The sequence below is a fragment of the Thalassophryne amazonica genome, chromosome 17 (assembly GCF_902500255.1).
Source record: "Thalassophryne amazonica chromosome 17, fThaAma1.1, whole genome shotgun sequence".
Classification (NCBI taxonomy): Eukaryota; Metazoa; Chordata; class Actinopteri; order Batrachoidiformes; family Batrachoididae; genus Thalassophryne; species Thalassophryne amazonica.
Genome location: NC_047119.1, coordinates 5,383,077 through 5,455,165, shown reverse-complemented (window position 1 = coordinate 5,455,165; position 72,089 = coordinate 5,383,077). Strand labels below are relative to the sequence as shown.

At 41.6% G+C, this 72,089-nt stretch overlaps 2 protein-coding genes and 1 long non-coding RNA gene across 4 annotated transcripts; all 3 read left to right on the top strand.

Moving 5' to 3' along the window:
• Positions 1–29,072: 29,072 nt before the first annotated feature.
• Positions 29,073–55,574, top strand: tbca (tubulin cofactor a). Its single transcript, XM_034192273.1, has 4 exons — positions 29,073–29,220; positions 44,334–44,439; positions 48,106–48,192; positions 55,228–55,574. Exons 1-4 carry the CDS (start codon positions 29,090–29,092, stop codon positions 55,306–55,308), a joined length of 405 nt encoding a protein of 134 aa, XP_034048164.1. The 5' UTR covers positions 29,073–29,089; the 3' UTR covers positions 55,309–55,574.
• Positions 55,575–58,258: 2,684 nt separating this feature from the next.
• On the top strand, positions 58,259–59,563 carry LOC117529472. The gene is made up of 2 exons (XR_004566021.1): positions 58,259–59,390; positions 59,422–59,563. It is a non-coding gene; the product is annotated as an uncharacterized LOC117529472 (long non-coding RNA).
• Positions 59,564–59,569: 6 nt separating this feature from the next.
• Positions 59,570–64,046, top strand: otpa (orthopedia homeobox a). Of its 2 annotated transcripts, none has more exons than XM_034192272.1 (3): positions 59,570–59,849; positions 60,288–60,682; positions 63,521–64,046. In XM_034192272.1, the coding sequence occupies exons 1-3, from the start codon at positions 59,813–59,815 to the stop codon at positions 64,040–64,042; spliced, it is 954 nt and encodes a 317-aa protein (XP_034048163.1). In that variant the 5' UTR covers positions 59,570–59,812; the 3' UTR covers positions 64,043–64,046. The 2 variants fall into 2 exon arrangements, with proteins under 2 accessions (XP_034048163.1, XP_034048162.1); XM_034192271.1 differs by having other exon boundaries at positions 59,570–59,888.
• The last annotated feature ends 8,043 nt before the right edge of the window (positions 64,047–72,089 follow it).

Genomic DNA, 72,089 nt, shown 5'->3' with positions numbered 1-72,089 from the left:
ATAGTTGAACGATGCACAGAGACACTATCTGCAGCAAGATCATGTTATAGGTCTTTGGAGCAGATCTGTGGGTTGACTATGACTGTTCTCATCATCCTTCGCTTCAGCTTATCCAAGATTTCTCTTGGCCTGCCACTTCAGGCCTTAACTAGTAGTGTGCCTGTGGGTTTCCATTTCCTCACTATGTTCCTCACAGTTGTTACGGGCCGGCTCAAAAGCCGAAACAAAAAGTGAGGCACACACGGGAGCAGACAGGCTTTTAAAACCTATAACAAATATTTATTATTAAAAATATAAAAAGAAAAAGAAAAGGAAGGCGTAGCGAGATGAACCAGCCAGAAGACCAAACCAGGACCAAACGCCCATGGCCGCTCTCCAAGCTCCGATCCGGAGGAGGAAGAAGCAGAGCCCGCAGAGAAGACGAAAGCCCCTGCTTTTATACCCAAGGCAGAAGACAACACCAGCGCCTCCTGGTGGCCAGGACCTCAGAACACACAACACACACATTTAGACAATGACACAACAAACACATTAGGACGGCCGCAGGGGGCCATCACAGAGTGGAAACTGACAGCTAAACTCTCTGAGATAGCTTTTTGTATCCTTCCCCTAAACCAGGTCATTTGAGAGTTGTTTAGAGGCTCCCATGTTGCCACTCATTAGAAGAGATGCAAAGAGGGGAAACATTTGCAAATGGCCACCTTAAATACCCTTTCTCATGATTGGATTCACCTGTGTATGGAGGTCAAGGGTCAATGAGCTTACCAAACCAATTTTGTGTTCCAATAATTAGTGCTAAATGTATTCAAATCATTAAAATGACAAGGGTGCCCAAATTTATGCACTTGCCTAATTTTGTTTAAATAATTATTGCACACTTTCTGTAAATCCTAGAAACTTCATTTCACTTCTCAAATATCAGTGTGTTCATCTGCTATATGATATATTTAACTGAAATTTCTGATCCAGACAACCAATGATTTATAAAGGAAAATCATGAAAACTATGAGGGGTATATATATATATATATGTATATATATATATATATATATATATATATATATATATATATATATATATATGGATATTTCTTCTTCTGCCTTTCTTTTCTAAATGTCCTGTGTTTGGTTGTAAACCGGCGCCACTGCGTTCTTCCCCTTGAGGGAGTCACCCAGCAGGACCAGACCCTTTCAAATTCATAAAATTCATTGGATTTTTCACAAATGAATGAACACAATTTTCCACCAATTTCCTCATTATGCAAATATGCAAAATATCATATTTAGCCCAATTAGGCTTTCCGCACAGTTCCAGATTTAACTGCTTAAGCTGTAATTGCAGAAACTATCAAATAATTACTGCCTCTAATTGGGAATATTTGTGACAGATACAACAAATTCTCACACAAATTACATTTTCGTTGAATACCGCCACAACTTTTCTCGCCCCCCCACCTCCCCCTCGCCCTCACGGCCCCAATCCCTGCAAAGTCTAATTTAACTTACATAATAATGGGAACTGAGTGCTTGTTATCAAATTTGAACAATTCATAAGGCTGTAATGTGGAATGATGAAGTGAATTGGTCCAAAATTTGCGCAGTGTTTTACTAATCGTCTTCACGTGGCCTTGGCGGTCGTAGGGGTGGTGGTGGGGGTGTCTCCTGTTATTACTGTAGGTGTCACAGAGTCTCTCACAGGGTGGTAGAAGATGATAAAAGGTGACAGAGTCTCACTCCTCACTGGAACTGAGCCTCATTCTGTAAATGTGACCCGCTTTTTTCTTTTGTTAAAATGGTCAATTTAATAAAAATACCCCTCCCCCCCTTCTCTTTTAGCAGCAGAGGCTGGCTGCACTCAAGAAAGGTCATTTCTGGACATGGACATCTATTCCAGGCCTAATACCAGACACAGGCATTTATAACTGTCTCGCTGGTGACCCGTTACCGGATTATGAATGTCCCCCTCGGGCAGTGATTTGTTTAATCCGTGGAAATGGTCCTGGTGCTATGTAAACAAGCCAAGTGCGGAATGAAGGTGACCACCCGAGCGTGGCAGGGAGGCCCTATTTGTCAGCGACCCTTCATAAAACACGGGGATGGCGCCGGAGGTGTGATGTCTTCATTTTGCACAGAGGGCAAAACGGCTCAAAGACTCATCCAGCAAGTTTAAGCACAAGAGGAATTTTGATGAAGTGAACTGTAGAAAAAATCTATTTGCTCCCATTACAGTTTGACATTAACGCACTTGAATATTTCAAATATGTCCTTCACAATAAGAACAGCATTTTGTGCATTAGATATTATTACTGTACCACCACCAAGGATGTGGTGTTTTCATCATGTGTTTTATTGCACAAAAATATGATTAATCAATTTTGATGAAACTTGGTGGAGGGGCGGGGCATACACCAAGGAAGAATCCAACAAATTCTGGTGTGAATCTAAATCAAGGAGCAGAAGCAGGAGTTATTTATTTATTCATTTATTTATGTATGTGTTTTCTCCATTAACACTGAGTGATAAGGCAATTTTAAATATTCTGATTATTTATCTATTTGCCATTTAAAATTTATCCTAAAAATAGCAGCAGAGCATAGACTAGCAGTTTGTGATTTATTACATTTTTTGTCATTTTTAAAACTCCATTATTCTGTCATTTTTTTTCCCACCACATTTTTGGAATTGTATTCATATATTGAAGAGATTTTTTTTTTTTGCGTCCACTTTAAGTGGAGCCTGTTTACAGTTATCATTGAACTAACACACACACACACACACATATATATATTTGAAAAATAACTTTTTGTAAGTGGAGCTTGTTTTCTGAACTAAAATATTAATAAAACTCTTTTGTGATAAATATATTTATTTAGTAATTTATCTGCCCTTCCTTTTTGTCAACCTTTAATGTTGGTGTTAAGCTGTTAAAAATATGAATTTAGTTTTAATGTGGGTTGTGTGCCATTTATTTGTTCTTTTTAAATTGTATTTTCAAGCACAGCTTACAGTAAACAAACACAGTCAGGATAGAAGCTCCTCTCTGTTAGAAGGTGCTGTTCTCCTTTTTGCTTTCTTGATGTTTTCTTGTTGTCGTCCCATTTCTTGTGTTTCTAGCTTCCTGGGTGATGTTGTTTGTTGTTTTTTTTTTCATGCTCCTGTCACAAAATGATTCAAATTTTCATGACGGGGTTTTTTTTTAAACTCACTATTACTAACCCTACTTCTACCCACAACCCTAACCTTAACCACCCCTGACTCCCCCCCCTTCACTTTTAATTTTGTACAGCCATCACAGAATGTATTAGAATGAATTTGTTCTCTCGTTACAAAATGTGTCACTTTTCGTGACAATATCACGAATCAATAGATTCACGTATATTTTGTGTTGCTGAGTCACGACATGCCGTGAGATATGGTCGTGTTTGACGGGAAATGATGCATCTTATCAGCATGCTAAACAAACTGAAAAATGAAAAATAATCTTGTTTTATGTCAGATCCATAAACTTAGTCATTCCCAGTGCAGCATAAAAACAGTGTCTCAGGAATACTTTGGAAACTGGAGGAACTACAGGGGCGGATCAGGCAGAGTAGGATGGTGGTGAAAAATGAGACTGAAAACAAAGGATTGTGCACAGAAAATACTAACTCACTCACTCAAATCCCTGGGGGGGAACAGCCCCATCATTCTTCAGACTGGAGCCATCTATGTCATTATCAGTCTCTCTGAATATTAGTAGTTTTTCTTTAATCCCCTGCCTAAATGAAATGTTACTGAATATAAGAACTCTCTCAGATGTGAGATAAATGAGCATAATTGAATTAAAGTTCAGTATTTATTACACCTGCACGAATCAGCTTCAATCAAATCTGGTTGACTTACATCACCCCTAACCTCACCTGCACACAGCCTGCAATGGTTCTGTGCTCCCCAAGGAAGGCTGCACCCCACTTTGAGAACCACTGCTTCATGCCCACTTCCGAACGTGAAAGTATTATCAGTCTGACTGTACGTTGGTTATAGGTTTGAGTTCCTGTGTGTTCTGCAAATTAGTCAACAAATTGACCTGAAGTTGGAAACATTTTCTGTTGATTATCCTGATCAAATTTATGTACTCATGTTTACTAACTTAAAGTTCGAGGGCCACCTACATTTCACTAAACTGACAAAATTTAGTTTCTCCTATGTTAGATATAAATCATAATTTGTCCCGTTATCGCGCGGGTTATGGGCGGGGGCTGGACCTCCCTTGAATGCCCACGAGGACCAATAAGGGAATTCACTGTAAAAAAAAAAAAGTGAGAATACTTCAAACAGTCTGCAGTCTGAAATATATGTTATAGTATCTAGTTCATCAACAATTTTTTTACAGTGTAAGGATTTTGCTTATAAAAACTGTTTTAGTACTTTGTTTGAGGTTCTGAATGGATAGATCTCTTGCAAAAGAGAAGTTTTTCAGAATCCAGGCCTGTTTTTCCACTGTGACTTTTAATAAATTTAAATTGAGAAATAGTTTGACTTTGTATTAAGGGACAGTATTACAATAAGAACCGGGTGAAGTAAACACCTGAAATCCAAGTGTTATAATGTTGGTTATTTAAAAAAAATCTTGTAAAATTACAACTCATTTTAATCAAGAGAGCATATTTATTTGGGGTGAGGGGGATCCATAACGACTATTTTCTTTTTTTTCACACCGTCTGCAGGAACATGTACGTGTGCACATGCATGAGCTTTTAAAAAGACCCTAAGTTACCTTGATGTGATGTGTGACACTGATGCCCGTGAAATGTCATGTAAATCACTCCAGAGGTGTTATCAGCTTACAAAAAGCAACGTTTTTCAATTGAGAAGTGTGTTTTACTTGTTAGCTTTTACATCATATATGAGAAACATTTTAGATTTACACAGAAAAGCTGTGGTTTCTGAGTGTGTTCTGTAATTTTGTTGGAGGAGGAGCCAGAGTGAGACAAGCCAGCGGACGTCACTATACCTCTCTACTCTGATTAGCTGCCACCGTGAGTCTATGATGGCACCATCAAACTGCATTGGTCTCCACACTGAAAAAAGAGCCAACTTAAAAAGTTAATAAGTTAGATCAATTCTAACTTACAATCTTAAGTTTAAACAACTTAATTCATTTAGATGTTACCAATTGAAATAACTAATTTAAGTTGGTTCAACTATTGTCTTTTTTTCAGTGTACCATTGCTGCTGTAAGTAGTTCATGACCGTGTTTTCTTTTGAACTTTTCCCCTTCAGGGGAACTTTTTTTTTTTTTTCTAGAGACAATATGAATTTTGATCGTTTTGGTAATGTCATATTACGAATCCCCTTTTTAAAGGCTAAAAAATAAGATGATCGTGGTGCCAGTGAAAATTCTTTGTTTGCCTTGAATCGTAAAAAGATTAGTGGCCCTATAGCTTTATTTTTTTTCACGTTTTGTGTATGCAAATATATCTGAATACAAATACAATTTTTTTGTTGTCATGCTTAATTAATAGAATTTTCCCTACAACAACAAAATGATAGCACATACAAATAAAACATTTTAATTAAAGTGCTTTAAAGCTACAATGTGTAGGAGTTAGGTGTGTTTATCAGAAAGGGAATATAGGATAACCAGTTGTTCATTAGTGTATAATTGTGTTTTCATAAGCTTATTAATGAGCCCTTCACATCTAAATGGTGGTGGTGGTGGGGTGGGGTGGGGGGGCTCATGGAGGCCACCATGGTGTAACAACATGTTGATCCAGTAGCCCAAAATGGACTCACTTAGTTTTTCACATTTTGCAGCACAACCAGAAGACTGAAAAAAAAGAAGAATGAGTAGTTGCGCCCCAGTACACTGTCTACTCTTTGCTAGTGCAAGTTAACAAGTTTAAGAACTCTCATTTTTGTCAAATGGACATATTACTTACAAGACAAGGCTAGGAGGCATGAATCCCCATTGCCAAAGAAGTGAAAACATGAAGGGAAACACTGCGGTGGCTAGCGATGGCATAATGCAATCTGTAACCACACCACCAGATGATGCTATATCTTCCACAATGTAGCTTTAAATAGAGCTTGTGATGTCATTCTGCTAAAAACATTTAGATCAGATTTACATTTGACATTCAATAAGTATATGCAAACTGATGATCACACGACCCGTGTTTTTGCAAGAAGTGATTTTTTTTTTCCTTTTTTATCGCTCTGTTCCTGTCACCCAGCCTGACTGCTGCACCTTTTGGGAGTGAATAGAGATGAAGGAGGAGGTATTAAGTCACTCCATATAACATCAATGCTACAGTGATTGATAGGGGACAAAGTGGGAACAGCAGGACAGGGAGATCCTCGGAGACAGCAGGAGGTGTAAATATGGAAGAGGAGAAAAGGTGAATGAGGGAAAACGCATTTCGGGAGGAACCAGGTGGAGTTTGGAGTCTATTTGTATGAGTAATCAGCTGTCTATCTATACACTCCCCTCCCTCCCTCCCTCGCTCTCTTTCTCTCTGTCAGCCGTGTTTACTCACTGATTTTCTCAACAAGACAGCCACTGACACTGGATGGATGGGGCTAATCCGACACAGAGGAACAGCCCTGCCGGGGTTACAGGTCTGAGAAGGAGCACCCTCGACACACTCCCCTCACCTAATCTTCTGGCAAATATTTATCACTATCAATTTGGCTTGACTCTGACATTAAAATACCATGTATAGATAACCTCTCTGTGGAGAATCGATCGGGATCCTGTCAACCTCCGTCTGCCTGTGTCACGGATCCGAGGATCGGATAGAGAAGGTCACTTTAGTGGCACATCACACCTGCTGCCAAACAGGACAGCCATGCTGTGGTGCACAAAGGAGGCCAATGAACTTTGTCAGTGTTTTAGGATAAGGCGACGGGGAAAAGGTGGATGCCAAGGATCAGTGAAACAGGAAATGATGGAGTTAACTGGTGTTTAATTAGAAATTTTCAAGTTTTCTGTGCAAATCACAATTTTGTCTCAATTTGCAAAAACTGGGCTTGGTGTTCCTCAAAGAACAGTTCAAGTTCCCATTATTTTCTCTTTAAAAGGTTGTTCTTGGTGTATTATCCCTTACCATTAGGTCATTTCTTTACACTTTTATACTCAAAACACAAAATTATGCCTTGCAGTAAACTGTATCCTAATTTGTTTGTTTACCACAACCCTTTCATACTATAATTTAAGGAATGTTTGTTTGTGTGTGTTTGCTTGCACCAGTACTCCTCTAAGGTTCTTGGGTTAATTTCCACAAAACATATTGTAGAATAAAAAAGTTCCTTGACTATGTAAAGAGCTGTTGCAAAGACAACTTACAGGTCTGGCCATTCCTAATTTTAGATTTTATTATTGGCTGTCAGTCTCAGAGTGAGCCAAGTTTGGATTCATCTGGAGGGATCACCTGCTTTTCCTTCAGGGCTAAACATGGAGGCTTTTCCATGCTAAGCCTGTTTCACTGACAGCCATCACTCTCCTATCCCTACTGTAAAAATATATACAGTTAAGAAGTTGGAAGCCACTATATGTCATAGTTATGGTCTCGAAACATTTTTGTTTATAGCTACAATTTCAGCTAATCCTGTTTTTCATCCTTCGTTGACTGATAGTGCATTCACTGTGTGGTCTAATTCTGGCATTTAGAGATTTAGGAATTGAATATTGACAATACATTCATATCTTTTGAGCAACGTTCTGAGAAATTTGGATTACCAAATGGGAGGAGGATTTAGAGATGGAGATTTTCAGAGGAGCTGTGGGATGTGTTTTCTAAGATGGGTTCACTATTCAGGTGGTGTGGTGGCTTACTGGTTAACACTGTTGCCTCACAGCAAAACGGTCAGGATTTTTTCCCAAATTGTCCTTCTGTGTGGCATTTACATATTCTCACGGTCTTTGTGTGGGTTTCCTCCAGCTGCTCCGACTTCCTCCCACATCCAAAAACTTAGGATGAAACTTTAAATTGACCATATATGTGCACGTGAATGAGTCTGTCTGTGTGCGAGGTCTGTGATATAAAAAGCGGTCCTTTTTATTTTTTTCAAAAAATAAATGGATTTGATTCATATGTTTTTACATCAGACAAGCTTGAACCCTCGTGCGCATGCGTGAGTTTTGTCATGCCTGTCGGTGACGTCATTCGCCTGTGGGCAGGCTTTGAGTGAGGTGTGGACTCCCCCTCCCGTCGGAATCTCTTTGTCTTAGACGCTGCAGGGAGACAGCGCGCGTTGCTTTATCAAATTTTTTCAGGACCGGTGAGGGATATCTGTGTGGACACTATTCGAGAAATTCAGCTGATTTTCGGTGTAAAGTTTAACGGCTTATGAGAGATTGTGGAGTTTCTTTCGCTTTAAGCACAGCCCACAAAGCGGATCGGCGCGGCGCGGTCGGAGGTGGCGTCCGTCTGGCTGTTTCAAGCTGAAAACATCCTAATTTAAAGCTCTGTTTACCCAGGACATCGTCAGAGGACAGAGAAGTTTCAGAAGAAGCCGGCATCAGGAGTTTACCCGGACATTCCACTGTTAAAGGAGATTTTGTAATGAAAGATCCGTGACGACGTGGCAAATCCGTCCGCGCCGGGACATGAAAAACACCTTTGTGTTGAAAACCATTTGTAAAATTCAGGTGGCTTTTGATGGCTTTCAACAAGTGAGTATCTGAGAAATTGTTTAACAGCTTGGGCATGTTCCAACTTGTCCGCTAAGGTTTCCAACGGAGGTGTTTTTCCTGTCGCGACCCCCCGCGGTCGGGTCCGGCCTGACATGCAAATCTGCCCGCACATTCTTTCATTACAAAATCTCCTGTAACAGTGGAATGTCCGCATAAACTCCTGATCCCGAATTCTTCTGAAAGTTCTCTGTTATCTCACGACGTCTTGGGTCCACAGAGCCTGAAATTAGGAAGTTTTCAGCTTGAAACAGCGAGATGACGCCGCCTCGGAGCACAGATCGCCGTCAGGCGCCGTGGGCCGTCCTTACGGCGACAGTAAAACTCTAAAAAAACCAAAAACCAGCTGAATTTATCGAATAGTGTCCACTCAGTTGTGCCTTACAGGTTTTGAAAAAATTTTTATCAAACAAAGCAGCAGTCTCTGAGCCATTCATAAACAATGAAAAAAACGACAAGAGGGTGGGCGACTCCTCACTCAAAGACTGCCCACAGGCGAATGACGTATCCGACAGGCGTGAAAAAACTCTTGCATGCCCACGAGGGTTCAAGCATGTCTGATGTAATCACACGTGATTCAAATCCATATAGTTTTTGAAAAAAAATATAAGGTCCGTTACTTTTCTCACAGACCTCGTATATGTGGCCCTGGAACAGACTCCTGTGGAGGGTGGACCCTGCCTCACGCCCTATGACTGCTGGGATAGGCTCCAGCTCCTCTCTGACCCTGATTGGAGTATGTGGGCACAGAAAATGAATGAATAAATGTTCTAACTCAGTGCCAAATCCTTTATCGTACATGTTTCACTAATCAGGCTGTATAAGCTCTATAATGACATTAACTACATGCACTCAAAATGGCTCATTGGATGAATTCAATTTAATTATGTGCAGGATTTCCATCTAATAAATATATGTAGCTCCAACTCAAATAAAACACATCCATGCAAGATAATGTAATATATTTATTAGATGGAATTCAATCCAGTGAGTTAGATTTTTGAGTGTATCACATAAACAAATGACTCATTGGATGAACTCAATTCAATTATGTTCAGGATTTCCATCTAATAAATATATGTAGCTCCAACTCAAATAAAACACATCCATGCAAGATAATGTAATATATTTATTAGATGGAATACAATCCATTGAGTCAGATTTTTGAGTGTATCACACAAACAAATGACTCACTGGATGAACTCAATTCAGTTATGTGCAGGATTTCCATCTAATAAATATATATAGTCCCAACTCAAATAAAACACATCCATGCAAGATAATGTAATATATTTATTAGATGGAATCCAATCCAGTGAATCAGTGTTTTGAGTGTATCACACAAACAAATGATTCATTGGATGAACTCAATTCACTTATGTACATGATTTCCATCTAATAAATACGAGGTCTATTAGATAAGAAACCGACACTTTTATTTTTTTTTTAACTATATGGATTTGAATGACGTGCGATTACACCATTCATGCTTGAACCCTCGTGCGCATGCGTGAGTTTTTTCACGCGTGTCAGTGACGTCATTTCCCTGTGGGCAGGCCTTGAGTGAGATGTGGTCCCGCCCTCTCGGCTGAATTCCTTTGTTTCACACGCTGCTCGAGACGGCGCGCATTGTTTTGTCAAAAATTTTTCTGGACCTGTGAGGAATATCCAAGTGGACACTATTCGAGAAATTAAGCTGGTTTTCGGTGAAAAGTTTAACGGCTGATGAGAGAGTATGGGGTGTTTCTGTTGGTGTAAGGACTTCCCACGGAGCGGGACATCGTGCAGCGCTTCCAGGCGCCGTCGTCGGCCTGTTTCGACCTGAAAACATCCTAATTTAAGGCTTAATTCACCCAGGACGTCGTGAGAGAACATAGAAGATTCAGAAGAGGCCGGCATGAGGACTTTATGCAGACATTCCACTGTTTAAGGACATTTTGTAATGAAAGACGTGCGCGCAAATTCGCCGAGTTGTCACGGAAACGACTCGGCGAATCTGTGTGCGCCGTGACAGGAAAAACACCTCCGTGTTGAAAACCATTTGTAAAATCCAGGCGGCTTTTGATGGCTTTCAACAAGTGAGTAACTGAGAAATTGTTTAACAGCTTGGGCATGTTCCAACTTGTCCGTTAAGGTTTCCAACGGAGGTGTTTTTCCTGTCGCGACCCCCCGCGGTCGGGTCCGGCCCGACACGCGACTCTGCCCGCACGTTCTTTCATTACAAAATGGAATGTCCGAATAAACTCCTCATGCCGACTTCTTCTGAAAGTTTTCTGTTCTCTGACGACTTACTGGGTCAACAGAGCCTGAAATGTGGAAGTTTTCAACTTGAAACGGCGAGACGCTGCCGCCTTGAAGCGCAGATCGCCGTCAGGCGCCATGGGCCGTCCTTAAAGCGACACTTACAGACCAAAATCTCTCATCAGCCGTTAAAATTTTTACCGAAAACCAGCTGAATTTATTGAATGGTGTCCACTCAGTTGTGCCTTACAGTTTTGAAAAAATTTTGATCAAACAAAGCAGCAGTCTCTGAGCCATTCCTAAACAATGAAAAAAAGACGAGAGGGTGGGCGACTCCTCACTCAAAGACTGCCCACAGGCAAATGACGTAACCAACAGGCGTGAAAAAACTCTCGCATGCCCACGAGGGTTCAAGCATGTCTGATGTAATCACACGTGATTCAAATCCATATGGTTTTTGAAAAAAATAATAAGGTCGGATACTTTTCTAATAGACCTCGTATATGTAGTCCCAACTAAATTAAATTAAATTATCTTGCATGGATATGTTTTATTTGAGTTGGGGTTACATATATTTATTAGATGGAAATCCTGCACATAATTGAATTGAGTTCATCCAATGCATTTGTTTTTTGAGTGGTAGATGCCACATTCATGTGTTTTTGTGCAGCCCTTCTTTACAAACATGCTGGTTGCAGTTATTTAACTCAGTTTCAGTTTACGTCAAGAATAAATTATTGCCAACTGCAGTCATTAGGCTATTAGTTATTTTTGGCCTTGCTTCCTACTCTGGTTCTTCCCATCAACTTTCAAAATACCACACAGATTTTGTGGTATTTCTTCCCCTACTGACTAGACGCTTGTTGATTTTTTGGCCCTGAAATTTCCCTTAATAATTTTGGTCACGGTTAAGGTCAAAGAATTTAACACATTTGAATGACTGGTTCCAAAAGTGAGTCGCTCTCCGTAGACATCCATGTTAAAACCTTCTACTTTTCTGCACAAATAATCACGATTGCAGTTTTCTGCAGGTGTGACAACTTAAAATGATGTGACTGTAGTTTTACAGAAGCTGAAAGATTTGACTGTGAGTTGTTGTTAAACGACCTGCTGCACTCTGGCAGAGGCCTGCTCTCTACTGAGTGCTCCCTTTAGGTAACAGTGATGGTGCAGACAATCTGATTGCAGAGTTACAAGCCGTCAGTTAATGGAATTGAAAACAAACAAAAGCAGTGAGTGCGTTTTCTTATTTCCTCAGTTTTGTTATTGTGATTGGGGTAAAATGAAGTATTAACAGAAGGCTGGTTGGTGTGTGGTGCTCAGGAGCACATCACCAGCTGATTCTCTCCTCCTCCTCCTCCTCCTCTTCCTCTCGCTAATTGGCCGGCTGCGTTCACACGCACATTTCCCACTAATTTCACATTTACTATTCCAGCAGAGGCCTGACTGCCGCGGACCCCCTCCACACTTAGAAATGAGCTGTTTTTGTTTGATAATAATCAAAACCTCCGTCATTCAGCCTCCCCCTCACGCGCGCAGGGCCCCCGCGCCCGGATCACGCACGCGCCTGCACGCACGCACGTGGCGCGGAGACGGTCCGCGCGCCGTGTAATGGAAAGAATTGTGAAATTGAATTAATATCTGATTTTTAGCAATACAACTTATAAATCAGCGGCTAATCGGCGCGCACGCACCGGCGCGCACACGCCCGCTGACGGGCGTGTGTTAGAAAACTCCAAAGTCATGCAGTTTTCTCTAATCAGTACAATTAGTCGTGAATTACGGCCGGACTCTGACAGACGTTCCTTGTAACTCTCTTTTATTTCCAGCCCGCGCTAATCAGCGCTTCTCATTACAAACGCTGATTAAACTGCAAATTACCCAGCAGCGGCCCCGCGCGCGCCCACCGGAGCCTCGTTCAATATCAATTAGGCGGAGCAGCCCGTCTGGAGCACGCACGCGCTTCCAAACGCTTGATAGTGCCACTTATTAGTTTGGAAAACTCGGAAAATACCAATAATCAACCACCCAACCACCGTGGAACAGGAGACACAGACACTCCACTCCACGGTGTGTGCGCGCATCCGTGTGTGTGTGCGCGCGCATCCGTGTGTGTGTGTGTGTGTGTGTGTGTATATATATATATATATATATATATATATATATATATATATATATATATATATATATATATATATATATATTCCTTTTCAGTTCTTTTCAGAATGTCGCAATTCTGGAAATGTCGGCCTTTATAATAGCGGATAAATAGTGAAATTTAAGAATAAAATCACAGAGGAAACATTCAGTTCTTGAGGTTTTTCTTGCCTGTTTCCTTCCAGTCTTGCCACCTATTTATTTGGAAATGGTTAAAAAAAAAACATCGTTAAGGATATTAGAGTTCAAACTATGAAACAGAATCACGCAACATTTAGTGACTCTGACTGGACACAGTAACATGTAACCACAACAAATTCCACAGAAAAATTGCATAAATTAAATTAATTCTCCAAAAGCCACAACAATAATAATAATAATAATAATAATTCATATTCTTTCAGTCCTTAACAAATATCATAACAAACACCGCTAACAATCAGGGTCAGTAAGAGGTCTTAGTATTTGTATGTTTTTTTTTTATCCATTTATTTATTTATTTTTATTCTTTTTATTTTTTATTCACTGTTATTAACTGTTCATGTCTTGTTCTGTATCTCTGTATGGGTCATGATTTCTGAGAAGTCCAAGACAAATTTCCCCACGGGAACATTAAAAGTATCTATCTATCTGTCTATCTGTCTATCTAATAATGAGTAAGTAGCCTAATATGTCCAATCCCCTAATAAAATAAATAAACTAAAAAAGTGGTAACACTATATTATTGTGTTTTATTATGATCAATGGAACTCGTAGCAGTACTGTCACTTCTGCTGCTACAACAAACAAACATACAGAACTATGAAGATGAACAAGAACACTCACAAACATTAACAAATGAGAATCTTAATCTGAAAATTTGCTACTTGTTTTAATTAAAGAAAAACGATAATTACAATAATACCTTACTTTTATGAGTATCATTGATCTTATATAATTGTTATATTCCTAAAATAGAAATAAATGAATGACTAAATAAATAAATCTGCTGAATTTCAAAATATTGATAATGACATTATTTTGATAATAGTTTGTTTTAATTTACATTGATAGTCAATGGCATTAGTAACATTTCATACTATGAATAGAATAGAATAGAACCTTTATTCTCATTATATATACATACAATGAAATTTGTCCTCTATATTTAACCCATCCTAATTACAGTTAGATGCTGAGTAAAGAGGGCAGTAACTGTTTAACATCACAGCAGAAGATAAAGCAGTTTTTAAAAATGTTGCACGATAATATCATTGGATGTAACTGATCTCCTCCCACCATCTGGATGCACTTTGGCCCTTTCCTACACACTGACATCTGCTTGTCTATAGACTGTAGGTTTTGTTTTTCTGAATTATGTTGGGAATATGTATGTAGTGATACGGACCCACAACAGGGGGCGCAAATTAACGGACAATGACAGAGTCGAATATGAACACTTTACTGTTGTGAAAGAGCACAACCAAAACACAGAGGATTACAGAATTTATGCAAACAGTCAATCCACAAAGGTGACGTGTGGGCAGGCTCAAGGATAGAAGACGTCTGTCCTGAGAAGAACCGGAACCACACGATTTCCTCCGCCACCGAACCTGGAGAATACTGGAGCCGCCAAGTCCCGAGTCCCCAGGTGGCCACTGTCTCCGAATGTCGGATCTGGTACTGCTGGCGAGGAGAACAACAGTAAGATGTGGGTGCGTGCACACCCAGTAACAGCAATGGTGGGAATACCACCTCCACCTCTAATCCAGAAAACTGGCACGTGCAGTAGTAATGAGTACTTATCAACAGTTTGGTGTGGGGAGCGAAGATGTCAGCTCTCCATGTATCACAAACTCAGTCTCCAGCTGCGAGCACTCACAGAACTGACTGCAAACAATACAGAAGCAAACACTGTCTGAAAAGACAAAAACAACGGCTGAGAAAGTTACCTTCACAGGTAGATGATATCTCAGCAACGAGGTGGAGATGACGTCCGGTTTTTATGGAGTGGAATGATGAAGTGAAGATGGGTGACAGCTGTCATGAGATAATGAGTGACAGCTGTCACCCCCGGCTGTGTCCGGCGGCAGCGCCCTCTCGTGCCTGAAGCCCACACTTCAGGCAGAGCGCCCTCTGGTGGCGGGCCAGCAGTACCTCCTCTTCTGGCGGCCCACACAACAGGACCCCCCCCTCAACGGGCGCCTCCTGGCGCCCGACCAGGCTTATCCGGGTGACGGCGGTAGAAATCGGCCAGGAGGACCGGGTCCAGGATGAAGCTCCTCTTTACCCAGGAGCGTTCTTCGGGTCCATACCCCTCCCAGTCCACCAAATACTGGAACCCCGGGCCCATTCGACGGACGTCCAGGAGCCGGTGTACAGTCCAAGCGGGCTCCCCGTCGATGATCCGGGCAGGAGGTGGTGCCGGAACGGGAGCACAGAGGGGTGAGGTGAGGTTTAATCCGGGAGACATGAAAAACAGGGTGGATTGTTACGCAGATGATACCCAGCTTTATCTATCCATGAAGCCAGAGGATACACACCAATTAGCTAAACTGCAGGATTGTCTTACAGACATAAAGACATGGATGACCTCTAATTTCCTGCTTTTAAACTCAGATAAAACTGAAGTTATTGTACTTGGCCCCACAAATCTTAGAAGCATGGTGTCTAACCAGATCGTTACTCTGGATGGCATTTCCCTGATCTCTAGTAATACTGTGAGAAATCTTGGAGTCATTTTTGATCAGGATATGTCATTCAAAGCGCATATTAAACAATTATGTAGGACTGCCTTTTTGCATTTACGCAATATCTCTAAAATCAGAAAGGTCTTGTCTCAGAGTGATGCTGAAAAACTAATTCATGCATTTATTTCCTCTAGGCTGGACTATTGTAATTCATTATTATCAGGTTGTCCTAAAAGTTCCCTAAAAAGCCTTCAGTTGGTTCAGAATGCTGCAGCTAGAGTACTGACGGGGACTAGCAGGAGAGAGCATATCTCACCCGTGTTGGCCTCTCTTCATTGGCTTCCTGTTAATTCTAGAATAGAATTTAAAATTCTTCTTCTTACTTATAAGGTTTTGAATAATCAGGTCCCATCTTATCTTAGGGACCTTGTAGTACCATATTACCCCATTAGAGCGCTTCGCTCTCAGACTGCGGGCTTACTTGTAGTTCCTAGGGTTTGTAAGAGTAGAATGGGAGGCAGAGCCTTCAGCTTTCAGGCTCCTCTCCTGTGGAACCAGCTCCCAATTCAGATCAGGGAGACAGATACCCTCTCTACTTTTAAGATTAGGCTTAAAACTTTCCTTTTCGCTAAGGCTTATAGTTAGGGCTGGATCGGGTGACCCTGGACCATCCCTTGGTTATGCTGCTTTAGACGTAGATTGTGGGGGGGTTCCCATGATGCACTGTTTCTTTCTCTTTTTGCTCCGTATGCATCACTCTGCATTTAATCATTAGTGATCGATCTCTGCCCCCCTTCACGGCATGTCTTTTTCCTGGTTTTTTCCCTCAGCCCCAACCAGTCTCAGCAGAAGACTGCCCCTCCCTGAGCCTGGTTCTGCTGGAGGTTTCTTCCTGTTAAAAGGGAGTTTTTCCTTCCCACTGTTGCCAAGTGCTTGCTCATAGGGGGTCGTTTTGACCGTTGGGGTTTTTCATAATTATTGTATGGCCTTGCCTTACAATATGGAGCGCCTTGGGGCAACTGTTTGTTGTGATTTGGCGCTATATAAGAAAAAAGTTGATTGAGTTGATTGATCCGCAGTGAAGCCGGGAGCTGGAGCTTCACTGCATCAGGACTGAGGATTTTGACGATCTTGAATGGTCCAATGAACCTGTCCATCAGTTTGGGGGAATCCACCTGCAGGGGAATGTCCTTGGTTGATAACCACACCTCCTGCCCGGGCTGGTATGCAGGGGCCGGGGACCGCCGGCGGTCTGCATGGGTCTTAGCCCTCGTCCGGGCCTTCAACAAGGCAGAATGGGTGGTGCACCACACCCGACGGCACCTCCGCAGGTGGGCCTGGACTGAGGGCACACCGACCTCTCCCTCCACCACGGGAAACAACGGGGGCTGGTACCCCAGACAGAAGACACCTGACTGTTATGTGCATACTCGATCCAGGCCAGATGGTTACTCCAGGCCGTCAGGTGCGCGGATGTCACACAGCGGAGAGTCTGTTCCAACTCCTGGTTGGCCCGTTCTGCCTGTCCGTTCGTCTGTGGGTGGTACCCGGACGAGAGGCTCACGGTGGCCCCCAGTTCTCTGCAGAAACTCCTCCAGACTTGAGAGGAAAACTGGGGACCACGATCCGAGACTACGTCAGTTGGTATCCCATGCAGACGGACGACGTGTTGGACTAGGAGGTCAGCAGTCTCCTGGGCCGTTGGGAGCTTCGGGAGGGCCACGAAGTGGGCTGCCTTGGAGAATCGGTCCACTATCGTGAGGATGGTCGTCATACCCTGGGACGGCGGGAGGCCCGTGACGAAATCCAGGCCGATATGGGACCAGGGGCGATGAGGCACTGGAAGCGGCTGAAGAAGTCCTTGGGTCCTCTTGTGGTCTGCCTTGCCCCTGGCATAGGTGGTGCAGGCCTGGATATACTCCCGGATGTCGGCCTCCATAGACGCCCACCAGAAGCCCTGTTGGACAACTGCCACGGTCCTTCGCACCCCTGGATGACAGGAGAGCTTGGAACCGTGACAGAAATCCAAGACTGCAGCTCTGGCTTCTGGTGGGATGTACATACGATTCTTCGGTCCAGTTCCGGGGTCCGGGCTCCATGCCAGGGCCTCCCGGACGGTCTTCTCCACGTCCCAGGTGAGGGTAGCCACGATAGTGGACTCCGGAATGATGGGCTCCAGTGGATCCGACAGCTCTGTTTTGACTTTGTCTTCGTGTACCCGGGACAAGGCATCTGATCTTTGGTTCTTGGTCCCGGGGCGATAGGTGATCCGGAAGTCAAAATGCCCGAAGAACAGTGACCAGCGGGCTTGCCTGGGGTTCAGCCGCTTGGCGGTCCTGATATACTCCAGGTTCCGATGGTCAGTGAAAACCGTGAACGGCACAGATGCTCCCTCCAACAGGTGTCTCCACTCCTCAAGAGCCTCTTTCACTGCAAGGAGTTCTCGGTTGCCGACGTCATAGTTCCGTTCAGCCGGGGTCAACCTGCGAGAAAAGTAGGCACACGGGTGAAGAACCTTATCGGTTTCTCCGCTCTGGGATAGCACGGCTCCTATCCCTGAGTCAGAGGCGTCCACTTCAACCACAAACTGGCGGCCAGGGTCGGGCTGCACCAGAACTGGTGCAGTTGAGAACCGACGTTTCAACTCCCTGAATGCGGCTTCGCACCGATCCGACCAGGTGAAGGGGACTTTTGGAGAGGTCAGGGCTGTCAGGGGGCTAACTACCTGACTGTAGCCCTTAATAAACCTCCTGTAGAAATTTGCAAAGCCGAGGAACTGTTGCAGCTTCCTACGGCTTGTTGGTTGGGGCCAATCTCTCACCGCCGCAACCTTGGCCGGGTCAGGGGCGACGGAGTTGGAGGAGATGATAAACCCCAGGAAGGACAAAGAGGTGCGGTGAAACTCACACTTCTTGCCCTTCACAAACAGCCGGTTCTCCAACAACCGCTGCAGGACCTGACGTACATGCTGGACATGGGTCTCAGGGTCCGGAGAAAAAATGAGTATATCGTCCAGATATACGAAGACGAATCGGTGCAGGAAGTCCCACAAGATGTCATTAACCAAAGCTTGGAACGTCGCGGGGGCATTAGTGAGGCCGAACGGCATGACCAGGTATTCAAAATTACCTAATGGGGTGTTAAATGCCGTCTTCCACTCGTCTCCCTTCCGGACCCGAAGCAGGTGGTACGCATTCCTAAGATCCAACTTTTTGAAGATTTTGGCTCCATGCAGGGGCGTGAACACTGAATCCAACAGGGGCAACGGGTATCGATTGCGAACCGTAATCTCATTCAGCCCCCTGTAATCAATGCATGGACGGAGTCCGCCATCTTTCTTGCTCATAAAAAAGAAACCTGCACCCATCGGGGAGGTGGAATTCCGGATCAGCCCGGCAGCTAATGAGTCCCGGATGTAGGTCTCCATTGTTTCGCGCTCAGGTTGTGAGAGGTTGTACAGCCTGCTGGATGGGAACTCAGCACCTGGGATCAAATCAATGGCACAATCATACGGACGGTGCGGGGGAAGGGTGAGTGCCAGATCCTTGCTGAAGACGTCAGCAAGATCGTGGTACTCAACCGGCACTGCCGTCAGATTGGAAGGGACTTTGACCTCCTCCTTAGCATGTAAACCGGGAGGAACCGAGGATCCTAAACACACCAGATGGCAGGTTTCGCTCCACTGAACCACCCCCCCAGACGGCCAATCAATCCGAGGATTGTGTTTCAACATCCAAGGGAAGCCCAAAATCACGCGGGAGGTAGACGGAGTCACAAAAAACTCAATCTCCTCCTTATGATTTCCAGACACCACCAGAGTTACAGGTTGTGTCTTGTGCGTGATTAAAGGGAGAAGGGTGCCATCTAGTGCCCGCACCTGCAATGGCGAAGGGAGCACCACCAGAGGGAGCCCTACCTCCCTAGCCCATCTGTTGTCTAGCAGATTCCCTTCTGACCCCGTGTCCACCAGTGCTGGGGCTTGAAGGGTTAAATCCCCGCTCAGGATTGTAACTGGGAGTCGTGTGGATATGTGTATGTCCCACGTGAATGTCTTGGCCCACCCTAAGCCCAGTTTCTAGGGGCGGGCGTTGGTGTTTAACCGATTGGGGCAGTCTCTTAGCTGATGCTCACTCGAGCCGCAGACAAAGCACTCCCCGCGGGCCAGCATCCTCTGTCTGTTAGGTGGTCTAAATGTGGCCCTGCTCATGTCCATAGCTTCGTCAGCAGGGGGAGCTGTAGCCACACGGAGCGTTGAGGCTGTGGAGCGTGGGGAGGGCGGAACCTTTTCGGACCCGGAAGGGAGAGGGACGGCGCGTGCCTGGCCACGTCCTTCGTCTCGCTCCCGACGGCGTTCCTCTAACCGATTGTCTAACCGTATAACGAGATCAATAAGCCCATCTAAATCCCACGGTTCTTCCTTGGCTACCAGGTGCTCCTTCAGGACCGACGACAGTCCGTTTATGAAGGCGGCGCGGAGCGCAACGTTATTCCAGCCGGACCTCGCAGCCGCGATGCGGAAGTCGACTGCATATTCGGCTGCGCTCCGGCGCCCCTGTCTCATTGACAGCAGCACAGTTGACGCGGTCGCTCCTCTGTTAGGGTGATCAAAAACCGTTTTGAACTCCCTCACAAACCCAGTATAAGCAGTAAGGAGCCGTGAATTTTGCTCCCAAAGCGCCGTAGCCCAAGCGCGTGCCTCACCACGAAGCAAGTTAATTACATAAGCCACCTTACTGGCGTCAGACGCATACATTACGGGACGTTGTGCAAAGATGAGCGAACACTGCATGAGAAAGTCCGAGCACGTCTCCACACAACCCCTGTACGGCTCTGGGGGACTTATGTATGCTTCAGGGGATGGTGGTGGGGGGGGGGGGGGGGGGGGGGTCGTTGAACGACCAGAGGAACGTCTATGTTCTGCACCGGGTCGGCAGGAGGAGGAGCTACAGCAGCACCCTGAGCGCGCGCTTCCACCTGCGCGGTGAGAGCCTCCATCCTGCGATTAAGGATGACGTTTTGCTCAGTCATAAGATCCAACCGAGCGGTAAAGGCGGTGAGGATTTGCTGCAACTCACCAATCACGCCTCCTGCAGACGCCTGTGCACCCTGCTCTTCCATTGGTTGTCCAACAGATGGTTGACGCCCCTCGGGATCCATGACGTGGCCAAGATATCCTGTTGGGAAAGTGTAGTGACACGGACCCACAACAGGGGGCACAAATGAACGGACAATGAAAGAGTCGAATATGAACACTTTACTGTTGTGAAAGAGCACAACCAAAACACAGAGGATTACAGAATTTATGCAAACAGTCAATCCACAAAGGTGACGTGTGGGCAGGCTCGAGGATAGAAGACGTCTGTCCTGAGAAGAACCGGAACCACACGATTTCCTCTGCCACCGAACCTGGAGAATACTGGAGCCGCCAAGTCCCGAGTCCCCAGGTGGCCACTGTCTCCGAATGTCGGATCTGGTACTGCTGGCGAGGAGCAAAAACAGTAAGATGTGGGTGCGTGCACACCCAGTAACAGCAATGGTGGGAATACCACCTCCACCTCTAATCCAGAAAACTGGCATGTGCAGTAGTAATGAGTACTTATCAACAGTTTGGCGTGGGGAGCGAAGACGTCAGCTCTCCACGTAACACAAACTCAGCCTCCAGCTGCGAGCACTCACAGAACTGACTGCAAACAATACAGAAGCAAACACTGTCTGAAAAGACAAAAACAACGGCTGAGAAAGTTACCTTCACAGGTAGATGATATCTCGGCAACGAGGTGGAGATGACGTCCGGTTTTTATGGAGTGGAATGATGAAGTGAAGATGGGTGACAGCTGTCATGAGATAATGAGTGACAGCTGTCACCCCCGGCTGTGTAAGTGGCGGCAGCGCCCTCTCGTGCCTGAAGCCCGCACTTCAGGCAGGGCGCCCTCTGGTGGTGGGCCAGCAGTATCTCCTCTTCTGGCGGCCCACACAACATTGTAAAACAATTATCATTTTATATCTAAGTGAAGTTATACTGTATATAGCTTCTATTATATTGAATAATACAGAAAAGGATTGTAGTTATTGTGATTTATTGATAAAATGTGCAGAGGTGTAGCTGAGCAGCCAGACGGTATTGGCAGGTGAAGCTCAACTGATTATATAATATTTACAGATTTACAGACAAGCACCCTTGAAGAATACTATGAAATTGCATTTTTAAAAGAGCTTACCCAAATCAATATCAGATGTGTATATTAGATTTAATGTACTGCTTTTGTAACACTTTTAGAAGCCATGTCAATTGTTTTGCTTAGACTGTGGAAATGAAGAAACTGGGTCAAAGCTTTAACTCTCACACACACACACACACACACACACACACACACACACACACACACACACACACACACACACACACACACACACACACACACACACACACACACATACGAGGGCTGTCAATAAAGTTACAGTCCTTTTAATTTTTTTCAAAAACTATATGGATTTCATTCATATGTTTTTACGTCAGACATGCTTGAACCCTCGTGCGCATGCGTGAGTTTTTCCACGCCTGTCGGTGACGTCATTCGCCTGTGAGCACTCCTTGTGGGAGGAGTCGTCCAGCCCCTCGTCGGAATTCCTTTGTCTGAGAAGTTGCTGAGAGACTGGCGCGTTGTTTGATCAGAATTTTTTCTAAACCTGTGAGACACATCGAAGTGGACACGGTTCGAAAAATTAAGCTGGTTTTCAGTGAAAATTTTAACAGCTGATGAGAGATTTTGAGGTGATTCTGTCGCTTTAAGGACTTTTCACGGTGCGAGACGTCGCGCAGCGCTCTCAGGCGGCGTCATCAGCCTGTTCAAGCTGAAAACCTCCACATTTCAGGCTCTATTGATCCAGGACGTCGTGAGAGAACAGAGAAGTTTCAGAAGAAGTCGGTTTCAGCATTTTATCCGGATATTCCACTGTTAAAGGAGATTTTTTTAATGAAAGACGTGCGGGCGGGTCCGCGCGTCGGGACGCAGCCGACGCGGTGCGGCGGCACAGGAAAAACACCTCCGTGTTGATAACCATTTGTAAAATCCAGGCGGCTTTTGATGGCTTTCAGTGGAGTGAGTATATGAGAAATTGTTTAACAGGCAGGACATGTTCCAACTTGTCCTTAAGGCTTTCAACAGAGGTGTTTTTCCTGTGGCGGAGCGTCGCGGCGGCTGCGTCCCGACGCGCGGACCCGTCCGCACGTCTTTCATTAAAAAAATCTCCTTTAACAGTGGAATATCCGGATAAAATGCTGAAACCGACTTCTTCTGAAACTTCTCTGTTCTCTCACGACGTCCTGGATCAATAGAGCCTGAAATGTGGATGTTTTCAGCTTGAACAGGATGACGACGCCGCCTGAGAGCGCAGCGCGACGTCTCGCACCGTGAAAAGTCCTTAAAGCGACAGAATCACCTCAAAATCTCTCATCAGCCGTTAAAATTTTCACTGAAAACCAGCTTAATTTTTCGAACCGTGTCCACTTCGATGTGTCTCACAGGTTTAGAAAAAATTTTGATCAAACAACGCGCCAGTCTCTCAGCAACTTCTCAGACAAAGGAATTCCGACGAGGGGCTGGACGACTCCTCCCACAAGGAGTGCTCACAGGCGAATGACGTCACCGACAGGCGTGGAAAAACTCACGCACGCGCACGAGGGTTCAAGCATGTCTGACGTAAAAACATATGAATGAAATCCATATAGTTTTTGAAAAAAATAAAAAGGACCGTAACTTTATTGACAGCCCTCGTATATATTTATTTATTTATTTAAATGAGCTTGTTGCTCACTGAAGGTAAATGTTTGATCAAATACGAAATCAGACACATTAACCTGCACAAGTAGTAATGCAGATTTCACTGTCTGAGATTTCAGTTTAAAGTCAATTAAATCAGGCTTCCTGCAAGTTGATAATCCACTGATTACATGATAATTTTGACTCTACACTTCAGTTGATGATTTATGACACATTTTAACAGAATTTATTTAACTGTGGAAATCAAGGCTGTAAACAGAGCGGATTGATTTGGTTTTGTCTGGTGATGCGCAAAACAACAAAATTAAAAAACAAAATTCAATCCATGTATTAAGAATCACTACAAAATGCACTGATTAAATATATGCTGTGGGTTGAGAAATTAATTACGTACATACCCACTGAGCAACACAAACAAGTGAAATCAATGAAACATGGTCAGTCACTGGATGGAATATTCCACATGTATGGAAGTAAATCTGCACCATCAGAGTTTGAATTTGAATTTTTAAGGATGAATGTTTTAGCATCAAAGTCAGAGTTTGAAGTTGAATTTCTTAGCATCAAAATATTCACCCTCAAATACTTCAACCTCAAAAAAATTCAACCTAAAAAATTTAACCTCGATCCCTGTCTTAATCATCCAACATTTATGGAAAAAAATCTGTGACATTGGATGACTGAGACAGGGATCAATTGTTTCTCTCTGCTTTTCTATTTTGTGAGGTTGAATTTTTTTTTAGGTTGATTTTCCTTTTAGGTTGAAGTGTATCTTTATATATATATATATATATATATATATATATATATATATATATATATATATATATATATATATATATATATATATATATTTTTTTTTTTTTTTCTCAAACTGTTATCAGTAATCAGTAAATAATTTGAGACATTTTTGTGGATAAAAGAGAGGCCGTATGGTTCTCTAAAATGTGAAATAATCCACCATTCCAATTAGTTTTTATGGGCGGTCAGTTAAACAAGTTCAAACTGTGTGTTTTTTGGGTGTCTGGATGCATTGTAAACTGACCTTTGGAGAATGGAGATATCCAGAGAGTTGTCACTAGATGTAAAAAGGCAGCAAATACAATGAGGTGTTTAGCAAGAAGTAGCTGTGGGGCTAGCATGAAGTCTCTGAAACAAATCTATACTGAAAGAATACGATCTGCCTTAGACTGTGCATGTGTTGTATACAGATCAGCCACAAAGTCTCATCTACAAAAACTCAATGTGATACAAGCTCAGGCCCTCTGTGTATGTTGTGAAGCTTTCAAGATGTCATCAATCCCAACTCTTCAGGTAGAGGTTGGAGAATTACCTTTAACCTTGAGGTGTCTCCAATTATGTGTGGGATATTGGACAAATTTAGAGTCACAAATAGACACATCCTATTAAATCTGTTTTAAACCCATACTGGGAACATGGTAAAATTTAGTCTAATGGTTTTGGTTGGGTAGGAAATAGTCATGCTAGGAATGTACACTTATCTAAGTTAACACATAGTGGTGCAGTACCATCTGTTATTTCCCCTTGGTTTTTGTCCTATGCCCCAAGACTTCGAGATGGAGAAACTGTCAAAGGACAGTAATAAGTACAATGGGACTGACAGTCTAGTTCAGTGATTTTTTTGAGTATTTAAGACTAAAATTAAATAACAGTTTGAAATTTATCCTTTCCTGGTGCGCAGTTACTGAAGAGATAAATATTCGGATTTTGAACTGCGCGCCATTAAAAACCAGGAACTTCTGGACGAGTCCTGATATTGGAGAAGAAGGAAGTAACATCAGCATGAGAACCATTATCTTAATAGCCCCATTAATTTATGGATTAATTTATGGATTACAGGCTACTGACATCCCCATTTCCACCGAGTTGATTGGGTCGGACCTGCACCGTTTTTTTCGGGTCAGAACGGTTAATTCTCACCGGCAAAATCCTTTTAATTGGCAGGTGGAACACTTATATTGAGGAGTGCTCATGCATGGTGTCTGCGGCTTCTCCAGTCGACATGGAGGAAAAACTGAGTATTTTCACATTATTTAATTTTATTGTTTTGTGGATCATGGGATAATTTTGTTGCATGCAGACTGAGACATTATGAGCAGTTGAGGTGCTGGGAGTCTTTCAGTTTGCTGCAAAAAGTGGCTCGGTAACAGCAGAGACTCAAACCATCATGGACTTTTCTTCAGCCAAGACAGCACATTAAATTATTTTCAGACATTTTCATCAGACTGAAGATGATCTCACTGAAATGGACAGGTAAGACTACATTATCTACTCCTTGTGTGAATGATTTTAATATTTAATAAGAGCATGTGTATTACGCTATTAACGTACGGTACACTTACTGTATTCAAGAAGGAAACAATATTTATTTTAAAAATAGCTGATATTTTCCGTCCTTTGTGTCATTTTTCAGATTTGATATGTATGTACAGTAGAGTTCAGAATAATAGTAGTGCTATGTAACTAAAAAGATTAATCTAGGGTTTGAGTATATTTCTTATTGTTACATGGGAAACAAGGTACCAGTAGATTCAGTAGATTCTCACAAATCCAACAAGACCAAGCATTCATGATATGCACACTCTTAAGGCTATGAAACTGGGCTATTAGTAAAAAAAAAAGTAGAAAAGGGGTGTTCACAATAATAGAGGCATCTGCTGTTGATGTTACAAACTACAAACTTTTCATGATTCCTTCACATCTGTGAGGCATGGAGCCAACCAACTTGTGGCACCTTTCAGCTGTTATTCCACTCCAAGATTCTTTGACAATATTCCACAATTCATTCACATTTCTTGGTTTTGCTTCAGAAACAGCTTTTTTTATGTCACCCACAAGTTTTCAATTGGATTTAGGTCCGGGGATTGGGCAGGCCACAACAAAACATTAATTTTGTTGGTTTGGAAGCAAGATTTTGCTGGTTTACTAGTGTGCTTGGGGTCATTGTCTTGTTGAAACACCCATTTCAAGGGCATGTCCTCTTCAGCATAAGGCAACATGACCTCTTCAAGTATTTTGACATATCCAAACTGATCCATGATACCTGGTATGCGATATATAGGCCCAACACCATAGTAGGAGAAACATGCCCATATCATGATGCTTGCACCACCATGCTTCACTGTCTTCACTGTGAACTGTAGCTTGAATTCAAAGTTTGGGGGTCGTCTCACAAACTGTCTGCAGCCCTTGGACCCAAAAATAACAATTTTACTCTCATCAGTCCACAAAATATTCCTCCATTTCTCTTTAGGCCAGTTGATGTGTTCTTTGGCAAATTGTAACCTCTTCTGCGCGTCTTTTATTTAACAGAGGGACTTTGCAGGGGATTCTTGCAAATAAATTAGCTTCACACAGGCGTCTTCTAACTGTCACAGCACTTACAGGTAACTCCAGACTGTCTTTGATCATCCTGGAGCTGATCAATGGGTGAGCCTTTGCCATTCTGGTTATTCTTCTATCCATTTTGATGGTTTTCCATTTTCTTCCATGTGTCTCTGGTTTTTTTGTCCATTTTAAAGCATTGGAGATCATTGTAGATGAACAGCCTATCATTTTTTGCACCTGCGTATAAGTTTTCCCCTCTCCAATCAACTTTTTAATCAAACTACGCTGTTCTTCTGAACAATGTCTTGAACGTCCCATTTTCCTCAGGCTTTCAAAGAGAAAAGCATGTTCAACAGGTGCTGGCTTCATCCTTAAATAGAGGACACCTGATTCACACCTGTTTGTTCCACAAAACTGATTAACTCACTGACTGAATACCACACTACTATTATTGTGAACACCCCCTTTTCTACTTTTTTTTTTACTAATAGCCCAATTTCATAGCCTTAAGAGTGTGCATATCATGAATGCTTGGTCTTGTTGGATTTGTGAGAATCTACTGAATCTACTGGTACCTTGTTTCCCATGTAACAATAAGAAATATACTCAAAACCTGGATTAATCTTTTTAGTCACATAGCACTAATATTATTCTGAACACTACTGTACCTGTTTCTAAGAAAAATAAATAAATAAATAAATCCACACTTCCTCATCACTTTTTTTCTGATGTCAAGGATAGTAAAACAAACTTAAAAAAAATGTTATCAGTTGAGTTTGACCACAGCGCTGGGAGAAAATCATAGTTTATCATCTCCACCCGCATGCCGAAATCGCCTGCATTATTTATTTTTTTTATAATCACCATTCTGTGTTCTGAACTCTGCCGATATCGTCACTGTTGTCAGACTGAAGGTTTTCCTCCAAGGTTTATTCTCCCTCACTGTGGTCTATAATAAGGCTCAAAACCATCAGTCTGTGTCCTCCACAGCTGCTTCAGAATCACCTTCAGTCTGGACTTAAAAAAAAAAGCTCCACACTAGAAAAAAGAAAATGTCAGAAAACAGCTTGAGCAACGCTGTGTTTGCAATTGATTTGGGCTTGAATCAGCGGGTCCCGTTCTGGTGATGACGTAGCAACAATATGGTCTCGGCTGAGGGCTGAAATCGAGCGCAGGCTTCAGACAGCTGTAGTTTATTCTTCACCTGTGCACTTGTCATCGACTTTTATTGTTCAGGATTTTTTTTTTTTTTTAAATATCAATTCATCATTTTTAGTGATTATTTGTGCACATTTTTTCTGTCACCTACACTTTAATATGAAATATACAGATATGATTGAAATATTTATAGATGGATCTAAAGATCCAGTTCCAGGAAAGACAGGAGCAGCAGTTTATATTCCCCAATTTCAGAAGTTGATTATAAAAAGACTGTCAGATCAGTTAGCTGTGTTTTCTGTGGAAGTTTGCTTAGAGGAGGTGAAGTTCAGTCACCAGGTCATCTGTTCAGATCCCATGGCAGCATCACTCAGCATTTCAAACGGCAAGTCTGCACGCCAGACCTGATCAGTGAGATTCTTCAAAGCTTATTTAAACTACAACAACAGAATATTACAGTATTTCTCATGTGGGTTGCATCTCATTCTGAATTTGAGGGTAATGAAGCAGCAGAGCAGCTGGTAAAGGCAACTCTGAAATTAGAAACACTGATCAACAGCTTAGTAAATCTGAAGTCAAAACAATCATCAAGACGGAAGTGAACGGATGGCAAAAGCAGCGGGATGGGGAATCTAAGGGTCGTTTTTATATGAAATTCAGGGACAGGTTGTACCAAGGAGACAGGAAAGATGGAGTCACAGGGAAGAAGAAGTAATCACATGACTACCTGTAAGTCACACAGGTTTAATCATACTCTCAACATCACTGGAAAACATGAAACCAGTCAGTGTATGAGGTGCAGCAAAGTGTTACTGGAGAGACAAACATACAACAGACAGCGAAGAATCCTTTAGACAATCAAAACACTAAGACAGAACAGTTTAACACTTTTTTCTCCCCCTCCTTGATCTCCCCATTTCCTCATTAATGCTCCACACCCTAACACTTGGTGGCGGTAATGCACCGTTTCGGTTTGCAAACCGCCAAAAAACGTGATAGAAAAAGAAGTAGTATGCGATCCTACTCCGGAGCAGAAGGTGGCGTAATGCACTTTTAAGGTTGATGCCAACCGCTTATAAATACAAAACGAAGAAGACCGCGCCTTCGCGCATTCTTTCCAGCGGTTCACGTTCTAAAGTCATGGCAGATCCAACTTTACGACAGATCAGGATCAAAACTGGCGTTGTGAAACGGTAAGAGCTGCTACTTTTCACAGATAAAAATGCCCGATGTAACGGGGAAACTCACGCTGTCTTCTGCCCCTGAAGTTGACGTTTTAGCCGCTAGTTGGCTAGCGGGGCTAGCTTACGTCATTGGCGTTTGAGCAGACACCAAAACGGCCTTATTGTTTCTCTTTTGTTCTGTCATCTTTTACTGCACGTATTTTTCAGGGTTGTACATGTTTATGTGATTGGAAGTCAACGTTATCTCGTTGCTGTGGCTAATGCGCCTTACTGCGCGTCTGTCAGCTAACAGCCAAAGTCATTACTGAAAAGTGTAAAAGTGGCCACTTGTAGGCGACATTTTAAGGAATTATTAATCTGTTGTGATCTGTACTGGGGTCGTCATAAATTTATAAAACTACACCTCTATGGTCTGTTGTGTCCTTGCTTGCTTATTAAAATGTGTCTGTGTAGGCTCTCAGTTGTCCAGGTGGTTTCTGTCAGGGTCAAAACACACAGTTTCCATAGTAGAGAAGCTTGAATCTTCGACTGGACTGGGTTGCTTGACGCGAGGACGTTTCGCTTCAAATCGCAGAAGCTTCCTCAGCTAAAATTCTTGCTCTGGTGGTCTGACTTCTGTCTTGACTCTTGTAGAGAAGAATGAAATGTGGTAATTCAGTTGATTTAGTGATGCTTCTGTTTGTTGAAGCTCACACATTTCCTGCCCGAATTCCAGTGCTTTTGCTGTTGTTCTTTTTCGAGCCTGTCTAACATATCGAATGAATGAAAGAATTAATTTATTCGGCACACAGACTCAACAATAGCAAAACTAGAGACATCACGAAATGTCCCAGGCACAATATTGTTTTCCATGCAAAGTGCAGTAATATGTACTTGTATGGGGTGGGTATTTGGTTGAAGCCTTATGTGTTTAATGTAAACTGGGATACAGTGTACAACGAAAAAATTGGAGAGTGGCATATTATTTATTTAGAGGATGTGACAAACAGTGACCATAAAAAGTCGGTCACGGTCGCCAGCCTTAAAAACAAATGCAAATATGAAGTTTCTGCGAGCAATAGGTGCCAAGCTACGTTGCGGCGAAGGATTTGACAGTTGTGACCTTCAAAAGTAAGTCAAGGTCACTGGCCTTCGACGCCATACGAAGTGCTATATGCCCTGCCTTGCGGCGCATATCGCAAACTCATAAATAAGAAAATTTAACTTTTAATTTAATTTAGGGGAGGTGATGGTCTAGTGGTTAAGCATTGGGCTTGAGACCAGAAGATCCTCAGTTCAAATCCCACCCTGACCTGAAAATCACTAAGGGCCCTTGGGCAAGGTCTTTAATCCCTCTAGTTGCTCCTGGTGTGTAGTGAGCACCTTGTATGGCAGCACCCTCACATCTGGGTGAATGTGAGGCATTATTATAAAGTGCTTTGAGTGTCTGATACAGATGGAAAAGCGCTATATAAATGCAGTTCATTTACCATTTAACAGTGAACATGTGTGACCCAAAGTGTGTTCTCATATCAGCCAATATGAGCCTTTTATGAACATACTGGTATGGTGTGTGTGTGTGTGTATGTGTTTCCCCCCCCCCCCCCCAATATGAAAGCTTTCATTTCACTTAACAAATGATGCAACTAAACTCCTTACCTGTTTGAAGTTGTCAATACTTACTCTAACAGATGGTTGTCCAACTGCATTGTTTACAGTGCTGTCAAGCATGGCAGGGACCCCCATCAGCCCTTGGTCACATTTGCTATAGATGACAGAGGGACAGCAACTAGCTGCCATTTATTTTTATTTGTGGGTATTTTCCAGTAACAAGAGACAAGTTGTTGCTATGGTGGCAGCTAGATGGGATCAAAATAGATGAAAAGTCTCTTTTATGCAAATGCTGGATAATGCAGCTGTCAGTCTGAGTGAAGGTAGCGTGACATACATTGGTTGGTTGTTGGTCAGATTTATAGGTATTTATGAAATAGTTTAAGCTGTAAAATATTAAGCATCAAGAACATTTCTTTGTCGTAAGGGTTTGATAATGAAATGTTGGGAATCATTGCTTGTATTGGCCAGTATATCTGTATCATAAACATTTTACTCACTTATATCAGTATTACATCTGCCCCCCCCCCCCCCCCCCCAAAAAAAATTATATTGATCAGGCTCTAGAACTTCATGTAATCACTGAACATCCACTCTGGAAAGCCTATGTTCCCCAGAGCACCATTAATCAGAGTTTATTTTCAAACATGGCAACTGTAATGTGTTGGGTAGTTAAGCTACCTGCCATGAATCAAGCTCTTTGGCAATACTGTATAATAAGTTTACATTAGGTGAGGAACAATATATATACTAATCGCTATAGTTGTGCATTGATTTTGCATGATTTATACAATTCCATTTCAATTCCATATCAGTTCTTACCAGAATCGATTGACAAATGTCAGTAATTGATTCTCTAAACATTAATTGTAGGGCTTTGAATGAGGCTGCGTGGCCACAATTAATGTACATTTTCACATTCATTATGTAAACCTGCGAGCAGGGCTGTGGAAAAATCAGCAGATTTGCGGAATTCCGTGGATTTTGTCATGGGGGGGGGGTGTTAAGTGTTGTACTCTACCATTATTGTCAATGATTTAGGAAAATTGCTATTGCAAAGCATTCTTTTCTTCTTGCAACATTGTACAAGTTATATTTACGACATGCCATAAAGCGGGACTGGTTGGTTGCTACGATGAGGCTGTTGTCTCTGTGTCGTTCAATGTCTACTGTTTGTGCTGCTTCTGTTCTGGTTTACTCTTGTTATGCTCTCTCTTGTGTCTAATTAAACATGCTGTTCTTGAGTTAAAAGTAGTGTGTGGCCATTGCGTACTTTTACAGCTGTCAGATTTTTAAAAGAAGAGTTTTGTGGTACATCGGTGTGACAGAGGGACATCGTGCAGAGGGAACACGGCGAGAAAGACAATGTCAAAAAGGTGGATAAGGATAACGGAATCGAGAATCTGTGTAATTGGCACTGGCTTGAATTTAAAGTCGGCAATGAAAGTATTCATGAACACATCCAGAAGATAAAAGAACTGGGAAAAGCAGACTGCATCTTGTATCATCAGGTTAAGTATGGTAAGAATTTTTCTCTCACTGGAAAATGGACATTGCACTATTCAAACCAGGGTTTCATGCAAGAATATAAGTAACTTTTTTACTCTAAAGTATGTTATTGATACTTTACCATGATTTTCTAAATATTCTACAAGCTTTAGCTGAGGCTTTTGAAATGCTTTAACAGTCTTTTCAGTTTTTATGAATTTCATGTAGTTTAATTGTTCTGAGTTAGTGTAATTTGGTTTACAATTAAAAGGAAAATCATTCCAGGTCCTACTTCCATGTAGCAATCTCAGTATCTTCTTGATGTTAGTTATCACCTCTAACCACGAAGCCACCACACTGCCCCTGAACACAGTTTGTAATTTCAGAATCTAAAAACCAAACACTTCTTTGATGGAACGCTTGTTTGTGCTGCTAAAGAAAATCCTTGCTTTTATCTTCACCTTCCATACCACACAACAAGCCATATTATTATCAGAATCCATTAATGCTCCACATCCAAACAGTTGGTGATGGTAATAAATGTACAGTGTTGGTTTGCAAACAGCCAATAAACTCAACTCAACTTCACATGAATGGTTAACTAGTTTTTCTTATTATTTTATGTTGTATTATTATGTCTACTGTTTAGTGAGTTTTCATGCCATATTTAAGATCATGTTATATGTGTGTATGAATGTGTTCTATCTGCTGGCTGCACAACAAATTGCTCCATTGGGGATAATAAAGACACCTTGATACCTTGAACTTTATTTATATTTTGCTTCAAAACAGCTACAGTTGTCGCAAAGTGCTGTATATGACACACAAAATTATTAAGAAATAAGAAAAATTTGAGACAATGAAACAAGTTTAAAAAAAAAAGGCGCTAAAACAAGAAGAGTAACCAACAAATAAATGCAATTAAGAATATAGTCTCATGCTGGGTTAAAAGCCAGGAAGTAGAAATGGGTTTTTAAGACGAGTTTTAAAAGTGGACAGTGAGGGGTCACCTCTGATGGAAGCTCATTCCAAAGAGTGGGCGCAGTGACAGAGAAGGCTTGGTCGCCTCTGAGCTTCTGCTTCAACCTTGGCACCTCCAGGAGCAGCTGAGCTGAGGCACCGAGCAGAAGCGTAAGGGTGGAGTAGTTCAGAGACATAACGTGGGATGAGACCATTAAGAGCTTGAAATGCAAATTAAAGAATCTTAAAATGAACTCTAAAGTTGCACAGGCAGCCAATGAGGACAGCCCAGAAATTATACGAGTTATGTGGTCCCTCTTCTGAAGAAGTGGAGCGTTCATTTGGCCTTTTCCCTTACTGATCTTTGGCAGTCTTCATGAGCATCTTTAAATTGTTGGTGCGGGAAGCTGCAGGAAATGAAGATGCAAACAGAATAGAATTCTTTGAATGGGGATGCACCGATTCACAATTTTTCACTTCCAATCAAGATACCTTAATTTGGATTCTGCCAATACCGATACTTTTCCAATCTGATACCAGAGTTCTGTTAACTTTAATATTATTATCCATATTGTTGATTTTTTTCTGAGGTTTTCTTAAAAAGGAGACATGAAAGTTGAGCTACAATTTGCCAGAGGGTGTATCTAAGGTGAAAGTCTAGATTTGATGTTTTGGTGAAAGAATTAAGTACTTTTATTTTTTATAGACTTTTATAGCCTTATTTTTATAGCTTTAAAGGGAAAAGACATCTCTCTCTCTCTCTCTCTCCTTTTCAATTTTTTTTTTCTCAATGGAGTTTTATTGATATGGGAGTCATATGTTTACATTGTCAAAACAAGTGTTACAATAAAAATAAAAAAATTAGGTCCTTTCCCTCTGTCTCCCTCTCTCTGTCTTTCTCTCAATTCAATTTCAATTGAAACATACATTTACATTGTCAAAGCAAGTGTTGAAGCAAAAAATCTTGATAATAAACCCTGTCACTGCAAAACATTTTTAAAATTTTTGCCGGGGGGGGGGGGGGCGCTCACTACAGCCGGCGAGGTGCGAAGGTGATCCGAGCAGCTGTCGCTTCTGGTGTCGAGCGCTTGGCCCCACTGGGTGTGTCCTGCTCTGGGGACAGTATCAGGTGAGGTGTTTGACTGGGACGGTGCACCTGTCAAACAGGAATGAAGGTGTCAAACTCAGGGAGGAGAGAAACCTCCCCATCCGGTGAAAGGCTTAATAATTTTAAGAGAAACATTGTAGAAAAACAAACACTAGTTTCTAACCTCAGGAAGGGAGACAACAAGCTACAACCTTATTTTTATCCATATGAGCCGCCCTGTGAGCTGGAAAAATAACGTTGACCCGAACGAGCAGAAAGCGGAGAAACTGAAGCGTAGGGACGGTCTACAAAGTGCAAAAACAAGACACCAGAAAAATGTTCAATTTTTTGCACTATATCATTAAGGATATATATTTTGTGAAACCCGCCTTCACATTTTGAGAAATGTTTTTTCAGCATTCACATTTTGGAATTAACAGTTTGGGGATAATTCAGGATTTGCTCTGATTCACGTTTTGGGGGTTAACAGGGACCTGCAGTAGACCTCAGTCCACCCGTCCAAAAGTGCTAGCTTGACATGGACATTTTACCGAGTCGTTACGGTTAAGCCGACTTTCTGTTTTTGCTTTCTGTTATTCATACTCTTCTTCTTCCCCATACAGTCTGTTTCTCCATTTTTTTTTCTCTCTCTCTCTCTCTCTCTCTCCCTCCTCCCTTTTACATTTTGGAGTTTGGAGGAAACCTGGCTGCTCTTTTCGCTGGGCCCCTTTCCAGTTGCTTTTGCACATTCCACTCAGTGCCTTTCTGCCCTAGTGAGGGGGATGCCCTTAATAAAATGACAACAGTAATTTGCCTTTGTCATTCCAGTCCCAGCACAGACTACATCGTGGCTCAAAAATACAGTGCTGAAAGAGGCGGCCGAAAGTGTGTGTCGGCTGGCTCTAATTCCCTTTTTTTTTTTTTTTTTTTTTTTTTTTTCCTATTTTCCACAGAGCTGCCTTTTCCATTAAGCCCGCGGTGGCAGGTCTATTTAAAAACCAGCCACGACCCCACCCCTCATTCACACACCGCTCAGAGTCTGAAAGAAATAAGAAATTAACATCAGGACTGGAAGGGGAGAAATGGACATTTTGTTATTAGACTGTCCTTCAGTTTTATTCAAATTATTTCAGCCTTCCTCTCCCCATCCTTCTTTCTGTTTGCCACCTCTCTTTCTCTCTCCTTGTCTCTAAGCAGGTGACATCACTCATTTGACATCAGGCTTGAGACTGTAAGACAGGAGCTGCTATTACACGTGGTTTCTGCTTAAAAGCATCTTGATGGAAACGTATTAGAATGAACGGTAATGGATGTAAAATATGACGAAGTGCTGTTGGCCTAGCGAGGAGACGTGTAACATGGAGGGAAGGGTCTCCAGTAATGTGACTGATTAAGAAGGATCACTCACTTATGCACACGCAGCTGATTTTATGAAAAATGAAATTTGCGTTGTCATTTTGACAAGCAAGGACAGCCGGAAAAAGACTATTAGCTGAGAATCATTATCAATAGGGATATTTTCAAACTCCATTATGCCAATCAGGGTCTGAATCTGTTTAATAGATTTAGTTCATTTGGCTCGTAATTGATAAATAATCAAAATTTATCAGTGTACTCAAGCCCATTTTCTTTAACAATCAAGGAAAAGAGGCCCATTTACCACCTGACTTGGTCCAAATTAGAGACTAAATTGATGATCAATTAATCTCTTAAAAGGACTAGTAGGGTAGTGTGTGTGGATTTGGGGGGAGCATGCGGGTGGATGTAGGCATGAGACGAGCACTGTGCTAAGGTAAGAGCTGGAACTTGTAATATAGTTTAAGCAGGAGGACAGAAAGACTTGTGTTGCTGTTGCCGCTACAGATTTTGAGAAAGTGTGTCGGTGCACGTACAACGTGAGATTTCACTTTCACTCAACAATTGATGAAACGATTCTTAAGTCTGTTTGAAAAGTATATTGGTGGCATTAGAGTAAAGCACAATTCTGTTTGCTTCACAGTGGGATTGTCAAGAGCAATCAATGTTGATACCTCTGCAAAGGAGTAGACATGCAGCGATCCAGCTTCTTCTCTTCTGGCTCCAAAGTCACAGAATGTGTGTCAGTACAACACCAGCACTGATCTGATATCAGTGAGTGCCTAAAACCTGATTGTGAACTGTGTCGTCAACCGGTGTATACCACCTTGGATAATACCCCCAAAATAACAAATACATTAGCAAAAACACCCCACCCCTAAATGAATAATAACATTTTCATTTTGTTTAAGGAAGTTATAATCGCACACGCTAGATAATGCTGCCTTTGCCATATCTGATTTGTATTTACAAAACACAAAATTAATCTTTCCTTTTTACACCACAAATGTAGTAGAGCCCGACCGATATGGATTTTTTGAGGCCGATGCCGATAACAATATTTGGATGAAAAAAATGCAGATAATCGATAAATCCGATAGCCGATAAATCAGACAATATTATTTTTTTATATGAATAAAATGTTCTTTTGTTTGAACCCTTAACAAAAAAGGTATGAGCTAAAAGCTGAACATTTGTCCACTTCTTGATTAACTTTATAACAGAGAAGAATTTTCAAGTTCCAAAAATGCAATCAAAAATTAAACATTCGTGAAATTAGCAAATACATATCCTTAAAAAGAGTTGTGAAATACATCTGATCTTGTACCTCTTGTTGCTGCAACTTAGATATAGGTTCAGGATAAGGATATAGATCCTTATAAACTTACTTGTATGCTTTTGTCAGCCGATCAGTGCAGTATGACGGCGAACTACAGGGGCCGGTGCTGAACACATTTAAGCACGGGCGTAAGCAGCTCTCAGTTGAATGGAGTCAGAGCTCCATCTACTGGACAAACGGTGCAAGGACATTTTACATTGCCGACACAAACATTATTTCAGTAACTGTTCTGTTTGAGAAATTATTGGCGTTCTATTAGCAAAATTTTGGCCGATAGTGAGTACTTTGAAAAGGGCTTATATTGGCCAGCCGATATATCGGTCAGGCTCTAAAATGTAGTAATATAAATAAGCAGTTGCGTTGTTGGCCACACCGAGGCTTTGGAAATAAAAGAAACTGACAAACAAGCTTATCTGAAGCTACATGTAGCATCAAAACCACACATATACATTGAGAGAGACCGAAATAAGGACGGATGCTGGATGAGACGAGAATGTCGTCCGGGATTCTTCGTACAGTGGCAGTGCTGCTTGGAAATTCAGAATGCGTGGAGGATGCCTGTATGACTGAGGGATATGTTCAGGAGCATGTCGTACTATGACTGTGTTTTGGAGAAGGGGAATGGAAAACTAACTCTGCATTTATTTTTTTTGTTGCTGGGACTCTGCTTTTTACTGTTTGAATGTTGTTTTATGGATTGCTTAGCTGCAACGTTTGTGTCTTTACATGTTTAACATTTCATTGTTGTGCTTTATTTATTATTTTGTCAATGGAAATATTTTAGGCCTTTCTTTGCACCAAAACTTGCAAAATCCTGTATGCAAATTGTAGGGATGCACTGATCCACATTTTTTCACTTCCGATCTGATCCCAAAAGCTGAATTTGGATATCTGCTGATACTGATGCTATTCCAATACCAGAGCTCTGTTTTCTTTAATGTTGTTGTTATTATTGTTGATTTTATGAGGTCATTTTGTATCCCCACTTATACAGCTTCATGGTGAAGTGGTATAGAGGAGGATTTTCTTAAAAAGAAGACCTGAAAGTTCAGCTACAATATGCCAGAAGGTGCATCTAAAGCCTCGGTCCCACCGAATAATAAACCGTGAATGATGAGCCACGCATGGGTGTGTCAGCGATTATTTGAAGAATGATCCTTGTTTTAAGCTGTCATGTATCTACTACTAAGGCACCTCTATGTACCTAGCATGTGCCAGGTATCAGCCTCCAGTGAGCCATGATCGACCTGTCATTTGAGCCCTGTCCAGCCTCAAGTGGCTTGTGTCGCCACATATGATCCACGTCAAGCCACATATGATCCATGTAACGCCATGATAATACGATGTTGGTGCACGTATAGGCATGGGTTTGGCCCAACCCTTCAGCCCTCCCACACTTGGTCCCTTTTAAAGTGTGGATTTTCAATTCACAGCATCCATTCAAGATGTCACATTTTTTAAACCCAGTCCAAAAAAGGACGCTGCACTGAGTGCGTGCTGCCGGATACAAATTCTGACAGGGATAACTGCTTTAGCACAACACTGGTCGGTGTGTGCCAGGCTGCAGTTCACCTGTGTTCCAGAGTCAAATGCAGCCATTCTGTGCATTCACCCAGCTCTCTGTGACCACAAAAAAAAACAAAAAACCTTTATTTCTGACCCCGTGATTCAGCTTTTAACTTTGTGTTATGTCTGCAAAATCACTCTTATGAGCACTCTCGTTCTGTGTTCCTGGGCAACTCGGCGCTCCTTCTTGCGGCTTCACTGGTGTTATTTCTTCCACGGCTTTAAACAACCTCAAAATATTATCTTTGAAAAATCTGTCCTACCTAATAAACTACACTAGTCATTTTTAGTGCATCTTTGTGAAACACGCATTTGAACAATTTCGACGTATTCACCGTCAAAGTTCACCGTCAAAGTCCACGAAAAATGCTGGTTTCAAACCAACACTGGTTTTCAGTTTCACAAATTTTTACATTGAATGCAATTTTTAAGGTCAAAGTCCTGATAGCAGTGTCTTTTCATAAGCTCAAATATAATACATGTTGATTAAAAACCTTTTCAATATTGAGATCAAATATTTGCTAAATCTGCAATTCGTATCAGATATAGATCAAACTTTGTCAGGCAATAGTAAGTGCCAATCTGCACCACACAAATATGAGAGTGATTGGGGCACGTTTGATTTAGATATAAATTAAATTATAGATTGAAAGGGGTTTTCAATGTTAGCTTTAAATGGACACAAAATCTATAATCCAGGTCAGATCCGGATCAAACTTTGTCAGTCGACAAAGGATGCTATCCTACATAACGCTCTCAAATATGAAAGAAATTTGATATTTTTGACAGTTGATTTTTTTTTTCAAGGTTAAAGGCTAGGGAGTTTTCCTGACTTTGACCTTTGACCTTGAAAATTGAATCAGTTCTTGCCTATTAGGATATGAATCATCTGTTTAAAAAAAAAAAATTGCTACATGAGGTCTGTTAGAAAAGTATCCGACCTTTTTTATTTTTTTCAAAAACCATATGGATTTGAATCACGTCTGATTGCATCAGACAAGCTTGAACCTTTGTGCGCATGCGTGAGTTTTTTCACGCCTGTCGGTTGCGTCATTCGCCTGTGAGCAGGCTTTGTGTGAGCAGTGGTCCACCCCTCTCGTCGTTTTTTTATTGCGAATAAATGTCTGAACGATTTGGAGCTTTGCTGCATCAATTTTTTTTTCCAGAAACTGTGAGAGACCTCCAGGTGGACACCGTTTTGAAAATTAATATGGCTTTCAGGGACGATTTTATGGGGATTATACAGGTTAAGGAGTGTTACTACTGCTTTAAGGACGGCCCACAACTGCTGAGAGCGCGGCGCGCTTCCAGCGCCGATCAACATGCTCAGACCCCGCTGAAACAACCACATCATTTCCAACGTGAAGGCTTTGTTGATCCGGGACATCGTCTGACTTTCACAAAAAGGTAGAAGTCGTGGACATCAGCACTTTTTCGGCACATTCCACTGTTAAGGAGTTTTTTCATGGAAAGAAAAGTGGAGGGATGCGCCACGGAGCCGTTCATTACGCGGCACAAAACCACCTCCGTGTTGGTCTCACAGAACGGTTTTCAGGTGGATTTCAGAGGGATTCCGGTTGCTTTTCAGTCGTGTGATTATCCGAATGTGATTGTGCATGAGCTGGACATGCCCAAACATGTCCTGGAAGGCTTCATCACGGCGTCCCTTTGCGCCATGCAGCTCCACCGCGACGCGTGGAACTCCTCCGCACGTCTGTCTTAATGCGCTGATGTCCACGTCTTTTCACAATTCCTGTGCTAGTCAGACGACATACCGGATCAAGATAGCGTCCAGTTTAGAAGTGAACGGCACATTCCACTGTTACAGGAGTTCTTGTCATGGAAAGAGGAGCGGAATTCCGCGCGTCGCGGTGGAGCTGCATGGCGCAAAGCAACGCCGTGATGAAGCCTTCCAGGACATGTTTGGGCATGTCCAGCTCATGCACAATCACATTCGGATAATCACACGACTGAAAAGCAACTGGAAGCCGTCTGAAATCCACCTGAAAACCGTTCTGTGAGACCAACACGGAGGTGGTTTTGTGCCGCGTAATGAACGGCTCCGTGGTGCGTCCCTCCGCTTTTCTTTCCATGAAAAAAACTCCTGTAACAGTGGAATGTGCCGAAAAAGTGCTGATGTCCATGACTTCTGCCTTTTTGTGAAAGTCAGACGAGGTCCCAGATCAACAAAGCCTTCATGTTGGAAATGATCTGGTTGTTTCAGCGGGGTCTGAGCCTGTCGATCGCGCTGGGAGCGCGCCGCGCTCTCAGCAGTTGTTGGCCATCCTTAAAGCGGCAGTAACACTCCTTAATCTGTATAATCCCCATAAAATCATCCCTGAAAGCCATATTAATTTTCTGAACGGTGTCCACCTGGAGGGCTCTCTGTTTCTGGAAAAAAATTGATGCAGCAAAGCTCGAAATCGTTAATTTACTCGCAGTAAAAAAACGACGAGAGGGTGGACCAGTGCTCACACAAAGCCTGCTCACAGGCGAATGACGCAACCGACAGGTGTGAAAAAACTCATGCATGCGCACGAAGGTTCAAGCGTGTCTGATGCAATCACATGTGATTCAAATCCATATGATTTTTGAAAAAAATAAAAACGTCGGATACTTTTCTAACAGACCTCGTATATATGAGTTGTGCATTACAGGCTGTTCACAAACAAAGGGGTGAAAACATCACCTCCACCCAACTTCTTTGGTGCAGATAAAAATTCAGTTTTTCCCATTCATTTCAATAGAGGCCCTCAACGGGGCATACTGTACATGATGTCATCAAAGACCTGTGTTATGAGAGGTTCATGTTTGAGTGTTTATCAGCAGCAGCTGAAATCTGGCTAAATTCCCCATGTTTCTGATGTAATTTCTCATATGGCACCAAAAATAAGACGCAATTCAGCAATATTTTCATTATTATTTATTTATTTTGAATAGTCAGCTCATTTGGCTTTTTATTTACTAGTGATACACCAGTTTGTACTCTTTTGGGTTGACGATTTTACAACTTTTCTGAAAATTCAGACAGAATTAAAAAATACAAAAATATTTCAGTAACTGTGTACATCTGGCTGCATGTTTGACACATTTTCCACAAATGAAATCTCAGTCATGACTTATTGAAAATCAAACTGACAAAGGTTTTAGCCAAGATGAGAGTTCAAACAATGTGTCTGATACATTATTATTCACTGTGAGTCACCATCATTATCTGTCCTAATTTTCAAATGCGTCTTGCTCTGCATAACGTTCACTACATGACTAGCTTGACCATCTGCCTCACTTTGTCACTTAATTTTGCAGCTAAATTCATTCAAAATCCTTATCATTGGGGTTGTGTGGTGGTATGAGCAAAGTGTTTGAGTGAAAAGATGGTTTTCGTTACTACCCCCCCAAAAAAACAACAAACAAACAAACAAGCAAAAGGTGACATAGGTATTGCCCTGTCTGTCCACGAGAATTACTAGCACACGTCCTCTTGAACCATTGGCTGAATTTTAATGAGACTTAACACAGTAGCGCACCATATGAAGATGGGAATGAAGGAAAATAATTTAGGACCAATGTCTTAAAGTGTTGTGTTCCTACCAACCAACCAATGCTTTTGCATGTATAATATTTATTTAATCAGAAAAGTTATGTGCATGTTAAATGCTGAAGGTAAACTAATAAATGAAATTACAAGATTCTGGTGTTCATGCCACCCAGGTCAAGTGTGGTCTTTCCTATACTTCACCTCTTTACCTTCTTATGCGTTGGTGGTTGAGCTAATTATAGCCATGGCAGACTGCTGTAAAACAGCAAATATGAACATTCTGTTAAAGGCACAATAAAACACATTTTAAATATGGAGGCCAGTCACCCAAGCACACACATTTTGATGTGGGCGTGATCAAAACTGTAGATTTATAGAAACATCACGCACATGCACACGGTCTTTGTGCAAGCAACTACAGTAGTGTTCAGAATAATAGTAGTGCTATCTGACTAAAAAGATTAATCCAGGTTTTGAGTATATTTCTTATTGTTACATGGGAAACAAGGTACCAGTAGATTCCCACAAATCCAACAAGACCAAGCATTCATGATATGCACACTCTTAAGGCTATGAAATTGGGCTATTAGTAAAAAAAAGTAGAAAAGGTGTTCACAGTAATAGTAGTGTGGCATTCAGTCAGTGAGTTTGTCAGTTTTGTGGAACAAATAGGTGTGAATCAGGTGTCCACTATGTAAGGATGAAGCCAGCACCTGTTGAACATTCTTTTCTCTTTGAAAGCCTGAGGAAAATGGGATGTTCAAGACATTGTTCAGAAGAACAGCGTAGTTTGATTAAAAAGTTGATTGGAGAGGGGAAAACTTATATGCAGGTGCAAAAAATTATAGGCTGTTCATCTACAATGATCTCCAGTGCTTTTAAAATGGACAAAAAAAAAAAGACGCGTGGAAGAAAATGGAAAACAACCATCAAAATGGATAGAAGAATAACCAGAATGGCAAAGGCTCACCCATTGATCAGCTCCAGGATGATCAAAGACAGTCTGGACTTACCTGTAAGTGCTGTGACAGTTAGAAGACGCCTGTGTGAAACTAATTTATTTGCAAGAATTCCCCACAAAGTCCCTCTGTTAAATAAAAGACGTGCAGAAGAGGTTACAATTTGCCAAAGAACACATCAACTGACCCAAAGAAAAATGGAGGAATATTTTGTGGACTGATGAGAGTAAAATTGTTCTTTTTGGGTCCAAGGACCGCAGACAGTTTGTGAGACAACCCCAAACTCTGAATTTAAGCCACAGTTCACAGTGAAGACAGTGAAGCATGGTGGTGCAAGCATCATGATATGGGCATGTTTCTCCTACTATGGTGTTGGGCCTATATATCGCATACCAGGTATCATGGATCAGTTTGAATATGTCAAAATACTTGAAGAGGTCATGTTGCCTTATGCTGAAGAGGACATGCCCTTAAAATGGGTGTTTCAACAAGACAATGACCACAAGCACACTAGTAAACAAGCAAAATATTGGTTCCAAACCAACAAAATTAATACCTCACAGATGTGAAGAAATCATGAAAAACTGTGGTTATACAACTAAATACTAGTTTAGTGATTCACAGGGTTGATAAAAAAGCAGTTTGAACATAATATTTTTCAACAGCAGATGCTACTATTATTGTGAACACCCCCTTTTCTACTTTTTTTTTTACTAATAGCCCAATTTCATAGCCTTAAGAGTGTGCATATCATGAATGCTTGGTCTTGTTGGATTTGTGAGAATCTACTGAATCTACTGGTACCTTGTTTCCCATGTAACAGTAAGAAATATACTCAAAACCTGGATTAATCTTTTTAGTCACATAGCACTACTATTATTCTGAACACTACTGTAAGTAAGGTAGAGCGGGGGGATATCATTTTGTGTGTTTACTCACAGGTGTGTAGTTTTGGGCTGGTTTCAACTTGAATATCAGTGTTGTCAAGAAAAGTGATGTTTGGTGGTTGTTGTTGCGGTATCTCACATCCTGCAGGAGATGATCTAACTGTCCCCTCAGTCAGAGCATTGTTGCAGAGAATGAGGATGGATGTCCTCATCTGTTTACGGTGACCATCACGGTGACTTTTTTATGGTTCAGCCTGTATTATCGGCGTGTGAGGCTGTGCATTTATGTTCAGTGGAACAACACTGGCATTAACATCAAGTACAAAGTGTTTTTCCTCTTTATTCTCTGCAGGTTAGCGAAAGAGGAAAAGATGTACATAACAGAGGCTCGTGAGCAGGAGGAGAAGATTGAGCGTCTGAAAGCGGAGAGTGCAGATGAATATGTTATCAAGAAACAGGTACCATATGTTGCTCAAATTACTTCTTTTTTGATGACCTGTCTCACTGTTTTTTTTTTCATGTGAAAATGTATATTCCATTTAACTCTTTATCAAATGTTCTTTGCTGTTGATCTCACGTGTTGCACATCTATTTTAAATTCTGACCTTAAATGTGTCCTGAGTAAGATTGGGTAGTGGAACAGTTTTATCATCCATCCCGTGTGGATGACTTATGTCATGCTGTGGAGCCACCATCATGATGCCACCACAGAGTGTAGTGTATGTTTTTAAAAGAACATTAACACACTGCTTCACTTTAAATGTCCATTTTAGATCAACAGTCCATGTTAGTCTTGCTGTTTTATAGTGCAGAGCCAATACCTGCAAAAAAAACAGCAGCATACCCTCTTTCTTGTCATGTTTGTTCTCCTGCACACACAGACTGGGTGCAGGTGCAGAGCCAGATGTGTATGAAAGGCTTCCCAACCTCCTTAGAGTAAAGATACGTGTGAACGACATTTTGCACATAAGAACAACCATTTTACTACTTTGAAAAAATATTTGCTTTCATAGTAGTATAATCTCATTTTCATAGTTCTCGCCAATGTTATTACAGAGTAATGACCCTTTACGCTGCTGCCTGAAAAAATTACATTGCAGTTGGCCTGTTACACTGTTTGCAGGTGTGTAGTGGGAAAATTATAATTTCTCTGCGTAGCTTGTGGACCAACAGTGGGTCCACAGTTTATTCATTAACCTCTGTCAAAGCCTTTTAAAGATGTCACTTGTGACACACCTTTCTGCTAATTAAAGTCACTAACTAGGACTTTTCTATTGTTGACGGCAAGAAGTGAGAATCATCCTCTGTTTCACACCGGATAGTTTTTATTTGTTCCTCATCAACGTGCCTTTTTCATGGGGCAGCCAACGATGCGGTTCTCTGGCATGGACTGGACCATTAATATCTTCCGCTTCGCTGGATCGTAAACTGTAGTTACTGTCCCTCAAGTAAAGGAAAAATAATAATAATAATACATTAACACTCACCACTAAACAGTCATTGTATAAACCGGATATTCACACTCACCGGACAAAAACAAAAGTCCCAATGCTTTTGAATGGTTTTCCATGTAATTAACACAGTATTTAACGGATTTTGTACAACAAATTTTTGCTCACGTCAGACAAAGTGTCCCGCCCCATGGTGATGTATTCCATTTAAAATAAATAAATAAATAAATAACCCTCGCATAGAGCAGTCTGGACATGCCCAGTAACAGAGGTACGAAATGGAGTTCAGCACTGACACTCTCCGATTCGATGACAGTGGGTACTATATTTCTGTGATTAAAAGCCCGGCCGTTTGTTTTTTTTTAAAACCATGCTCAGACACAGGACCTAAACGAGACAGGACGTAATTCAAGGCTGGTGATTTATTAACAAAATGCTGCTTGCTGCCTGCGCTGTAATATGGTCTTAAGTTTCACACATAACCGCTTTTAGATCAGAGCCCTCTGCGTGGCTGCAAACCCTCTCCGGAGCCTGACGCGCACCTGCTAAATGACAGACACCGCAAAGGGCTGTGATTTGTAACTTTTCTGGTTTCACCCCTTCCTCTCCCATCATATTTTAAAGATTTTTGCATTTTGATCATGGATCAAATACGCTTGACAGAAAAGTCTGCAAATATGACTAACTTCAAACACAGAGTCAGAAAAAGATGCTCAAATAACCTGCAATTCATGGAGGAAATTGTATGTACCATATCGTTGGTTTGGAGGTTGATGATTGTATAAAGAAGTGGCGCTTGTTGAGAGACAAATTAATTGTGAAAAAGCCACTGTTCCAGTGATAAATTGCATAAAGACGCGATGAACAACTTTAAGAGTTGCAGAACCATAAATCAGGCTTTAATATTTTAAGGTACCACTCCACAGTTGTCTCAGCCAAATGTAATCTTTTTAATGCATATAATGCCCGGCGCTTGTTTAAGGCAGGCGTTTATTTTTGTCATACAAAGTTTTGACCGGGTCATTAAATCAGGCAGGTCCCTATTCAAGGTCAGGCGTTTAATCAAAGAAACTTGTAAGCCTAATTGGTGCTGGGGATTGACCGTAGATTGTTTGACGCCTTCAGGCTGTAACTAATCCGTTACATACATATAACGGATTTTGTCCATTTTTCAATACATATAATGGATTTTGGCCAATTTATACGTATAACAGATTTCGATTGTAACGGACATAATTCGCTGGTCCACCTGAATCCATTATATGCGAGGTTTACTGTACACTGATCTTGACATGCAGCCGGCTGCGAGACCGAAGCTCAGGGACCGTCAACAAATTACCACAGTGAAAGGAAATGTTTTGATTAAAAACTCTAACTTCACATGTATAGTTTGTAGTGCCACCAAACTCGCATCAGTGAGCTCCCTCTGGTTATACTACAACAGTTAGGGTTAGTATTACATCGTTTGGAAAGAGCTGTCATTTGATTTAAAACGGTGATTCACTTTGAAGTTAGTAATTCCTGAAGATTGAATATTTGAATATCTTTCCAACTTTGTGCCAACAACAGTAACATGATCGTGACTGCACGTCATTTGCAAACTCCTCACCAATGAAATTGGCCCAGTACTGGTAGCTCATTTTACAAGTGAAAACTCTTTCTGTTGAAATTTGCTAAACTCCCCTACAATGTGAAGAAGGCGATGTCTGTACATCAAGACATAATGTCAAACTTTTATTAGTGGTACTTGAAGTAGCAGAAATGCTGGGCAAGTTGACTTGCGACTTGCGACTTAAAATTCTGCGTGTGTGTTGTTTCCTCATTCATAAAGCGGCGGCTCAGCCAGAGCGGCAGGCTCATCTGGCGTTAAATGCAGAGATTGGGAGGCCAGATGGATTATGGTTGGAGATGAGAGGTCTAAGGCAGGATGGATTAGAGGTTTTTATTTTAATGGAATCAATATGCTGTAAGTGTTGTCTTTATCCAGTGCTGATGGGATCATTCCACTGCACTGGGAGGGCACAGTGACTTTTCTCTGTTTCTGTGCTCGTCTGCTTAGAACAGCTTACCTTGTCACATCTAGATGGCAACCAACTGGACTAGCTGTCTGTCTTTCGGTATGAACTCTTCTGTGCGTGGCTGTGTAGTGTATACGCATGTGCATCCCTCTATTGACTTTCCAGCTCGCCAGTGCTAAGCGAGGAAGTATCTGTCATGAGCGAGTGTGTCTGACAGTGTTAGCCAACCTTTAGGGTGCCAGCTGGGGGAGTTCCACATTAGCCACGCCTGTGGAAGTTACTTGGGTTGTGACACCGTTTGACTCCAGGTGTAGTTAAACTTCTTTACGCCTGATCACAGTGGCCTCAACTCAGTGTTTAGTTCTTCACCCAGGTGCACACTCAGACCGAGGTGGTCCCCCACTGCCTGACTCTGCGCGATCAATAACTCAATAACATTTTTCATATCTCCAGCTTGTTGTCAGATGTTAACCACAGTAGGTTCTATGTGGAACACTCTGCTTGCTGTTGTCAGGCATCAGGCTACATCAGGGTGCAGCAAATTAATATACATGCATCGTGCTGTTTGACTTAATGTGCAAAACTTTGAAAATACATGTTTGGTAAATGTAATAATCGTCCAGTTAATGAAGATCCCACTTTTATGTGCTTTCAGAGGGAGGTGTTGCAGGAGTCCAACATGATGATTCCAGACTGCCGCCGGCGTCTGGTCGTGGCACATGCAGAGTTGCAGCAGTTATTGGTGAGAAATGGTTCTATTTAACAATCAGTGAAAGTAGGAATGGATGATAACACCTTAATATCACACTTTTTCTGCTTTTTTGACTGTGTATCCCAGTATTACTTTTCCTAAATTTTGGAAGGGGTTGCATGTCCTGTCCATTCTTTTAAATAAAAATATATATATACGATAATATATGAACTATATATCATTGTAAATCGGAAGATAAGGGAGAGTATCATGCATTCTCAAGACTGTGTGAGTTAAAATTGAAGCATCTGGTGTGTATTTCTGTTACATATGTCCAAAATTAAGGGACTTTTGAGATGAGGACAAAATAAGATCAAAGTAACCACTAAGTGTATGAAAATGTAAAAGGTCAATGAAAACCTGTTTTGCAGTGTCTCCACAAGGCTGTTTTTACAGGCTGCCGGAACATGTAGATGGATTTCTTATGTTGAAAAAAAGTCAGAATTTGTTATTTTCAGGAGATACTAGACTTTCTATCTAATGTGTCAGAATCATTAGAAAACTTTGTGAGGAGCCCCGTGACACCGGCTGGCGATTGCATGTGATTTGTGCGTGTGGACTTCTTTGGTGGAGTGGACTTTATTTATGTAATCTTGGAAATCATTCCACAAGTGGGTGAGTGCCCTGTTGACCCCCCCCCCCCCCCCCCCTTGTATTTTGTTATCCTCAGTGGAGCTGGTAGGCTTTATTTTAATCTTGATGTGTGCAAGTCTGTTCTGTAACGGAGCAGCACGCACTGTGTTGTATACCATGCATGCGGACCTCTTAGTTGTTATTCAGGCTTTGATCACACAGATGTATTTCTTAGATTTTTCAGTTATATCGAGACAACACTTATAGCATGCACAAAGCTGAGCATCGAGCAATTTCTAACAGGCTGCATTCATGATTAATGGACCTGCACTAAGTTTTCTCACAGTGGCGAACGGCTGCTGGTTTTAACGTGACTGCATCAAAATGAACAGTTAGCACTTAAAAGGAGTCATCATAACACAACATCACACTTATGTAAACTGTAATTAGTCTGTGGCTCTGTTCTTAACGTTAGCAGATACAGTTGTGCCCAAAAGTTTACATACTCTGGCAGAACATTTTAATTTTTTTCTTTTTTTGGCCATTTTTTAGAGAATATGAATAACGCTAAACTTTTTTTTTTTTCACTCACAGGTTGTGCAAAGCCATTTATTGTCAAACAACTGTTTACTATTTTTAAATCATGACAACAGAAATTTCATCATTTGTATAGCGCCAAATCACAACAAAGGCACTCCCTCTGATGATTTGAGGAAGAAACCTCAATCAGACCAGACTCAAAGGGGCGACCCTCTGCTTGGGCCATGCTACTGACACGATTGACAAAATGAATATACAGGAAATTTGGGAGTCCATGTCGGTGCACAGGACGGGAGGCTTGCAGAAGAAGACACCACTCCCATCTCTGGATGGCGCTGCACCTCAAACAGAGAGGAAATAAAAACAGAATCAGGCATCAGAAAGACACAAATACAGTATAACTTGTCAGCATTAAGCACCCCCCCCCCCCCCAGAAAAAATGCTAAGGTGATCACCAGCCACTAGCCCTATGCTTCACTAAAAGACCCAGACTTTAGATAAAGTTGAGGCTGCAGCCCGCTGTCTTTACTAATAAATGAATTTAAAAAGGTAAAAAGCATAGTAACCGCCGTACGAAAGGGAAAATAAGTGCGTCTTAAGTCTGGACTTGAAAGTCTCTACAGAATCTGTTTTATTGAAGCAGGGAGATCATGCCACAGAACAGGTGCACGATAAGAGAAAGCTCTGTAACCTGCAGACTTTTTATTCCCCCTTGGGACACAAAGTAGTCCTGCACCCTGAGAATGCAAAGCCTGGGCTGGTACGTAGGTTTAAGTAGATCAGCTAAGTAGGGAGGTGCTAGTCCATGAACAGTTTTATTGGTCAATAGCAGAACCTTAAAATCTGATCTCACTGGGACAGGAAGCCAGTGAAGAGACGCGAAAAAGGGTGTAATGTGTTCGAACTTTCTGCTTCTTGTCAAAAGTTTGGCAGCAGCATTTTGAACCAGTTGGGGACCCCTAATGCTGGACTGCGGTAAACCAGAAAATAGAGCTTGTAGTAGTCTAATCTAGAAGAAACAAGTGCATGAATCAGGGTCTCGGCATGAGCCATAGACAGGATGGGACAAATCTTTGCTATATTTTGCAGGTGGAAGAAAGCAGTCCTCGTAATATCTCTAATGTCGAGATCAAAGGACAACGTAGGACCAAAAATTATCCCAAGGTTCCTCACTTTGTCAGTGTGATGTATGACACACGAGCCTAGGCTAAGCATTAGCTGATCAAATTGATGCCGATGTCTCACTGGCCCATGAACCATCATTTCAGTCTTATCAGAGTTTAAAAATAGGAAATTGCTAGACATCCACCTTTTCACTGATGCAAGGCAATCTTCTAAGGATTTTATGTGGATGAGATCTCCAGCAGTAATCAGCATGTATAACTGAGTATCATCAGCATAGCAATGAAAGATGATCCTAAAATGCCGCAATATGTGCCCAAGGGGTGCTATATAAAGGGAGCTGTTTGCTTGTAATCATTGTATGTGTATATATAAAAGGCCAGTGAGTTTCTGGGCTCCTGATAGACCTTTGCATCTTTCATCCAGTGCTGCATTGACGGTTCTGGTTTGAGTCATAGGGAAAGCAAAAGAATTGTCAATCTGAGAATGCCAATCAGCAGTGTTAAAACTCTAATTAAGAAGTGGAAAATGAGGGATTCTATTGGAATCAAACCACGATTAGGTAGACCAACAAATCTCAACAACTGCCAGGAAAATTCTTTGGGATGCAAAGACAAATCCACAAATAACTTCAGCTAAAATACAGGACTCTCGGGCGGGGGGTGGCTGTTTCAAGATACACAACAAGGAAGCACTTGAGGAAAAACAGGCTGCGTGGTCAAGTCACAAGAAGTCTTCCAGCAGAAGGCTAATCTCTGCCATAATTACAGGCACTGCAAGCGGTGAAGTTTCTGTGTCTTTCAGAATTGCTCTTTGACTTGGAAATTTTGCAGGTGATCGGAAAGCGGTAAATACGAAAAATAAAACTGGGATTCCAGACAAAAAGTACGAAGTTTGCAAGGCAAAAAATTCAATAGTGCAGCGGAACGAGTCGAATATCTAAAGGCCCAGTCACACGGCACTTAACGAAGGGTGACGAAGCCCTGACGAAACAAGAAATCTGGACTTTCATTGACTGTTGTTGGCATCGTTTAACCTTTGTGCAGCCTCGTTCCTGCAGCTGGTGCTACGTCAGGATTTTTAACCTGTTGAAATATTTGAACGAAGGGCAACGAAAACCTCAGTTTGTATGTCTCATTTTGCTGTCGTTCTTAACGTTTTTTAATCGTTAGTTTTTCTCACGTTATTGTTTAATTTGACTTCATTGGAGCAGCTGAACATTTTCACACAGTGCAGAAGCCGGTTTGTGAGCGCGGAGGCTGCTGCTGCGTTCAGGTAACGTCGGAAGTTACAGGGCAAACTCAGCCTGCTTGCTTGGATTTTTTTTATCTGTGTGGGGGGGCAGCTTCAATGTCCTCAGGCACCTTATATAGGCCAGAATTAATCTTTTGTGTGGATATTATTATTTTGCCACAAGCAACTGTTGAATTTGAAACGACAAAGTTGTGTAATTTCCGACGGTACTTGAATGCAGCATCAGCGGCAGCAGCAGCTCCTGCGTGCACTTATTATTTTTTTATTAAATATAACAATATGAGTGTAGGAATGACAATCCAGTCCTTCTGTACATGTGGCAATGGGTAGATAAATCAAAATGATATAAAGAGCTGTGTCTGGAAGGTAGAATTCACGTTGTGGATCAGCTGGTGGAAATAACCGCACATGTGAGTCAATGTGCGCGTTCACACGCACTGATTAATTTACTGCTCTGATATACGAGGTCTATTAGAAAAGTATCCGACCTTATTTAAAAAAAAAAAAACCATATGGATTTGAATCACATGTGCTTGCGTGAGCCAACCTTGAACCTTCATGCGCATGCGTGATTTTTTTTCACGCCTGTCGGTTGCATCATTCGCCTGTGAGCAGGCTTTGAGTGAGGAGTGGTCCAGCCCTCTCGGCGGATTTTCATTGTCAGGGAAATGGCTGAGAGACTGCCACTTTGCTTGATCAAATTTTTTTTTAGAAACTGTGAGGCACATCCATGTGGACACCATTCGAGAGCTGGACATCAACTATTTTCCTGCAGATTTCACTTTTAACAAGAGATTTTGTCATGGAAAGGAGCGGAGGCTTCGCGCGTCACGATGGATTTGCTGCTGGACCGACACAAAACCACCTCCGTTTTGGTCTCACAGGACGGCTTTGAGATGTCGTTCAGACAGCTGTCGGTGGTTTTTCAGTTGAGTGATTATCCAAGAAATTGTGGACGAGCCTGGACATGCCAGAACATGTTCTGTGACGCTTCATCACGGTGTTGCTTTGCGCGTGCCGTGACGCGCGGAATTCCTCCGCATGTCTGTCTCAATGTGCAGAAAAAGTGCTGATGTCCACGTCTTTTCACAATTCCTGTGCTAGTCAGACGACGTCCCGGATAAAACACAGCGTCCAGTTTGGAAATGAACGGCACATTCCACTTTTAACGAGGAGTTTTTGTCACGGAAAGAGGAACGGATGCTTCGCGTGTCACGACGTCAAGCGAGACAAAGAACACCTCCGTTTCGGATTGCTAGAAGGACAAGCTGGGACATGCTTGGACATGGGACATGGAAAGAAGTGTCCGCTCCTTTCCATGACAAAATCTCTTGTTAAAAGTGAAATCTGCAGGAAAATAGTTGATGTCCAGCTCTTGTGATAACCAGAGAAATTGCACACGACGGTCACGGATCCACAGAGCGATCTGTTTAGAAATGAAATGGTCGCTCAGCCTGTCGATGGCAGGTGGAGCGCGGCGCGCCCCACAGTTGCTGTGGGCCATCCTTAAAGGGACAGTAACATCCCTTAATATCCTTGAAGAACATAATGCGATACAGCAGTGACCACGGCACACTTTTTTAATTGGAGGAAGACGGAGCGTGCAGCGTGTCCACAGACAGTGTGGATTCTGATAATGATGGAGATGATCCCTCTTTTGTTCTGGATGAGGAACCAGAGCAGGTGGTCCACCGACGTGCACATAACTCTCCACAGATTCTGTTTGCAGTTTCTCCAGGACTCAGGCGCTATGAGCTCCGTCCCAGCGCCGAGTCCTGGAACGCAGAGATGCAGACGCACATTGCTCCAACTGTGGCTCCAGACGCGTTTTGTCGAGATCGTGAGCTTCGGTTTTGTTAATTTCCTCTTTCGTCCCTTTTGCGCTCTTGCTTTGCAGACTGTTTGATGATAAAAGCTCTTTCGTCCACCTTTTCTCAACGAATTGTGACGTTTTTTACTTTTTCCCTTCGTTCAGGAATCGTCATGTCCCGTGTGACTGGGCCATAAACGCCACAACACAACACGAATCAGTTATTGCCACCTTTTGGTCAGTTTACAGTAAATTATCACTCCATCCATAACACATTATTCACTACTTGGATACAGAAGTAATTGTTATGTATGCCCACTGGTGCCAGTGATTATCTCTGGATTCTGTAGTGTGAAGCAGGTGAGTCTACGACTCCTCCTGGACAGGTCGCCAATTTGATACAGGTTACTTACCCAGCCAAGGCCAGTACCCAATTTCAGCTGGGATCACTGGGACAATGCAGATTGTCTTATTCAAGGACCCACACAGGTAGCATGAGTGGGATACAAACCCAGGTCTACATATTGGCCAGCCAGCTCCTTAATTTGGGTATAAATACCCACAAATTAAATCTGATTCATTTTGTTTTCAGCTACATTATGCTGTTGGTTAAACAAAATAAACCCATCCAAATACCTCCTTGCCATCTATGCTTTTTAGCAGTGTTGTTGCTATGGTAACCAAAACAGTTATTCCCACCCCCTTGACTAAAATTTGTTTTGACTTGCATACGGACAAACCATGGTGGCCTCATGGAGGCCACCATGTTTATACACCTCAGCTGTCCTGGCCTACATCCACTTCTGCACTGAGGCAGTGTTGACCACCAAAAGCATCAAGGCATTCCCAAACCACAAACTGTGGATGTACAGTCATGTTCGGACACTTCTCAAGGTTCGGGACACTGCCTTCAGGTCGGGTGACATGCAGGCCTATAGCCACGCCTGGAGGGATCTAAAAAGGGGGGATCAAAGAGGCCAAACAGAGGTACAAGCATCACTTCGAAGGACTCTTTGCCCACAACAACCCCCGCAGCACGTGGACTGCCATCAAAGCCATTACAGACTATAAGGGCAGCAGCTCACAAATCAGCCCTGACAACACGCTGCCTGACACCCTAAACCATTTCTTTGCACGCTTTAACATGGAGAATATCAGAGCAGATCCTCGAACCACCTCATCAAGTGAAGAACCAGCACTTGTCCTGCAGCAACACCAGGTGAGATCTGCTCTGAGGTGCATCAAGACCTGATGGGGTGTCAGGCCCCAACTGCAGCCATGTGCTGACCAGCTAACAAGAGCGTTCACAAACATCTTTAAATTCTCGGTGCAACAAGCTGCTGTCCCCACTTGTCTTAAATCCACCACTATCATTCCTGTACTAAAGAAGACATCCAAGACTGGGACAGGGAGACTTTTCTTCTACCATCACATACTGAACCGTGTGTTCCTGACCACATTTCCTCTTCAATCTGCTTAACGTCATGTCTGATCATCCATGTGAGGTTCGCTTATGTTTGGTTTCAGACAGTAGGCTGTAAATGTGCTTTTTTTTTTTTTTTTTTTTTTTTTAAGCATCTCAGTCATCAGCCATGGTTTAAGTGATGATTGAAAAATAAAACTGTGATGCTGACCGTAGGGAGTTTTTATGAATTTTTATCATTGTTCATGAACCTTGTAAAGGTTTCAGCCTTTTTTAATTATTTTTTTTATTTTGTCTTTTTCAGGAAACAGAAGAGCATCTGGCTGAATCAGAGGAGTACAAAGAAGCTCGGAGTGTATTGGACTCTGTGAAGCTTGAAGGATGATTTCTGTTTTCGTATCTGAGAGTTAACGCTGAAATGTTAATTCCTTACGTTTGGCCTTGTTTGGGAAAAGTGGAGGCAAACTGAATCACTGTGTCTCCTTTCTTAACTGTTTAATGTACCACTTTATTTCAACATCATGCTCATGTGTGTCTGACCCCCAAAGGACTGTTTACAATGCAGAGTTTCACAAATGTGATTAAACACTTGTTGGGGATTGTTTCTCCAGTAATAATATGGTTTTAATGGTGATTCCACTGCTGAATTGATTAAAAAGCAAAGGAATGGCACCGGTCCACATACTGACTAAAAAGCTCACTGAGGGTTTCTTTTATGTCAAGTTGTGATGTGGGTGTGACATCAAAAAAGCCTGGAGATTGTTGCATCCCAGCATATCTTGCTTTAATTGCATGGCACACTCACCTGCTCGTGTTCCTGTCTAGCAGTGAAAAATGATGTGTCTTGATACCTGTAATAAAGACGAGAGCACTTTGGGTTCGCTGTCAGTCAGATGACAAATGCTGGTGACGGCCACGAATGACAAAATCAGCCTGTTTGCCGTCCCTGCAGTAGACCCGTTACCCAGATGTGTAAAATAAGGCTTTGTCTTCATGCTGAACAAGGCCTTCCTAAATAGCCATACTAATAAATGAACTCAATTGCCAGACAAATTAAGGTTACATTTGGCTTGATCCTTATTTTACAGATTTCAATAATTATCGGGATCACCCAGAAGTCTCATTACAGCCCTAATGAGGCGCTGCTACTCCGTGGCATCTACCCCGCTCCATCTCGTTAAGGAAATCGCTCTTCAATGCTGATTATTTTATTTGGAGGCATAATTATATTTCTTTGGGATAAATCACGGCCTAATCAAGTCCATACAGAGGGCAGAGGCACTAATTGAGGCATGCGATGTGGTGGCCGGCCGCTCTGCCGACATTTGTGTGGCCAGAGGACCCTGCTGGCTGCTGGTTCTCTGAAACAAGCAGCAGTGAAATATCACGTCGCTGGTTTCAATAAGAAACTCTGGTTTTGTTATTCGTCAGAAGCACTTACTGGCTGATCCACCAGTTTGATACATAGTGGTGTTCATTTTTGTCTGCATGAAATTAACCCAAAATGATCATTTATCTGAGCGACAGCAGTTTCTCGTCTCATCATGACTATGATAATAGGCCTAATTGGAGTGATAAGTTCCAGCACAAAAGGGTCTTTTATGTTTAATTAACATTCAATGGTATTTACAAATGTGTGTGCAAAGGTTTGTGTGCCCCCGCACAAATTACATCTTTTACCTGCTCTAAAATGTCAATTTCATGATTGTTTAAACAAAAACATCCATTTAATTGCATGTTCATTCATTATTATCAAATTGAACACAAATTGTTGCACCTTGATGTAAATTAAAAAAATGGAAATACTGCACATGCAGTCCTTTGCAAAGTTCTTTAGGTGCCTTGCAGTTTAGTTGTGGTAACCCCCCCATTCCAACAATAAAACCAGGCTTTAAAACCAGGCTTCATTTAAAAGCTTAAATCAATTTAAGCACATCTATATAAAATGAGTTTCTCTACAAATGTATACACACTTCCCAATCGTTCAGTAATGAAATTACTGTAAACCAATATTATTAAACAACCTGGTTTGTTATGAATTGCTAGCAAAAGAAGTGCATTTTTAAAGATGAAAATGTGTCAAATTTTATTTATGTTGCTTTAATATGAAGTTGAGTGTCCCCTCACCCCCACCCCCATTTTTAAAATGTTTTTTGACAAAGTAAATGGTCTAAAAACCCTTTGTTCAATATTGCACATCACTTTTACAGCCATGTGGCTTTAGACAAATCCAAGCCCTCGAAACACTATATTCTATTTCATATTGAATAACATACAAAGTATAAGGTTTGATTTTAAGCTACTTTTTACTTTGGGATACTCTTCTCGTATTTCTGCACAAATTGATTATTTTAGTCATTTTATTTGATGCTATTAAACTAGAAAATATTTGTGCTGTAATATTTTCTCAAATGTTTGAACTGTCCAGCTTTAAATATATGTTAAAATACCTTTTTACCATTCACGAGGTTGACTTCACTTTCGTAATTGATAATTGGGGTATTTGGTGCAACTTTTAATAGTTTATAGTGTTACTCCATTAATATTTTTAATTAAACCTGTAAGAATCAATATCTCACTTAAAAAAAGTAGGAAAATAATAATTTGGTGCACAACAGCTCCGTTGAGAATAAAATAGACACGTGTCCCACGAACTTCAACGTTGGAGCAGAATTTTATTTTTTATGTATTTTAATTTGCGACCCTCACGTGGGGCTAACGCCCATTGTGCGTGAGGAAGGGCGCGGGGTTCCCACTCTAACGCATAAATTTAAACCATCAGGCTAAAAGTCATGTGCTGTGTGGCAGTAAATCACCTGCAGGAAACGAGAATCTCATTTGTTGAACCCAGGCTCGTGCACGCCAAAGATTTTTTTTTATTATTTTTTTTTAATCTCAGATATTTGGGATCAATGCGTTTGTCCATTCAACGAAAGACATAAAAGGCGGATTCTTGCGGAGAAGTTTTTTGAATGTTTTTTAAAAGTGATCCAGGAGGTACCAAGTTCAAATCCCGCCCCAGCCTCCTCATCCAGCAGCAACAACTGCACAGCAAAAGCAGCTGTAATTTCCACATTACCTTGTAATTATTATTATTAATCATGAATAAGGTTGATGCGGGCACAGTTTCTGAGTGTGAGAGGATTAAACACTACAGACATCACAAACCGACCGAACATTTTACTGAGGAAAAACAAAAAACCATCCAGACAGAAGAATAACAATAATATACAGCTTGATCTTCTATTGAAATATGTCATTGCAACTTCAAAATAAATGTTGAAATGTTGCGCCTTAGTTCAGGAGCAGTTGTTGGTCAGCGTTCCAGCGCTTCGTCCCGTATTTAAGAGAAAAAAATAATAAACCCAGAGGGTCATATTTATTTAGAGGTTTCTGGGTGTTGCGCCTCTTCGCTCACGAACTGAGGCAGTGATTCACTTTTGTTTGTACAGCTATAAAAGCACCGAGCTATTGAAAAGTCATAAAACGAAGCGCGCAATCCATCATCCCGTAACGTGCGCCATCATCACGCCATCCTGCAACGTGCGGAGAAAAAAAAAAAGGGGGAAGCTGAATTACTGCCACGATTAACTTCAACTTGTTATGAATCAAACAAAAGTGTTTAAAAATCATAATTAAAGAAGACAAAATATGAACATGTTATTTCCAGCCTTTAGCCGTCTGAAGAATTAATCCAGGTCCTGGGATGTGAGGAACGCAGAGGACACGGAATTATCTCCAAGTGCGCATTTTCTGTTTCTCCAGCCGGCGCAGAATCTCCTCCGGAACCAGGCGCATACGCCTTTGCGCGTCCCGTGTCCGTGCGCCGGCGCGCCTTCTCGGGAAAGACGAGTGGAGCCTGGAACGGTTGAAGACCCCGAGACGCGCCCCGGGGTTCACGCTCGGGCGCCTCCTTTGTGCCATTCCCCCCCACAAACCACCTAATAAATAAAGGCGCTTTCTCCAAACGTGCCGGCTGCAAAGCGCCTCATTTATTTTTTCATTTGACGGTGACAAGCCTCCGTCGTGCTTAATTGGGTGTAATGACGGTTTGTTCTGCCACAAGAAGGTGAATTTGTGTTTATTTAAGAACTTTTTTCCTCATCCGACTGAAAACGAAGCCCTTTATTTTCGATATCTGCAGCAAAATCCAAATATTTTTGGTGTCACTGATATTAAAGTGGCCATTTTTTAATTAAATGCATGTTAAAAAATATATATTTGTAATTTTCCTCCACGTGCTGCAGATTATTGCAGTTTTGACGCTGGATTTATAAAAGCGTTGAATTATAGTAAATTTATTGTGCGCTATTAGGAATTCGTTCATTCCGTGTTGTAAAAATCCCCACAGAATCATCCATGAACAAACAACAATAATAATAAATTGAAGGATGTCTGCGTGAATAAACCCGGCTGCCGGTTCGTCGGAAGCACGGGCGCAGCGTGCACAATTAAACAAATATTGCTGTGATCCAACATTTCTTCAAGCGGGTCGAAGCTTCCACACAGATATTAAATCAGCTTATTTTATTGGATGTAATTTGCGGGAGAAATCAAAGCCAATTATATGAATGAGGAGGAATGAACTTGTGGATGTGGAGGGTGGAGGTCTGCAAAAAGGGGGGGAAAAAAAAAAAAAACCTGACATAACTGCAGGCTTCGGCTGTGATTGGTCCTCGTTTGGAGAAGCTCATGGGTTCATTCCGTTGATAAGCGCCTCCCCATTTCTCTAAACTACATTATAATGCAACCAACCTTCCTTTTAACCACAAACCGAATTTGCTTTCATTTACTCCATATATATTTCCTAAATAGGTTAAAGTCATAGAGATTTTTATTTATTTATTTATTTTTTTACGGAATAGCATTTCGCCCTGGAACGGTGCGCAATGCTATCTCACGCCGACCTCCTGGATGCTCGCCTCGGTGAGTTATCGTCACCAAACTCCGGTCTTCAACTCTACTGTAAGCTGGAGCCACTTCTCATATTAAATCAAGCTCAGAAAATTGTCAATTTGCTTCTTGTTTCGCCCTAATGTGGCTGAAGTGAGCTAAACTCGTTTAATTCACTGGAAAAGTAATTATTATTATATTACTGCGTAATTTAATTTAACAATTTTCTAAGATGCGAATGAATTGAATTAAGAGTATTTAAGGAGCAGAGTGTAACGTGCATGGTCTAGTTAGAGCTTCTGTGGGATTTTATGAGTAGTATTTGGATTTTTTTTTTAATGCATGCACTCGTGGTTTTTCTGCTGCAGCTAAACGATGCTTGATGCTTTTTTACCTGTGAACTATTTTCTGTTTGCAGCATGTTTCTTCTGTTGTGGATTAAGATTTTTGTAACAGTCTGGTTGTCCGCAGGGATGAAGGATGCGGCGGAGCTTCTGGGCCACAGGGAGGCTTTAAAGTGCAGGTTAGGCGGAGGTGGTCCTGACCCGGGTCACTCCGGGGAGCTGGGCCACGGTCCGGACGGTGTAGAAGGAGCCACGATGCTCCCCGGTGATGATATCAGCAACGGCGGAGGAGCCAATCAGGTGCAGGTGAACAGTAAAGAGCAGGAGAAGCAGCAGCAGAACAACAACAACCCGAACCAGTCCGGAGGGCAGCAGACCCAGAAACAAAAGCGGCATCGGACCCGCTTCACTCCGGCGCAGCTCAACGAGCTGGAGAGGAGCTTCGCCAAAACGCACTACCCAGACATCTTCATGCGGGAGGAGTTGGCGCTGAGGATCGGCCTGACCGAGTCCAGAGTGCAGGTGGGGCCGCTTCGAGCGCAGCTGAAAATAGATCACACGGATTTTCTTCTTATTTTTTTTTCTTTTTTTTTAAAATATTCCACATTACAAGCAAAATTTAAATCCACGCGTAATAGCGCACCCAGCAAATTTTAAACAATTGCACTTACTGCACGAACTCGCGTTTCAACATAAACGACAGCAAACTTTAATCTATTTATTAAAACGTCTATTAAAATGTGTTCGGATGGTAACATTTTCTGACACGGACGTAAGAAAATTTTTGCGTTTCTCTGTCACTTTATTTTGCACACAATAATATTTTAACCACAGTGTGCTTAATGTTTTGTTCCTTGCAGCATTGTCTAAATATTTAATTAATATTGAATTGCACAAATACTGAAGACGTAATAAAAAACCGGTTTTATTTATTTGAATTTTAACTTCATTAACTGCTCAGGTGAAACAATTCACTTCAGTAATTAATGTGAAAAAACGCACAACAGTTTCATTATGTCTCTGAACTGTACTTAAAATGGTAAAAAAGGAAATGCGTTGTTGAAATTAACTATTTTAAATAAAAATATATAATTGGATCTTGAAACTGCTTCAAGGCGATCACTCCGACAGAAGTGAAACGAGATACTGTTTTAATCCGGATCAGAATCGGAAGCTGCAAGAGCAGGGCTTCGTGCGCGCCGTGCTGTTTTAATGCCTTGCCCGAGGGCAACAAACAAATGGACGTGGATTCGAGAGCCCCACCCGGATTCAAACCTCTAACCGTCACTGAATAGGTCTGTGGTTTACAGCGCTTCTTCTTCTTGAATGGGTCACTTTAAAAATGCCTCATTGCAAAAATTTCCTTTTGATTTTAGATTTGAGAACATTGTGATTCAATAAAAATTACCAACACTGCTCACACATTTAATTTATTTTATCAAGTACTGACTTGTTTTTTTTAACGCTTTACGTAGTGTTAAACACTATATATACATTACAATGTTTTCATTAATAATTTCTTTATTAAACTTCCAGATTCACACAGGCAGCAGTGCAGAATGTATTTCACATGATGATTGAGGTTTTATTATACACGTTTTAGAAACTTGGTTCCACACGGATGTATAATTTCGACATTACTAGAACCAACGTGGACAGACTATTGAGAAAAGAAATATATAAATGTATTGGCTAAACGTGATTGTGGTGCTCGCGTGCGTAACAACACACAAATGAAACAACATCCAACCTCATAAAGATTTAAAGGGGGCACGCCTTTTAAACGACGGCGGAAAAAAACACTTGGGTCGTTCACATGTCAAATAATCCATCTAATGATCATTATTATTACGCATGGGTCGATTCCATTTCCATATTTACATAAAATAGGAATTAGTGAAATGAAGCTCATCAGCTGTTATAACAGTATCTGCTGGGACTTGGGTGATGGAGCTGTCTGTGCCTCCTTATGTCTTCATGCTGGTCTCTCTGAGAGCGCACTTCGCCTTTTTGCGCACAGTATTTTCACACATTTAGTCCTTTTTCGTCATTTACGCACATTTTTTACACATTCTGTGCCTTTATGTCTTTTAACACGGTCTGTTCTCTTTTTTTGTAATTTTACGCACAGTCTTATCGCGCACTCGGTCCTATTCTGTCATTTTACGGACCCCGTGTTGCTGTATTCTTGCCCATATCTGTCACATTACACGCTGTATTTTTTAGCCATTGCCGTTTTAGTCTTTTTTAAGGTACTCTGCCCTTTACGCGCTGCCATTTTACGCATTCTGTCGTTTTACGCAGTCTTTTTAAAACATGTTCCGTTCTTGTCTTTTTACGTACTTCGTCGTATTTAAACGCAGTGAGGAGACACATTTGAAGTGTAATGTGCTCCATGCCGGATTTCACGGTAAGAGAGTGATAGACCTGCTCTTATTACCGCGTGCCACTTTCTCAGCCAAATCTCCACATTAATCATAGACGCCCCGCGCCTACAACGAAATCTATACAATCTCATGGACGCACCGAATAAAGTCTGTTAATAGTCTATTTGTCAAGTTATTTCCGCATCATCTCTGTGCGCTCAACACCTTCTAGCCGCGCGAAAACTAATTTAATATCACGAGACGTATATATCACGCGCAGGCACACAAAAACTGAAAAATAGATTTGTTGTTATGGTTATTTTTAAGCAATAATCAGACCTATAATGTTTTAAATCATGCTTGCAGATTGGTTGCATCAAAACAGCAGCATCATCTCCAATTCTCAAACCATTTATATGTTCATATTATTGTGCCAACGATTCCTACTTGAATTTCAACTGTGAAAATGTTAAGAGGCCCACCTTAAATCTTTAAACACAATTTTGCAGGACGAATAGGACTAAACGCTTCCATATATGTAACATTTTCAAAGGAGTCAGATCAACGAAGAATAAGATATAATTTAAATCAAATGGCTTTGGTTTATTAATTCTGATTACTTTTTAAAATCTTGTTACAATTTTGAAAACTAGAGCTTTTTAAAATATACACATATATGACGGACTCTAATGACCTTTAATTTATAATGGCCCATCTACACTCCCTCTGCGGCCCACCACAGGACCGCAGCCCTCACTATGGTCAACCACGTAACGGTTTGAGATGTTCATACAGTTTGCACAAATATTACAGCCTGTTTCTATAGTATGTCGCTGTGAGAACATGTAGTTGTTCACAGCAGTTGATTTATGTCTTCATTGCTGTTCACATCGCGATGATGATGATGATGACGATGTGATGATTATCGCGATGAAATCATGACCGTCGCCGTCCCTGCACCTCACTCCTCCTCACGCGTCATCCTTGTCTCCAGGTGTGGTTCCAGAACCGACGCGCCAAATGGAAGAAGCGCAAGAAGACCACCAACGTTTTCCGCGCTCCAGGGACCCTCCTCCCGACGCACCACGGGCTGCCTCAGTTCCCGTCCGCCGCCGCCGCCGCGGCGGCCATGGGCGACAGTCTGTGCTCGTTCCACGCCAACGACACCCGCTGGGCCACGGCGGGGATGCCCGGCGTGTCTCAGCTGCAGCTCCCGCCCGCTCTGGGCCGCCAGCAGGCCATGGCGCAGTCCCTGTCGCAGTGCAGCCTGAGCGCGGGGCCGCCACCAAACTCCATGGGTCTCTCCAACATGTCGTCAAACGGCTCCGGGCTGCAGTCACACCTGTACCAGCCCACTTTCCCCGGGATGGTACCCGCGTCCCTGTCGGGCCCGACCAACGTCACCGGCTCGCCTCAGCTGTGTAGCTCGCCGGACAGTGACGTTTGGAGAGGGACAAGCATCGCGTCGCTGCGCCGCAAAGCGCTGGAGCACACAGTATCCATGAGCTTCACCTAGGAGCCACCTTTCAGTCCTCATCCAGCCAGCCTGTCCAAACGACGCAGGATATTTGGTTCAATCACAAATCTGCTCCCCCAACACCCCCCCCCCCCCTCCCAAAACGACCAATCACGAACAAATGGGGGAAATTACCAACTATTTATTGGGCCCAACGGCCGCGATCAAGCATCGGGCCGCATCTGTTTTCAGATATAAATTATTATTTCGCATGTATCACTTATTTATTTGTCTATTTAAAGGATTTGTTCAATATTTATTTGGCACACTTGTTTAATTCACTGACATTTTGGTTTTTGAAGACAGATCTCTTCTACAGCACAGTCTGTGATGGGCCAAAGGCGCGCGCACTGGACGTGCACAAACAAGACAAATGGAGATTTAAAAAAATATATATCTGTGAAGGAATCACGGACAGCATGGGACAGGACTGCATGTGCTGTTCGAAGCAAACATTTAAAAAAGAAAAAAAGGGGGGATATTATAAACATTGAAACGGGCTTAAATATAATCTCTTATTAGGATGTTTTGTGTAGCAGAAACACTCTTGTTCCTATTTGGTCAATTTGTGGTAACTTATGTTCAAAATTATGTCTGTGCTTATTATTAAATATGACTTTCTTAAATGTTTAAAACATTTTGTTTCATGGACATGTTTATATCAATTCAATGTAAATGATCAAATAAAAATCATTTTCAAATATGCCACACTTTGCATGAAGCCTTCATTTTTCCAAGCTGCCAAGGGGCTTAAAGAGGTTCTTATTAGGGATGCAAATTGATGAGATTTTATCCATCAGTTGCCATTATTGATTCTGCTTATGGGTCTGATTCTTTATTGATTCTGATCAAAGTTGTGGTGTAGTAAATTTTACTTGATTAAAGCAATTAAGACCTTAGGACTCAGGAATGACACAAACTGCTCTCTCCCTTTCTTAAACAGATGCTTGTCGCACAGCAAAACACAAAGTTCAAAGATGCTCCAGACCCTCGCCAAAACAGGCATCTAGCTGTTTTATATCCTGCAAGAGGAAGGCCATTTACAGACATATACTAACAGTCAGAGCTGAATTTGACAGGCCTTGGTCTCACACCACCTCGGTTAGGATGGAGAGAAAAACAACCTCACACTGATTCCTGCAGTAATGTGATTGTCATTTCAAACATCCACCTATAAATGTGCAGTCATGCCACTTTAAGAAACTTTTTCTGTTTTCTTGTTACATTGTAAAAAAAAAAGAAGAAATGTAAATATATAGCAAATGAAAAAACTTACAGCAAAAAACAAGTATAAAATTAAAAATTTAAAATTAATCTACACAGGTTTTCTGTGTCAGTGTAACTATTTCTCTTGTGATGTTTGGCATCATGACACATGCACATTTTAGCAAAGCGTAATTGCCAAGAAAAACATGCCAGCATTGATAAAAGGATATGATAAGATTTGAGAGTTAGGATTCCATTGGATTGAAAAGTTCAAGTGGAATCTTTCAGGATTCTCATCCATAGGTTTTACATATTTTAAAAATAATGCTAAGAGAGCCCCAAATGCATTAAAAAGTTATTAGAGTTTGGGAAAATATGTCAGAGGTTGAAACATTCTAAAATAAATCTTCTTTCAGGTGTTGCTTTAAGTTGAAAGAATCTACTCCTAGCCACGCCCCCTTTCTCCATCTTTCTCCTGCAGATCATGTGGGGGTGTCTTGTGGAAAACTATTACAGGCTGAATTTTGTTCTTGTAGCAACACAAGTGCATTTTTAAAATTGTGTAATGTTGATGATGCTTCATAGAAAATCACAACATTTACTGACATTGTAAAACAAAATAACCCAGACATTTGGTGACAACTGAAACGATGCAACCATCAAAACCTAAGTCAAATAAAGATGATAATTTGAGAATAATAGTGTAATGTACTGTAAATTGAATGTTTTGCCCCATGACTTACACAAGCAGATAGGCATAGATCCAGTGACCCTCTGGTTTGTGAACAACATGCTCTACTCTTATTATATTTCATCTCTCTTGTTTTTCCTATATGTCAAAATGTGTGACAAAGACTGACTTGTAATGCAGGAAGTAAATGTTATTTTCTTTGTGTTTCGGGTTACTGAGGCAGACTCACATGGCATACATATATATACATATATATATATATATATATGTATGTATATATATGTATATGTATATATGTATATATGTGCCAACCTTGAGGCTTTATAATTAAAACTGTTAGTTCTGTTAATTAGAATACTGCAAGCTGAAACAACTGCAATCATTTAATCAGCAGTTTTAATTTAGCTCCAATCAAAAATATATATGTAAATGTAACTGCACGTATTTAAAATTTCTTAAGTTGTTATTTTTGAGTTCACATACTCAGAAATATTCAAAAAATTGAGACAATCAATTGCCTCAATTTTTTTTATTTCTAACTTATGAAATTTAAAGTGGATGATAAGCAGATTTTCAAAAATGTGACCCAATAAATACTTTTATTTATTCATTTTCTGTATCCACTTACTCTAATTAAGGGTCATGGGAGAGGTGGAACCTACCTCAGCAGTCACTGGGCGACATGCAGGGTAGATATAGACAGACAAACACATTCACACCCCCGGATTCCTCTGTCATCCAAACATGTGCATGTTAGGAGAACTGGATCACCCAGAGGAAATCTGGGCAAACACATAAACTCCACAGAGAAAAGATCTGGTGGGAAGCGATCCCAGGACCTTCTTGTTGTGAGGCACCAGTGCTAACAACTAAACACCTAAATATTTTCAGTCCAAATAAAATTAGCTAATTTCTACCTCTGACAAAGATGGTGGATTTAAAATTTCTGTTTTTGTGTTAAATGCACATCAGAAAAGCAGATCTTGAATTCTGCAGAAAGTTACACAAGTGCCACCAGTGGGCCATGAGAATCTATAGAAATGTAATAATATCAGCAGCATTATGTCAATCAATCAAGCTTTATTTCTAAAGCGGTTTACAACAACCAAACTTGATCAAAGTGCTGCACACAGTTAAAAACAACCATAAGATAAAACATATACATTTAAAATATATTATGTGTTGCTAAGTAATCATAAAATGTGGGAAAATGTTAATAACAACACACGTTTTTAGCAGTTTGTGGAAAAAAGGATTCCTCTGATACAGCACAGGTATGAAAGTATTCAGACCCTTGAGCATATTTCCCAACGTTTTAACATGAGTAAGGTTGTAATAAGTGAACTTTCTGTTAAGATGTCATTAATACAGTGCATCCAGAAAATATTCACAGCACTTCACTTTTTTCACATTTTGTTTTGTTGCAGCCTCATTCCAAAATGGATTAAACTAATTTTTCACCCAAAACTCTACTCACAATACCCCATAATGACAACATGATTTTTTATTTTTATTTTTGTGAATTTATAAAAAAAAAAAAAAAAAAAACTAATAAATCACCTATACAAAAGTATTCACACCCTTTGCTCAGTACTTTGTTGATGCACCTTTGGCAGCAATTACAGCTTCAAGTCTTCTTGATTATGATGCTACAAGCTTAGTGCCCCTATCTTTGGGCAGTTTGGTCCATTCCTCTTTGCAGCACCTCTCAAGCTCCATCAGGTTGGATGGGGAGCGTCAGTGCATTGACATTTTCAGATCTCTCAGAGATGTTCAATCAGATTCAGGTCTGGGTTCTGGCTGGACCACTCAAGGACATTCACAGAGTTGTCCTGAAGCCACTCCTTTTATTAACTTAGCTGTGTGCTTAGGGTCATTGTCCTGCTGAAAGATGAACCGTCGCCCCAGTCTGAGGTCAAGAGCGCTCTGGAGCAAGTTTTCATCCAGGATGTCTCTGTACATTGCTGCATTCATCTTTCCCTCAATCTTGACTAGTCTCCCAGTTACTGCTGGTGAAAAACATCCCTGCAGCATGATGCTGCCACCACCATGCTTCACTGTAGGGATGGTGCCTGGTTTCCTCCAAACATGACGCCTGGTATTCACACCAAGGATCCGAACTTCTTCCATTTATGCATGATGGAGGCCACTGTCCTCACTGGGACCTTCAAAGCAGTAGAAATGTTTCTGTACCCTTCCCCAGATTTATGCCTTGAGACAATCCTGCCTCAGAGGTCTACAGACAATTCCTTTGACTTCATGCTTGGTTTGTGCTCTGACTGTCAACTGTGGGACCTTATATATAGATAAGTGTGTGTCTTTCCAAATCATGTCCAATCAACTGAAGTTACCCCAGGTGGACTCCAGCTAAACTGTAGAAACATCTCAAGGATGATTAGTGGAAACAGGAGGCACCTGAGCTCAATTTTGAGCTTCATGGCAAAGACTGTGAATACTTATGTACACATGATTTCTTAGTTTTTTTATATTAATAAATTTGCAAAAAAATATATATTTTTGAAATTGTCATTATGGGGTATTGTGTGTTGAATTTTCAGGGAAAAAAAAAGAACTTCATCCATTTTGGAATAAGGCTGTAACATAACAAAATGTGGGAATAGTGAAGTGCTGTGAATACTTTCCGGATGCACAGTATATGGGCATGTAAAAGCATCTTGTATGTAACGAAACTGGGCAAAGCTTTACATTTACGCTTGCACTCACAATGGATTTGTTGAATCCACATGAATTAATTATTTTATTTCAATGGAAAGTGATTGGAAAGCATAAAGAGAAAGAAGTTGGTGAAAAAGAATTGGGATATTCTGAGAAATTAAGAAATAGTGGCATAAGGCAAAAAGATAATTGGCAAAAGCTTAGGAAAAGGCATATCATGAGCTGTACGAGAAGTTGAATATTAAGGAAGGAGAAAAGGACTTGTACCAATTGGCCAGACAAAGGGACCGAGCTGGAAAGGATGTGCAGTAGGTTAGGGTGGTTAACAATGCAGATGGTAATGTGCTGACAAGGGTGGAAAGTGTGTTGAGAAGGTGGAGGGAATATTTTGAGGAGCTGATGAATAAAGAAAATAAGAGAGAGAGAAAAAAGGCTGGATGGTGTGGTGAGAGAGATTAGTCAGGATGAAGTGAGGGAAGTTATGAAGAGGTTGAAGAGTGGAAAGGCAGTTGGTTCAGATGACATTCCAGTGGAGGTATGGAAATGTTTAGGAGAGATGGCAGTTTCTAACCAGATTGTTTAATAAATTCTTGAAAAGTGAGAGGATGTCTAAGGGGTGAAGACGAAGTGTGTTGGTTCCTACTTTTAAGAGCAAGTCACGAAAACTGAAGGTATTTTTTTGGTTCCCAGTGGAGAAAGAAAAACGAGACAACTTGGGAGAGGTTGTGTCTGTGACTTTTAGTGAGATTTAATGTGAATAATGATAATGGGCTGTTCCTGGAAGTAAGATTATTGTGTCATATGTTCTTTCATTTAACCCCTTTATCACCCACCCTCAATGAGACTATGCTGCCCCATACTCCTGTAGTTGTAGCAAAAAGGCAATCGGTTGTTGCTTTCCAGCGAGGGACAGGTCTGTAGGGAAGATACCTCTCCCAGATTGAAACAAAGGTTATTTGCAATGCCAAGAGAACATCATCTCCAACCATCTGGAGGAGTTTATCTCCAGTACCACAGATGTAGCAGGGGTGGTGACCAAATGGTTAGCGCTTTTATTTTAAGAGCAGAAGGTAGCTGGTTCAAGGCCACCTCTGCCCATTCTCCATGTAAGGTGGAGTTGTGGCAGGAAGAGCATCCGGCCTACAACTTCCACCAAATCAACATACAGGCTCACCTTGGATTAGCTGTGGTGACCCTGAGTGAAACAAGGGAGAAGCTGAAGGTCCTTAGAGTTTACCTTTATGATCTTGCATATTTAACTTTAAACTGTTCATTAAATAAAACTACGTTCGCACAATATGATCCCAATGACAGTCTTAATTTGATCACTGTGAGGTTGGTTTTTCATAAACAGAGACTGATTCACTCAGGTCCCAGATATGAAGTGCTAAATTGTGTGGGAAATCAAAAGTTTTGCATGTTGGTGTGGAGATGGGCTTGTGAGTCATTTACTAAAAATAAATGCACGATTGACAATGGGTGGTAATACTACGACGCAGATGGCAGTATGTAAATTTATTCATTCATGGTCTATACCTCTTTACCCAGATGAAATATACACTGATGCGCAGAGTAATGCATACAGCGGAACACACAGGGAGTGCGTATAAATGTGCGTGCATCATCCCACATAAACAGCTGTGGATGCACAGCTCCCAGTCTGTGAGGGAGGAGACACAGCTGTCTTGCGTGCACAGGTAGCTGTGCACAGTGGTAAAAGTACAGCTAGCTGGCAGAATGCACAGCAGTATGCACTCTGTGCATGCAGTTGTTTGTGTGCGATTCACTGGCAGAATGCACATGCAGCGAGCACATCTTCTAGAGCAGCAGTCTGTCAAATACAATAAATTAACCACAAGGCTTCACACTCACAAAATAGAGACACAATCAGCACCTGCTAAGTTTCTTTTTGACCTTGATAAATCATGTTGCATGTGCAAACATAACCTATGTGCATGTTCCCTCCAACAATTTTGTGCACTCATGTGGGCAAATCCCAAACTGCATATTCATTAAGACAAACGCACTAAATAGACAATATACCTTATTTTTCACATATGAAAGACGGAATTCTTGTCTCTCACTGTGAGTAAATCGGCATGCGGGTGTATTTGTGAGTGTAATAGTGTTTGCACATGATTTTACACAAGTCTTCAGCCATGAGTGACACACTATTTCCCAAGAGCAAAAACCCATGCTGTTCTTTATCAAATACATGTAGAAAAATTCAAAGGTCCAACTTCTGTTGTTTACACTGCTGAGATGTTTCACCATCAGGAATAACTAGAGTGAGTCACTTGGGAAAAGGTGGAGACTTTGTATTGGTTGATCAAGGTTAGGAACTTTTGTTTCTAAATTGAAGATAAAGGTTCATTCAGGCATGTTTAAAGTTGAGAGTTCTTATTACCACTTACACAAAGACTAAAATTAAATGAAAAGACATCACAGCAGAACAAAGCCTGGATAATTCTACCAGAATGTCAAAAACTTTCACCAGCTTTGTGGTTTCCTTGTCCTCCATGGAGAATAATGCCAGCTCATGTAGAAACCACTAAACCATAGCGAACCAGTTTTCAAGTTGTTCCCGGTACACTTACAACTCTTGCAAAATGTGATTAAACCTTCAGAATCTGAGTGAAGATGCAAATGGATTATTTTCTTCTGTACTTGTGGACTGACTTGTAGATGTGGTGGGTGACAGAAGCGTTTCATGCATAAACTCAGGTCAATAAGTATTTGGACTGTGACAATTTTTGGAACTTGGCTTCTGTACATTGTGAAGCAGAGGTTCAGGAGCTGGACTATCACTATGGAGATCCGGGTTCGATTCTTGGTCATAGTCTCTGCCTGGGTCCTTGGACAAGATACTTAATCTGCATTGTCTGACTCCACTCAGCTGCGGATGGGTACTGGCCTAGGGTGGGGAAATAACCTGTGTTGGACAGTCTGACCGCAGTGTGTCTTGTGCTGTCCGGTAAATATGTATGTCTTGAGTAGAATGACCATGCAAAATGGGTACAACAGTGATGAAAGCCACCAAGACATTCATGACACCTCCAAAGGTGTGATAGCATCGGTGGCTGTGATTGGACAAACTGTGCATAGTGCAACCGTTGCCTGTTACATCACCAGTTATCCAGCTTCATGGTGGTGTGGGACGAAAAAGGATTTTCATAAAAAGATGTGAAATGTCAGCTACAGTTTGCAAGAAGATATATGAGCCTTCAGCCTAGAGGTTATGTGTTTTCTTACATGGGGGTGGTACCTGAAGTAAGCACTGTTACAATTACACGATAGAGACAAATGAACCTATACAATCTGACAATGAGGGAATGCTCTAAACATTTTTAAATAGGAACGAAATTAAGCTCCACAAAATGAACATGGAGGAAATACAAATGCAAAAGTGCCAGAGAATATTTACAATAAGGGAGGATTCACCAGATAATAGAGAGAATAATACCAGAGACAGAA

Excerpts from the sequence above, each read along its gene's own strand:
- otpa (XM_034192271.1), top strand. The coding sequence starts at position 59,813 with ATGCTATCTCACGCCGACCTCCTGGATGCTCGCCTCGGTGAGTTATCG. Across the intron at positions 59,889-60,287 it reads CTCCGGTCTTCAACTCTACT|GGATGAAGGATGCGGCGGAG; the intron begins GTAAGCTGGAGC and ends GGTTGTCCGCAG. Across the intron at positions 60,683-63,520 it reads TGACCGAGTCCAGAGTGCAG|GTGTGGTTCCAGAACCGACG; the intron begins GTGGGGCCGCTT and ends CCTTGTCTCCAG.
- tbca (XM_034192273.1), top strand. The coding sequence starts at position 29,090 with ATGCCAACCGCTTATAAATACAAAACGAAGAAGACCGCGCCTTCGCGC. Across the intron at positions 44,440-48,105 it reads AATATGTTATCAAGAAACAG|AGGGAGGTGTTGCAGGAGTC; the intron begins GTACCATATGTT and ends ATGTGCTTTCAG. Across the intron at positions 48,193-55,227 it reads CAGAGTTGCAGCAGTTATTG|GAAACAGAAGAGCATCTGGC; the intron begins GTGAGAAATGGT and ends TGTCTTTTTCAG.